The 72,089-nt window shown below is 48.3% G+C and overlaps 1 protein-coding gene across 1 annotated transcript; it reads left to right on the top strand.

Annotated features, from left to right (window-relative positions):
- Nucleotides 1-22,205: 22,205 nt before the first annotated feature.
- LOC141173083 (potassium-transporting ATPase alpha chain 2-like) lies at nt 22,206-32,420 on the top strand. The gene is made up of 23 exons (XM_073657726.1): nt 22,206-22,244; nt 23,062-23,196; nt 23,281-23,340; nt 23,840-24,043; nt 24,150-24,263; nt 24,339-24,473; nt 24,589-24,706; nt 24,842-25,110; nt 25,208-25,406; nt 25,522-25,631; nt 25,990-26,124; nt 26,214-26,406; nt 26,521-26,696; nt 26,781-26,917; nt 27,092-27,242; nt 27,328-27,496; nt 27,979-28,133; nt 28,329-28,452; nt 28,563-28,708; nt 29,760-29,893; nt 30,285-30,386; nt 30,722-30,813; nt 32,392-32,420. Exons 1-23 carry the CDS (start codon nt 22,206-22,208, stop codon nt 32,418-32,420), a joined length of 3,126 nt encoding a protein of 1,041 aa, XP_073513827.1.
- Nucleotides 32,421-72,089: the final 39,669 nt, after the last annotated feature.

Here is a 72,089-nt window from a genome sequence, read left to right as displayed (position 1 = left end):
GGGCGGTTATAATCCGGAAAGTGTAACCTGAGGAACTTAACAACTGTGAGTAAAATCTGAAGACTGCACCCCACTGTGTTCTTGAATAATTGCTGCACCATCACCAGCCCTGCACTACACTGCGCCAACAAATAATCTACACTGCCCTGGAGCTTAGCTCTGCCTGTGCAGAGCTGAACCAACTCTGCTGCGTCACCATCAGCTCCAGTGGATCTGTACAGCAGCGGAGGCCCCATATAGCCGTATACCACAGGTGGCGTCACGAACATTATCCCTAAAAACTTTATTCCCCTTTTTACTTTCCCTATAATTGACCGCCCTGGGTCACGGACCAGGTCACTGCCACTGTGGCATCCCCCAGTACCGACCGGCCCGGCTACCGAGTACGCCACGGCCCAGGGGGCACGTCAATACCTCTGACAACGTTGTTGACAGCAGTGACCTGGGCATCCGAAATGCTTCCAGGGGTCTTCTCCATGCTGTTTCCATGTTATTTGAGCACTGTTCCCATCAATTTGGGCAATTTTTAGGCCCTCTGCAGACCGCCGGGGGGAGCCGCCTGAAAAATGCTAGAGTTTCCCATAGACTTACATTGGGCTCGTTATTCAGACCGAGCACTCGAGTATTCCAATGTGCTCGACCCGAGCATCGAGCACCCGAGCATTTTAGTATATATATATATATGGATACGGGAATGCACAGCAAGTATGGAGTCCAATAATATTAAAGAAGGTGCTAACTAGTGATGAGCGAGCATGTTCGCCACTGCTCGGTACTCGACCGAGCATCTCAGTACTCGAGATGCTCGGAGCTCGCCGAGTACTTTCGAGATGCTCGGGCGGGAGCTCGGGTGCCCGTCCTGCATGTTTGGCGCTCTTTATAGCACCAATCATGCAGGGATTGTCTGCCACTCACTGTAATGTCACAGCCATGGTGGTTGTGGCATTACAGTGATTGCCCAAATCGATGGGAACAGTGCTCACAGTAAAACATGAAAAGCTGGCAATTCAGCAGCGGCATACACCGGTACCCGATAATTTAGAACAGAAAGAATAGAGCATCACACATAGATTAGATAGATAGAAACATGTCAGTCACATATATAATAAGTATAGTGACAGTGTTGGTTACTGTACTTGTCATTTAGTGTTAAAATAAAGGATTTATTAAAAAAAAAATTGGCATGGGGTTCCCCGTAATTTTAGTCTCTAGCGGAGGTTAATCAAACGGCTAGGGCAGATGTTTGAAACTTGGGAAGGGGGTAATACCCACGGAGCTTTCCGGGCTAGTAATATCAGCCCCCAGCTGAATACCTAGCCTTTACTAGCTATTAAAATGGGGGACCCAAAAAAAATGACGTGGGGTCCCCCCTATTTTAATAGCTAGCAAAGGCTAGACAGATAGATGGGGGCTGATATTAATAGCCCAGGAAGGGTGCCATGAATAGTGGCATCCTCCCAGGCTAGAAACACCAGCCGTCAGCCGCCCCAGAAATGGCGCATCCATAGGATGCCCCAATTCTGGCACTTAGCCTCGCTCTTCCCACTGCCCTGTAGCGGTGGCAGTGGGGTAATAGGGTTGGAGTTGATGTCAGCTTATAATGCCAGCTGACATCAAGCCCAGGTTAGTGATGGAGAGGCGTCTATAAGACACCCCCATTACTAACCCCATAGTGAAAGTTAAAAAAAAACACAAACACCCAGAATAAAGTTCTTTAATTGAAATAAAGACACGATTCTTTAATGTTCTAAATTAAACTCTACTTACCGTCACGCCCATTCCAGCTGAAGCCAGCGATCTCCTGCAATAAAAGTAAAATAATAAACCAACCTCATCCTTACCTTTCCATGGTTCCCAGGACAGCTTCAGCTCTGCTACATTGACATGACAGGCTGGATCGCAGCAGAACGCTGCCATCCAGCTTGCCATGCCGCAGACACGGAGAAGCTCATCAGTGAAGCTCCTCAGTGTCTGGCTGTGACGGCATCCAGATGAGCCGAGTTCATGTCCAATGAACTCAACTCACCTCATGCACATCACTGACAGCGTGGGAGAATTCTCCTGCGCATGGGGGGCCGGCAAATGACGTTACCGCTTGAGCAGGAGAATTCTCCCACGCTGGGACGGCATTGAAATGGCAGGCTGGATGGTAGCAGAACGCTGCCATCCAGCTTGTCATCCTTCAGAGACATTGCAGAGCGCAAGCATGCCTGCGCTCCTCAGTGTCTCTGAAGGATCACAAGCTGGATGGCAGCGTTCTGCTACGATCCAGCCTACCATCTCAATGCCTGGGCTCCTCAGTGCCTCTGAAGGATGGCATGCTGGATGGCAGCATTCTGCTACCATCCAGCCTGCCATCTCAATGCCATCCCAGCGTGGGAGAATTCTCCTGCGCTCAGCGCTTGAGCAGGAGAATTCTCCCACGCTGGGATGGCATTGAGATGACAGGCTGGATCGCATCTGAGCGCTGCCATCCAGCTTGTCATCCTTCATAGACACTCCAGAGCGCAGGCATGCTTGCGCTCTGCAGTGTCTCTGAAGGATGACAAGCTGGATGGCAGCGTTCAGTGCAATCCAGCCTGTCATCAGAATGCCATCCCAGCGTGGGAGAATTCTCCTGCTCAAGCGCTGAGCGCAGGAGAATTCTCCCACGCTGGGATGGCATTGAGATGACAGGATGGATCGCTGCTGAATGCTGCCATCCAGCATGCCATCCTTCATAGACACTGCAGAGCGCAGGCATGCTTGCACTCTGCAGTGTCTCTGAAGGATGACAAGCTGCATGGCAGCGCTCTGCTGCGATCCAGCCTGTCATCTCAATGCCATCCCAGCGTGGGAAAATTTTCCTGCTCAAACGCTGAGCGCAGGAGAATTCTCCCACGCTGTCAGTGATGTGCATGAGGTGACCTGAGTTCATTAGACATGAACTCGGCTCATCTGGATGCCGTCACAGCCAGACACTGAGGAGCTTCACTGAGGAGCTTCTCAGTGTCTGCGGCATGGCAAGCTGGATGGCAGCATTCTGCAACGCTCCAGCCTGTCATGTCAATGTAGCAGAGCTGAAGCTGTCCTGGGAACCATGGAAAAGTAAGGATGAGGTTGGTTTATTATTTTACTTTTATTGCAGGAGATCGATGGCTTCAGCTGGAATGGGCGTGACGGTAAGTAGAGTTTAATTTAGAACATTAAAGGAATGTGTCTTTATTTCAATTAAAGTACTTTATCCTGGGTGTTGTGTTTTTTTTAACTTTGACTATGCGGTTAGTAATGGGGATGTCTTATAGACGCCTCTCCATTACTAACCTGGGCTTGATGTCAGCTGGCATTATAAGCTGACATCAACCCCAAGCCTATTACCCCACTGCCACCGCTACAGGGCAGTGGGAAGAGCGAGGCTAAGTGCCAGAATTGCCATTTCTGGGGTGGCTGACGGCTGGTGTTTCTAGCCTGGGAGAGGGCCAATATTCATGGCACCCTTCCTGGGCTATTAATATCAGCCCCCTGCTGTCTGCCTAGCCTTTGCTAGCTATTAAAATAGGGGGGACCCCACGTCACATGTCATTTTTTTGGGGGGTCCCCCATTTTAATAGCTAGTAAAGGCTAGGTATTCAGCTGGGGGCTGATATCAGTAGCTTGGGAAGCTCCGTCAGTATTACCCCCTTCCCAGGCTTAACCTCCGCTAGAGACTAAAATTACAGGGAACCCCACGCCAATTGTTTTTTTAATAAATCCTTTATTTTAACACTAAATGACAAGTACAGTAACCAACACTGTCACTGTACTTATTATATATGTGGCTGACATGTTTCTATCTATCTAATCTATGTGTGATGCTCTATTCTTTCTGTTCTAAATTGTCGGGTACCGATATATGCAGCTGATGAATTACCGGCCGGCTTTTTTAAAGAGACAAAAACACTATTATTTTATTTTTTAATAAATCCTTTATTTTAACACTAAATAACAAGTACAGTAACCAACACTGTCACTGTACTTAGAAACATGTCAGTCACATATATAATATCTATCTAATCTATGTGTGATGCTCTATTCTTTCTGTTCTAAATTGTCGGGTACCGGTGTATGCCGCTGATGAATTGCCGGCCGGCTTTTTTAAAGAGATGGGTGCATGAAAATCGGAGGGCACTAGTGTGTTCCAAGTGCCCTGCGATGTTTTTCATGCACCCTCCTATATACCCTGCCTGCCTGTCTGCCTATATATTCTGCCTGCCTGACGTTTAATTGAGCAATGTTCCCATCGATTTGGAAAATTTTTGACCTTTTGCAGACCGCCGGGGGGGACCGCCAGAAAAATGCTCGAGTTTCCCATAGACTTACATTGGGCTCATTGCTCGGGTCGAGCACCCGAGTATTCCAATGTGCTTGACCAGAGCTTCGAGCACCCGAGCATTTTAGTGCTCGCTCATCACTAGTGCTAACCCATGTGGTATAACCAAGAATGCAAGTAAAGGAGAAAAGAACCACATGCACTGAGCAGCACACTTCTATATATAAAAGGTATAATTTTATTCTAGAAACTTCGTAGACAAAACATTTAAAAACATTTAAAAGATATATATATAGACAAAGGGGTCTGGCCCTCATGACTGCTCAGGTTAATAGATGGTCACCAATACAGATAGTGCAATAAATAGACAATACTTTGTATATCATGGAGTAAATACATGCATACACAGATAGAATTTATGGAAAAGAGAGACCATGAATAGAGATGAGCGTTGTTCGACTCGAACTGTTCGCCAATCTCAAATTCGAGCTGTTTTGGGAGGTGTTCGAGCCGTTCGGCGAACCCGAACGATTTGAAAAAAATTTGGCTGTTCGAGGTTATGTTCGATAACTGTTCGTGCACCAAAATCATAACTGGATTTTTTCTCAGTAATGCTGAAAATTAATGTTAATACACAGTTTGAGTGTACAGCGGGGCGGGGGGAGGGGCAGGGGATGGATCTCTGCATAAATAATGAAGACCTCCACTTTTTTTTCTCTTTCCCGCATTTACAGTGGGGAGGTGCAATCTGTCAGCCTATCAGTAGCGCACACACGGAGCGAACTACTTTTTTCACACAAGCAAGGGCATGTGTCATTGGCATTGAATGTCACATGTCCTTGCCCTATAAGACCCAGCCATTTTCCACGTAACCACCATTTTCTCACTGCTGCAGCTGCGTGTTAGACGGCACCGCTGTTGCTGTGTGCGCTATACTTTGAGTGCTAATTTCAAGCCAATTTTCGCACAAATCTACAGATAGCTTGGAAGTAGGGAATAGTTGTGATTGCAGTCCTTTTGAGGACTAGGTTATATAATTTCCTACGAGTTTTATCAGGCAGGTCTGTGCTCTTAAGTAGATAGGTTGGGAGTAGGGAATAATTGTAATTGAAGTCCTTTTGAGGGCTAGGTTACATCAGTTCCTATCACTTTTTGCCAGGCAGGTCTGTGCCAGTGCTGTGCAAGTATTTTTCACAGCATTAGGCTAAATCTAGCTAAGCACATCCTTTTTGGCCTCTTGCAGTGTGTGTTAGTCAGTGGAGTAGCCTATCTGTGTTGCAAGCTACACCACCTGTGTATAGAATACAATTTTTTTTACTGCACATAGCCAAGTAAAACCTTTTGGGCATAGCATCATTCTATTAGTCCATCTATACTAACCTCCACCAGGTTGCAAATTCAAAATAATTTTTATCTGCATCTAGCTCTGAAAAAATATTTGGGCTTGTAGCAGTGTGTGGGACTTGTTCTATTAGTCCATCTATACTAACCTCCACCAGGTTGCAAATTCAAAATAATTTTTATCTGCATCTAGCTCTGAAAAAATATTTGGGCTTGTAGCAGTGTGTGGGACTTGTTCTATTTGTCCATCTATACTAACCTCCACCAGGTTGCAAATTCAAAATAATTTTTATCTGCATCTAACTCTGAAAAAATATTTGGGCTTGTAGCAGTGTGTGGGACTTGTTCTATTAGTCCATCTATACTAACCTCCACCAGGTTGCAAATTCAAAATAATTTTTATCTGCATCTAGCTCTGAAAAAATATTTGGGCTTGTAGCAGTGTGTGGGACTTGTTCTATTAGTCCATCTATAATAACTTCCACCAGGTTGCAAATTCAAAATAATTTTTATCTGCATCTAGCTCTGAAAAAATATTTGGGCTTGTAGCAGTGTGTGGGACTTGTTCTATTAGTCCATCTATACTAACCTCCACCAGGTTGCAAATTCAAAATAATTTTTATCTGCATCTAGCTCTGAAAAAATATTTGGGCTTGTAGCAGTGTGTGGGACTTGTTCTATTAGTCCATCTATATTAACCTCCACCAGGTTGCAAATTCAAAATAATTTTTATCTGCATCCAGCTCTATAAAAATATTTGGGCTTGTAGCAGTGTGTGGGACTTGTTCTATTAGTCCATCTATACTAACCTCCACCAGGTTGCAAATTCAAAATAATTTTTATCTGCATCTAGCTCTGAAAAAATATTTGGGCTTGTAGCAGTGTGTGGGACTTGTTCTATTAGTCCATCTATACTAACCTCCTCCAGGTTGCAAATTCAAAATAATTTTTATCTGCATCTAGCTCTGAAAAAATATTTGTGCTTGTAGCAGTGTGTGGGACTTGTTCTATTAGTCCATCTATACTAACCTCCTCCAGGTTGCTAATTCAAAATAATTTTTATCTGCATCTAGCTCTGAAAAAATATTTGGGCTTGTAGCAGTGTGTGGGACTTGTTCTATTAGTCCATCTATACTAACCTCCACCAGGTTGCAAATTCAAAATAAGTTTTATCTGCATCCAGCTCTGAAAAAAATATTTGGGATTGTAGCAGTGTGGGGGACTTGTTCTATTAGTCCATCTATACTTACCTCCACCAGGTTGCAAATTCAAAATAATTTTTATCTGCATCTAGCTCTGAAAAAATATTTGGGCTTGTAGCAGTGTGTGGGACTTGTTCTATTAGTAGATCTATACTAACCTCCTCCAGGTTGCAAATTCAAAATAATTTTTATCTGCATCTAGCTCTGAAAAAATATTTGGGCTTGTAGCAGTGTGTGGGACTTGTTCTATTAGTCCATCTATACTAACCTCCACCAGGTTGCAAATTCAAAATAATTTTTATCTGCATCTAGCTCTGAAAAAATATTTGGGATTGTAGCAGTGTGGGGGACTTGTTCTATTAGTCCATCTATACTTACCTCCACCAGGTTGCAAATTCAAAATAATTTTTATCTGCATCTAGCTCTGAAAAAATATTTGGGCTTGTAGCAGTGTGTGGGACTTGTTCTATTTGTCCATCTATACTAACCTCCACCAGGTTGCAAATTCAAAATAATTTTTATCTGCATCTAACTCTGAAAAAATATTTGGGCTTGTAGCAGTGTGTGGGACTTGTTCTATTAGTCCATCTATATTAACCTCCACCAGGTTGCAAATTCAAAATAATTTTTATCTGCATCCAGCTCTATAAAAATATTTGGGCTTGTAGCAGTGTGTGGGACTTGTTCTATTAGTCCATCTATACTAACCTCCACCAGGTTGCAAATTCAAAATAATTTTTATCTGCATCTAGCTCTGAAAAAATATTTGGGCTTGTAGCAGTGTGTGGGACTTGTTCTATTAGTCCATCTATACTAACCTCCTCCAGGTTGCAAATTCAAAATAATTTTTATCTGCATCTAGCTCTGAAAAAATATTTGGGCTTGTAGCAGTGTGTGGGACTTGTTCTATTAGTCCATCTATACTAACCTCCTCCAGGTTGCTAATTCAAAATAATTTTTATCTGCATCTAGCTCTGAAAAAATATTTGGGCTTGTAGCAGTGTGTGGGACTTGTTCTATTAGTCCATCTATACTAACCTCCACCAGGTTGCAAATTCAAAATAAGTTTTATCTGCATCCAGCTCTGAAAAAAATATTTGGGATTGTAGCAGTGTGGGGGACTTGTTCTATTAGTCCATCTATACTTACCTCCACCAGGTTGCAGATTCAAAATAATTTTTATCTGCATCTAGCTCTGAAAAAATATTTGGGCTTGTAGCAGTGTGTGGGACTTGTTCTATTAGTCCATCTATACTAACCTCCTCCAGGTTGCAAATTCAAAATAATTTTTATCTGCATCTAGCTCTGAAAAAATATTTGGGCTTGTAGCAGTGTGTGGGACTTGTTCTATTAGTCCATCTATACTAACCTCCACCAGGTTGCAAATTCAAAATAATTTTATCTGCACCTAGCTCTGAAAAAATATTTGGGCTTGCAGCAGTGTGGGGGACTTGTTCTATTAGTCCATCTATACTAACCTCCACCAGGTTGCAAATTCAAAATAATTTTTATCTGCATCTAGCTCTGAAAAAATATTTGGGCTTGTAGCAGTGTGGGGGACTGGTTCTATTAGTCCATCTATACTAACCTCCACCAGGTTGCAAATTCAAAATAATTTTTACCTGCATCTAGCTCTGAAAAAATATTTGGGCTTGTAGCAGTGTGTGGGACTTGTTCTATTAGTCCATCTATACTAACCTCCACCACCTGTGTATGTAATAAAATTGTTTTACTGCATCTAGCCCAGCCAATACTTTTGGGCTAATACCACAGTTTGGCCACTCAGCTCTGCTCGGTTCCCATCCATTGTTTTTTGTGCAAACAACTCCAGAGTTGTCAATTAGTTAACCACCAAAATGAGTGGAAAAAGGCCTGCTGCTGGTGGAAAGGGGAATAGGCATGTTGGGAAGGAAAAAAAAGGTTGTGTCCGTGGGGTAGGTGTTAAAGCAACAGTAACATCTGCAGAAGAAAGACCATCTTCCAGCCAAACTAAGATGTCTACTTCTTTTAGGGGACAATGTGATAAGATCCCTTTCTTACGGCCACGCCAATCGCTACAAATTCCAGATGAGGCACAAAAACAGCAGGTGCTTCAACGGATATCAAGTGCTCCTTTAAGTGGGCTCTCCTCCACCTCAACTTCAACATCACAAATACTCCAGTCCTCAGAGGTGTCACCCCAATCGCACTTGCTTCCTCACAGCTCCCAAGTCTCCAGCTGCCCATCTGAGTATGGGGTAGAACAGATGGTTGAGTCTGCAGAGCTGTTTACTCATACTATAGCCTGGGAATCAGAGGTCGGCTCCAGCGCTTCTGTGAATCCAGACGAGGAAATGATCTGCACTGATGCCCAGAATCTTTATGAGTCGGATCCAGGACCAGGCACTGAAGGTTCTGACCATAATGTAGACCCTCGTTCCCAAACTGTAACTCCTGTTGGTGGAGACAATGATGAAGACGATGATGAGACTCAAATACCTGATTGGAGCGACAACTTGAGTTTTTGTCAGGGCAGGAAGAGGTTGGCTCTGAGGACGACTGGTGTGATAAAACACAGGGTGATGATGACGAGGTTGGAGATCCCACTTACTGTCAACCCACAGTCAGCCAGTCGATGAGGTCAGCAGAGGAGGTGGAGGAGGATGCTAGTGACGACGAGGTCAGGTTGCGCCTTCCTGGACAGAGACGTAGTACTGGAAGCACATCAACAACTGCATCCTCAAACACAACTCTGCCTCTGACCACAAGTCGTGGTGGCTCTTCAGGTCGCATGGGTGCTAAGCCTTGCATAGCCTGGGCATTTTTTCAGATCGATAAGGATGACCCAACTCGTGTTATCTGTAACATTTGTCAGCAAAAGCTAAGTAGAGGCCAAAAAATACATAGTTTGAGTACTTCATGCATGAACCGGCACATGGATATGAAGTATAAGTTGCAGTGGGAAGCTCACTGTGCTACAATGCGGCCTAGCCGGCCGGGCCAACCACCGTCTGCCACATCTTGTGCATCCGCGGCCTCTTCATCCTCTGTGACTGGGGGGACAGCAGTCACACCTGTTTTGGGACGCAGACCTGCCACCACTTTACCCGCAACAGCCAGCATGATTGGCAGGTCATCATTTTCTTTGGAGGTGGAAACACCAGCTGGTGTTCAGCGCTGTCCGACATCGATAGCACCACCTTTGGATCAAGGCAACCTAACATGTCCGCCTGCATCTTCCTCACAGACCGGCAGTTTGCCAGGGACACCCTTCTCAACCCCGTCTAAGCACAACAGCCAGCCCTCGGTCCCTCAGATGTGGACAAGTAAAAGACCATTTCCTCCTAGCCATGAGAAAGCTAAGAGGTTGAATTTCACCATCTGCAAGCTCTTGGCTGCCTTTCCGCCTGGTGGACACAGAGGATTTTCGAGACCTTATGTCCGTCGCAGTGCCCCAGTACCAAATGCCCAGTCGGCACTACTTCTCAAAGAAAGGTGTGCCTGCGCTCCACCAGCATGTTGCACACAACATCACCACTTCTTTGAGAAACTCTGTGTGTGACAGGGTGCATTTCACCACAGACACTTGGACGAGTAGGCATGGACAGGGGCGTTACATGTCGCTGACTGGGCACTGGGTAACTATGGTGACAGCAGGATAAGGGGCTGCTGTCCAAGTCTTGCCATCCCCACGAGTTGTGCGTCAATCTTCTTTATCTCGAAGTTCCTCCACAACCTCCTCTCGGTCCTCCACCTGCACCCAAAGCCTGTCTGGTCATGCCACAAGCTTTCTAACTGTGCAGAAGGGATCCTGCACACCTCCATACTATGCTGGCAGCAGGGCTCAAGGTCATCAAGCGGTTTTAACTTTGAAATGTCTGGGAAATGTGAGTCACACAGCTGAGGAGTTGTGGTCAGCTCTGGAGAACCAGTTTCATGAATGGTTGTCTCCACTGGACCTGAAACCAGGGAAGGCCGTGTGCGACAATGCTGCAAACCTGGGTGCGGCCCTTCGCCGGGGCAATGTCACACACGTGCCTTGTATGGCTCACGTGTTGAACCTGGTTGGCCTGCAATTTTTAGCCCACTATCCCAGACTAGATGGCCTTCTGCAGAGGGCACGGTCGCTGTATGCTCACTTCCGCCGTTCGCATCCCGCAGCTCAGCGACTTACATCTCTACAGAAGTCATTGGGCCTGCCACTTCACCGGCTAAAATGCGATGTGCCTACCCTGTGGAATTCAACTCTGCACATGTTGCAGCGACTGTGGCAGCACCGACAAGCCCTGGTGCAATATGTTCTGACGTATAGCCTGGGCCAATGAGATCCAGAGGTGGGGCAAATCACGCTGGAGGAGTGGTCTCAGATCAGGACCTATGCACCCTTCTGCACAGTTTTGAAATGGCGACGAAGATGTTTAGTGCTGATGATGCCATTATCAGCATGACTATTCCGGTGATTTACATGCTGGAGCACATGTTAAACAGAATTTGGAGTCAGGTGATGGCACAAGAGGAGGTGGAGGAAGTAGAGGAGGAGGAGTTGTATGCGGAAGGGCTATCATCTGCAAGGTCCAGACGGTCGGCAGCACCAAGGTGGCAGGCATGTGAGGGTGGGGGAGATGGTTTTACCAGGGCGCATGGTAGCAGCCAAACTAGTGAGAAAGGTGCAGGAGCCCAGGAAGAAGTGGAGGACGAACTGATGGAAGACTCATCAGATGAGGGAGACCTTGATCACATTTCTGTTGTGCGAGGTTGGGGGAAGAGGGCAGAGGAAGGAAGCATGATTGTTACCTCGCCATCAACACAACAGGGACTTGGTGCTCCTAGATGTGCAAGACACATGAGTGCCTTCTTGCTGCACTACCTGCAACATGACCCTCGAATTGTGAGAATTAGAAATAATCCCGACTACTGGGTGGCCACACTGTTAGATCCCCGGTACAAAAGTAAATTTGCAGAAATTATTCCTGCCATAGAAAGGGATGCACGCATGCAGGAGTATCAGCAGAGACTGTTGCAGAATCTTACATGTGCTTTTCCACAAAACACCAGTGGTGCACGTAGTGAATCTCACAGTTCCAACTTGCCAACCGTGGGACTGTCGAGTGTTCAGCACTCAAAACGTAACAGAAACACAGTATCTTCTGGTAACATCAATTTTGCGGAATCATTTCACCACTTTTTTAGCCCATCCTTTGCAAGGCCACAGGAGACAAGAAGTCTGACACATAGTCAACGCCTAGAGACGATGGTACAGGAGTATCTCCAAGTAAACATTGAAGCCATGACTGTGTCACTGGACCCTTGCTCTTTTTGGGCTTCCAATCTGGATAAATGGCCGGAGCTCACCACTTACGCCTTGGAGATCTTTTCATGCCCCGCAGCCAGCGTTCTGTCTGAACGTGTGTTCAGCGCTGCTGGTGGTGTGCTGACAGATAAGCGCACGCGGTTCTCCACTGATAATGTAGACAGACTCACGTTCATAAAGATGAACAAATCATGGATGCGAAAGGACTTTTCTAACCCTGTGTCATCCTGGGGAGAGTAAAAGCTTGATGATTTGTTAAAATCACCTCACCAACCGTTTTAAGCTTTCAAATTACTAATCATGTTTATCTGTATCTTGGCTGGAAAATAATTTGGGCCTTGTAGCAGTGTGCAGTACTGATTCTATTAGGCCATCTATACTAAGCTCCACCAGCTTTCAAATTAATAATAATTTTTAGCTGCATCTAGCCCGGAAAATAATTTTGGGGCTCCTAGATGCGCAAGACACATGAGTGCCTTCTTGCTGCATTACCTGCAACATGACCCTCAGATTGTCAGAATTTGAAATAATCCTGACTACTGGGTTGCCACACTCTTAGATCCCCCACACTCTTCGATCAACCTTTTCATTTTAATAAAGAACAAAAAAATGGTCATTTTTGAAATTATAAGCTTTAGCAGGTTATTACAAACTGAAATCAAACAGTTTTCAACTCAAAACTTTATTCTAGTTGATGTTATATTTGCACATAGGACCCCTTGTTCGAAAGGAGCTTCTGAACTCTCTATTCTATTGAATTTTTCAGGTTTTGGATGGTTTCTGCTTCAATTGTTTTGCATGAGGACAGAATACCCTCCCAGAGCTGTTGCTTAGATGTGAACTGCCTCCCGCCATCATAGGCACTCCTTTTGATGATGCTCCAGAGGTTCTCAATGGGGTTGAGATAAGGGGAGCATGGGGGTCACATCATAAGTTTGTCCCCTTTTATGCCCATATCATCCAGAGATGCAGATGTGTTATGTGCAGCATGAGACGGTGCATTATCATGCATGAAAATGATCTTGCTGCGGAATACACGGTTCTTCTTCTTGAACCATGGCAGGAAGTGCTGTTTGAGAAACTCCACATACATTATGGAGTTCATCTTTACCCCTTCAGGGATCCTAAAGGGGCCGACAATCTCTCTCCCCATGATTGCAGCCAAAAACATTACTCCACCTCCTCCTTGTTGGCGTCGTAGCCGTGTTTGCATGGGGCGTCCATCAACCAGCCATCCTCCACTCCATCCATCTGGACCATCGAGCGTTGCACGGCACTCATCGGTGAACAAAACAGTTTTGAAGTCAGTCTTCATGTATTGTTTGGCCCACTGGAGCAGTTTCTGCTTGTGTACAGTGGATAGAGGAGGTCGACAGGATGGCTTACGCACAGCTGCAAACCTCTGAAGGACCCTGCATCTTGTTGTTCGGGGGACGTTGGAGGCACCAGCAGCTTCAAAAACTTGTCTGCTGCTATGACAAGGCTTTTTTGCCGCTGCTTTTTTAACCTGACGTAATTGCCTGTAGGAAAGAGTCCTCAATTTTCCCTTATCAGCACGCACACGTGTGTACTGTGAATCAGCTACATACTTCTTGATTGTGCGATGATCAGGATGAAGTGTCTTGGCAATGTTGTTTGTAGTCATGCCTTGACCTAAACACTCCACAATTTGTTGCTTCTCAGCAGCCGACACATCCTTTTTCTTTCCCATTTTGGCAGAAAATGTAGGCTGCATAATAATGTGGGACAGCCTTCTTAAGTAGTCTTGCCTTTCATTGGACACACCTGCCAAACTAATTAGCACAGGTGTCTGCAATTGCTTACAGTGATATATAGAGCCCTGACACACATCACCATCAATGAGTTTAACTGACAAACAAAAAAATTCTTCCCTTATCACTCCTAAACACTTTTTGCATAATAATTTGGAACACAGTGTACATGTGCTTTTCCACAAAACACCAGTGGTTCACGTAGTGAATCTTACAGTTCTAACTTGCCAACCGTGGTCTGTATGGAGTTGTTCAATAAAGGGCCCAAAATTAAGATAACATAGACGGGAGAGGTCTCTATGAATAGGAATTCCTAAGTATTTGATACCCTGTGAGGGCCAGGCAAAGGGAAAGTTGGACTGGATGGAATCCTGTATGGATTTGGGGAGGGAGACATCGAGGGCCTCAGACTTCGCTGCATTGATTTTAAAATTTGACCATGTAACAAAGTGATCTATTTCAGCCATAACAGCAGGGATGGATATATGTGATTGAGTGATATATACTAGGACATCATCAGCAAATGCAGAGCACTTGTACTCGGTGCCTCCCACCTCAATCCACCTAATATTGGGGTTATAGCGAATTAATGAGAGCAAGTGCTCCATCTCTAGGATGTATAAGAGAGGGGACAGAGGACATCCCTGCCTTGTCCCATTGGTGATTATGAAAGGTGATGAAAATGTTCAATTTATCTTCAGCCTAGGTGACGTATTGCGATACAGGGCCGTATAAAAGGGTCCCCTAGACCCCTACCCCAAGCTTTTTAAGAGAATAATATATGGCGTGCCAGGAGACTCTATGGAATGCTTTCTCAGCATCCAACGAGAGTATCTAATTACAAATTTTTAACTGCATCTAGCCCAGGAAATACTTTGTGCCTAGTAGCAGTGTCTGCTAGTCAGCGGATTATCCCAGCTGTTGTTTAGACACTTAATTTTTTCAAAGGAAATGGTTCGGGCCCCCGCGACACTCAGTGAAGAGCATCGAGGAGGCACCCCAAGGCACAGGGGCTGGGACTGGCGGTAGGACGCCTTGCGGTGGACCGCCAAGCTCGATCCTTATAAAAGCTTTTTAACTGCAGCAGCTTTAGTGGACGCTACTGGAGCTGGAATTACCACGGCTGCTGGCATGAGACTTGCCCTCCAATAGATCCTTGTAAAGGATTTAAAGTGTACTCATTCAAATTAGAGAGACAATTTAAATTAAAAAGATTAGACCTGCCTCCACTACAGGGGGACTCGCTCGACCCACCAGCGGACAGGCACCAGTATTGGGAGAGGGGGGCTGGCCGTCAGGGTCCACCACGGCTCTGGCACAAACCCGGCGACACGGAGGTCGCACGGGCAGGAATGGACTGGCCGTGTCGGCTTCGCACTTTTTTGGTTTTAAAAGGGCATGACATGCCTATATCTGTGTCTCCCCCTCCTTTTACTCCTCCACCTCTTTTCTTTTCGCATGACTATATGTACTTGTCACTTTTCCATGTGTTAGTTGTGTCTTTTTGTCAGCTTTTGGACACCTTTGAAGTGTTTTCTATGTGTTTCTATGTGTTTTTGTTTGCCTGCCATTGGTTTTAACGGTGTTCGAAGGTATTCGATGAACAGTTTGGCGAACATACGGGTGTTCGACGAACCGAACTCAAACACTACGGGGGTGGCTCAACACTAGTCTTTGCCACCTAATCAACAAGATTTGTGCAATATACAGTTAGGTCCATATATATTTGGACAGAGACAACATTTTTCTAATTTTGGTTCTAGACATTACCACAATGAATTTTAAGCAAAACAATTCAGATGCAGTTGAAGTTCAGACTTTCAGCTTTCATTTGAGGGTATTCACATTAAAATTGGATGAAGGGTTTAGGAGTTTCAGCTCCTTAACATGTGACACCCTGTTTTTAAAGGGACCAAAAGTAATTGGACAGATTAAATAATTGTAAATAAAATGTTCATTTCTAGTACTTGGTTGAAAACCCTTTGTTGGCAATGACTGCCTGAAGTCTTGAACTCATGGACATCACCAGACGCTGTGTTTCCTCCTTTTTGATGCTCTGCCAGGCCTTCACTGTGGTGGTTTTCAGTTGCTGCTTGCTTGTGGGCCTTTCTGTCTGAAGTTTAGTCTTTAACAAGTGAAATGCATTCTCAATTGGGTTGAGATCAGATGACTGACTTGACCATTCAAGAATATTCCACTTCTTTGCTTTAATAAACTCCTGGGTTGCTTTGGCTTTATGTTTTGGGTCATTGTCCATCTGTAGTATGAAACGACGACCAATCAGTTTGGCTGTATTTGGCTGGATCTGAGCACACAGTATGGCTCTGAATACACCAGAATTCATTCGGCTGCTTCTGTCCTGTGTCACATCATCAATAAACACTAGTGACCCAGTGCCACTGGCAGCCATGCATGCCGAAGCCATCACACTGCCTCTGCCGTGTTTTACAGATGATGTGGTATGCTTTGGATCATGAGCTGTACCACGCCTTCGCCATACTTTTCTCTTTCAATCATTCTGGTAGAGGTTGATCTTGGTTTCATCTGTCCAAAGAATGTTCTTCCAGAACTGTCCTGGCTTTTTTAGATGTTTTTTTAGCAAAGTCCAGTCTAGCCTTTTTATTCTTGATGCTTATGAGTGGCTTGCTCCGTGCAGTGAACCCTCTGTATTTACTTTCATGCAGTCTTCTCTTTATGGTAGATTTGGATATTGATACGCCTACCTCCTGGAGAGTGTTGTTCACTTGGTTGGCTGTTGTGAAGGGGTTTCTCTTCACCATGGAGATTATTCTGCGATCATCCACCACTGTTGTCTTTCGTGGGCGCCCAGGTCTTTTTGCATTGATGAGTTCACCAGTGCTTTCTTTCTTTCTCAGGATGCACCAAACTGTAGATTTTGCCACTCCCTAATATTGTAGCAATTTCTCGGATGTTTTTTTTCTGTTTTTGCAGCTTAAGGATGGCTTGTTTCACCTGCATGGAGAGCTCATTTGACCGCATGTTTACTTCACAGCAAAACCTTCCAAATGCAAGCACCACACCTCAAATCAACTCCAGGCATTTTTATCTGTTTAATTGAGAATGACATAATGAAGGGATTGCCCACACCTGTCCATTAAATAGCCTTGGAGTCAATTGTCCAATTACTTTTGGTCCCTTTAAAAACAGAGTGGCACATGATAAGGAGCTGAAACTCCTAAACCCTTCATCCAATTTTAATGTGGATACCCTCAAATGAAAGCTGAAAGTCTGAACTTCAACTGCATCTGAATTGTTTTGTTTAAAATTCATTGTGGTAATGTCTAGAACCAAAATTAGAAAAAAGTTGTCTCTGTCCAAATATATATGGACCTAACTGTAAGAGCCCAATGTCTAATCTAAATAAACGGGTAATATCAAATCCTTAATGCTCCTGCAAAATAGCACAATAGTATTACAAGGTATTCTTATATAAAATTCCAATGATGCAAAAGGTCTTATTATCAATATACAGGGATAAATGTCCAAAATAAATGTTACCTATAGCCTATATTCAGCATTAGGTAATTATATCACTTGATCCGACCCATCTACATATATCTAGATTTAACACATCCACATATACAGAATGTAATGCCCAGCAGAAAGAGATATAGACAGGTGTACCCTGTCAGTGTGGCTAGTGCTAAAGTATACCAGTCATGTGGAAAGGGTGAAGGACCAGAACCCCATGCCCCACGCGTATCGCCGCGTCTCCGTGCAGCTTCGTCAGGGGAATAACGTCCACTGGTTCCTGGCTTGTCTTTATATCATGGTTAAATAAGCTAATAGTATACTGGTGTGTTTCGACATCATCTCAACCGGACTGGAAATGACATCATCAGCTGGAGGGCGGAAAAGATGTAATCGGCCAGGAAAGTCTGAGTGTGAGCAAACACCTTGCCCTTACTATGCTGTTGCACAACCACATAAAAAAAAACACCCTCCACCTGTCTGTGCAGCTATGCTGCTTCCTACAAGGAGCCTGTAACCACGTTAGCCACCTTATTCACATATCAGGCTGATATGTAGGTAATTCCCAAAAACTAGAAGATGAACACAAGCACTAATATAAAGATGAGGATAGGGAAAATATATACAACACCGGACATATTGATCCAATTTGCACATCTGAATATATCCAGCATCAAGATGAATTTTTGCTTTTTAGTTCATGCTATTCACTCTCAATCAGACCATCAGATGTGAATCAGTCTCGTGGGGGCCCAAAGATGGAGACCAATATGGTGCCTGTCATAGCCCCACATTAGATTGAGGGTTTGAGAGGGAATGCATGTACTGTACATGTTTGCAAGCCAACACGGTATATAGTATGACATGATACTTCCTTATCCCATATCATGGAGATATTATACTGATACTTATTAAAGGCCTTAAAAAACCAAAACTTTTTTCCTTTTTGTGATGTGATGTGTACCCCGATGGTACTCGCTACTGCATGGTGAGATGTTTTAAGATTAGCTCATCTGACAGGCAATTCAGAGGATTGACAAACGGCTGGAGGATATCATCTAGAGGAGCCCGGGAGAATATCCGTTTATCCAACAAGAGATAATCTTCGTAGAGTACCTCCAATCTACTAGGAGACTATTCACATTCATACGTGCCACTTTCAAATCACGGAGCGCATAACAGAGCAAGGACGGATTGCCAATGTTTTGATACTCATATAATATATGCATTTTAATGCTCGCCCGTCACTAGTCATATAGCTAGGAACAGTGGAAGTCTTTTATTCAGTTCTGCAAATTTCACCAACTGTGCCACTGAAGATGAAGGCTGGAGACATGTCATTGTTTTGTCACTGAAAGAACGTTGTCAGCAATTCCTGCTATTTTCTGTGTGTTTTTACAACAGCTAGTAAAGATGAGTTTGTTTTAATAGACTGCTGTGGTTTTCCATTTGCGGGGTCGTGGGGAATCATGGCCACGCAAGGTGCGGTAGACCAGAGGAGCTGGGAAGTGTCCACGGTATCAACAGTATCACATAGAGGAAATGGACCCCGTTTTTCTGTAGCATGCCGGGGGTTCAGAAACCGAGTCCCTTGCCCAAGGCTACCGCCCTGGGCACCATTACAATTACCATGTGACATAACAGCCGGTGGTGCAGAGCTCACTCATACCAGCGCGGTCCTGTAATAGGAGCTACCGGTGTAACAAGTTCGTTCATGACATTTCTTCTTCCTTCTAAATCTTGCCCCATCACCTGTGAGTGACATTATTGAGAAATGGAAAGAACTACAGCAACTCAGCCACAAATTGAAGACCCTGTAACATTTTAGAGCGGGGTCACAGAGTGCTGAGGAGTAAAGGGCAGAAAAGAAACCACCGCTCTGCTGACACCATAACTGCAGAGTCCAGACCTCCTCTGGTATAACATCAGCACTAACACTGCGCCGCCGCCGGGAGCTTCATGGCCGAGCAGCTGCATGCAGCCGTACATCACCAACCACAATGCAGAGGGTTGAATGGAGTGGTGTAAAGCCGCCACCACTGGACTCTGGAGGAGACATGTTCTGTGCAGTGACGGATCACACTTCTCTATCTAGTGTCAGATGGACTAGTCTTGGTTTGGCGATTCCAGGAGAACGTTACCCCCTGACATTACAGTTTGGTGGAAGAGGGATAATGCTATGGGCTTGTTGTCAGAGCTTGGCCTCTGCCCTTTAATTCCAGTGAGGGGAAATCTTAATTCTTCAGCTCAAGACATTGTGGACAACTGTAGCTTCCAGCTTTGTGGGAACAGTTTGGGGAAGGCCCTTTTCTGTTCCCAATGACTGTGTCCAGTGCACAAGTTCCATAAAGACATGGTTGGGGGAGGTTAGAGGAAGAACATGACCGGCCTCACAGTGGCCGGACATCAACCCCATCCAACAACTAGAACAGAGATTATGAGCCCGGCCTCTCCCCAACATCAGGATCTGACCTCACAAATGCTCTTCTGGATGAAGCGGAAAAATAAAGTAAAAATCCTTTCCAGAAGAGCGGGAGCTGTTACAGCTGCAAAGGGAATGACTACAGCAATGTCTATGCATGTAGGATAGAGGGTCACAAAAACCTCTGTAGATGTATTGTGGAGGGGACAGATACTTTTGTACATATAATGCATCTATATGTACATAATAAAAGGATCCCCTGCTGAAAACAACATTCCATCAGAAGTTACCAGTATGTTTTTGCATTACCCAGACTGCTTATTAGTTTTAAAGATCGAAAGCTGAGAAGGCCTGGTCTCAAAGCCCTAACACACCCCGTACTGTGGAGATGCCAAGACAGCCCAGCCTGGGACCCATGCTCACAGAGGGAGAAGGCAGGGGAAGGCTCTGGAAGATGGAAGAATATTGCATAGGCCTGAATAGAGCTATCCTGGAGCGAAAGAAAGCAGAACAAATGGCACACGAATGGCGAGAGGGACATTGCCTCAATATACAGTATGAGCCCCCACATAGTGTCTCTATGTACAGAGTGAGCCCCCACATAGTCTCCTATATATAGTATGAGCCCCCACATAGCCTCTCATATACAGTATGAGCCCCCACTTAGCCCCCTATATATAATATGAGCCCCCACATAGCCTCTCATATACAGTATAAGCCCCCACATAGTCTCCTATATATAGTATGAGCCTCCACATAGCCCCCTATATATGAGCCCCCACACAGCATCCTACATACAGTATGAGCTCCCACATAGCCTCCTATATATAGTATGAGCCCCACATAGCCTCATATATACAGTATGAGTCCCCAAATAGCAGCCTATATACAGTATCAACCCCCATATAGCCTCCAATATAAATTAGGAGCCTCCACATTGCCCCATATAAACGGTCGGAGCCCCACACATTGCCTCTTGTATACAGTATGAGCCCCCACATATCTCCCTATGCAAAGTATGAGCCCCCACATAGCCCCCAATATAGAGTATGAGCCCCCAAATAGCGCCCTAAATACAGAATGTGACACCACATAACCTCCTATATACAGTATGTGCCCCCCACATAGTCTCCTGCATACAGTATTAGCCCCCACGTAGTCTCCTGTATACAGTATAGCCTCCTATACGTATACATGCAAACATCCTATACACATATGAAAAGAACCAACACATACCTTGTTCTCTGTTCCCTTCTTCGGTGCACCCACTCTCTGCACAGCTGACGCGATGAAGTGATGTCATCAAGTCAACTAGCTCAGTCGCACACACAGACTCATGTAAGAAGGAGCCTTCGGCTCCACCTACCCCCAATGTATTCACCGTTGTCTGCATCCCGAGGATGCAGATAGCAGTGACAACAATAGGTAGGTGGCGGCAGACGGATGGCATTGTGTGGTCCGTATGCCACTGTTTTCAGCCCTTCGGCTATCTCTGTCCCCGGACCAGACTGGAACAGCCAGAGGGCTGTATGTGGCCCGCGGGCCACACTTTGCCCAGCTCTCGGATCTCTTGGGTAATCCAAGATAAAAGTACAACCAGGGAGAAACACAAGTCTTCTATTCTAGTAATCATTGGTGGTCACAAAGCATAATCCATACAGATATGGTTGGGTGAGAACATAACCGGTTGCACAAAGCCCGGACCAGAACCCCATCCAACATCTTTGGAATGAAATAGACAGGAGATTGTGAGCTCGGCCTCCTCCCCAACATTAGGGTCTGACCTCACAAATGCTCTAAATGGATGAAGGGGCCAAAATTCCCACAGAGGCCCCAAAAATCCTCCTAGAATAGTGGAAGCTGTTATAGCTGCAAAGGGACCAACTCCATATTAATGTCTATGGAGTGAGAGTGAGGTCAGAAAAGCTCCTGTAGGTGTAATACAGAGGGGCCCAATAATTTGCCTATATTTCATTATCACAAGGTACATAACAAAGTCTAGGATAATGCACACATAAAGTTACATTTTCCCCTACTGATCTACAATTCCAAGTAGGTCTACATTCTTAAAAAGTATTTCAATATTAGCATTTGCACATCTAAACCCAGCACCAGCTGGCGCAACAATGATGATTCACTTCTTTAGTAATTGTCATCTCTCTTATCTGCATCTTTATTATCAGCATCTGTATAGCCTTTCAAAAAAAAAGAAATACTGGATTATCTGGAGGAAACCTGGTGTAGCTGGATCCGCACTTATTACCTAGAGGCGGTGATAGTGGGGGGAACTGCACTGTATATAAGCCAAGGGTTTGGTCCTTCAAGGCTGTGGCATCTTCCATCAGCTAACTGGTGGGATCTTATAGGGTCAGCTTAGGAAGCCATTTACTAAGCCAGAATGTCCAGCCATTCTCAACCAAAAATTTCATCTTCCCAGGTATGTGCATTTTATTTTTCTTGCAAAATATTTTATTGAGCATGGATTTTTATTGGATCATATATATGGGGAAAAAAAATAAAATAAATATATATATATTTTTTTAAACTTACCTCTCATGTCTGGATATTTATTGGATCAAAAAAAAAAATATATTTTTTTTTTTCATTTCTTGCAAAATATCTTACTGAGTCTGGATTTTTATAGCATCGCATATATGGAAAAAAAGGCTAAATATATATATATATATATATATATATATATACACTAAAGTGTGCTAGTGAGCACTTCTCCTTTGCTGAGATAATCCATCCACTTCATAGGTGTGGCATATCAAGATGCTGATCAGACAGCATGATTATTGCACAGTTTGCCTTAGGCTGTCCACAATAAAAGGTCACTCTAAAATATGCAGTTTTGCAGAATTGGAAAGTCCGGGGAGGTCAGAAAACCAGTCAGTATCTGGTGTGACCACTATTTGCCTCACGCATTGCAACACATCTCCTTTGCATAGAGTTGATCAGGTTGTTGACCTGTGGAATGTTGTTCCACTCCTCTTCAATGGCTGTGCAAAGATCTTCCATGGCCAGCATACTCACCGGACATGTCACCCATTGAGCATGTTTGGGATGCTCTGGATCGTCGTATACGACAGCCTGTTCAAGCTCCTGCCAATATCCAGCAACTTCGCACAGCCATTAAAGAGGAGTGAACCAATGGTTAATGGTACCTTGTATTACTTTAGATTTCATAGTAAATGTAATTGTAAGTGTAATATCCAGACTTTTTCCATCCTGTGTCCTCTTTCCTTCTACAGGAGCCACCTGACATTTACACCATCCCCGTGAATGAAAAACCAGAAAAGGAGAAAAACAAGCATAATATATTGTCAGTGATTAAAGGAAAGAAAAATGCTAAGAAAGTTGAAAACTTGAAAAAGGAGCTAGAGATTGTAAGTGATGGAGGATTAAAACTGATATAGACTAAAATACAGGTATTGGGAAGTATTCTAATGACTATATCTTTTTTATCCTAGACCGACCACAAGCTGAGCATTGAGGAACTGGAAAAGAAATATTCAGTAGATATCAAACAGGTCAGTTTTAAAGGAGGTTTCTTGGTTTTGAAAACCCATTTCTAAAAAAAGTTTTTTTTGGTAATTCTGAGTTAGAAGAGAGAGCTTCATCATCCTAGACTCTTAACTAGAGGTTGGAGCTAATTGAGTAGATACAAAGCCTGCTCTTCACTCTTGAGGACCTGGCATATCCATTGATTACATGGACAGTCTAGCTGGAGAGATAAAAGCATGTCCTTCACTCTGGAAGATCTGGCATATCCATTTATTACAAGGACAGCCTATTCATTTCATTTGAAGTTCTGTAATATTTCATTTCACCTGTGGTGACGCTATAGATGAATTGGAAATGTGCTGCCTTGTTCTGCCACAGATCAAGGGGAATTCCAGGAGATTGCCCAAAGTGGACATACCCTCTAACACCATGATGAAAGTTTATTTTATGATCTCATGTATCGATCCTACTCAAAGTATAAAAGGGTATACAATATTTTAACGATTGTGTTTTTTTTTCTTCAAGGGTTTGAGCACAGCAGATGCTCAGGAAATTTTAGCCCGAGATGGACCTAACAAGCTCTCACCTCCAAAAGGAACCCCTGAAATTGTGAAGTTTTTGTTGCTAATGGGCGGAGGATTCGCCATTGTCTTCTGGATTGCGTCTGCATTGTGCTTTCTGGCATATGGCCTTCAAGCTGGCCATGACCCTACGGTTTCTAAAGACAATGTAAGAGAACCAATAGATTTTGATTTAGATCTTAGGTTGAGTATTTTGAATGCTGTGAATCTATCCTGTATGTATTTTTTGACTTCTATTTCCTCCATGTCTTTAGCTCTGGTTGGCGATCATCCTGATCGCAGTGGTAGTGTTGACGGCCCTCTTTGCATATTACCAAGAAGCTAAAAGTACCAACATTATGGCTGGCTTTAAGAACATGGTGCCTCAGGTAAGAAGTGTTACTCTGCAATTGTAGAATGATAGTTGATGAGATTTATTTTAATACATTTCTTTCTTGATTTAGCAAGCCTTGGTTCTTCGGGATGGCAAACGTATCGAGATGTTAGCGGAGAACCTTGTTACTGGGGACATCGTCTTTATTAAAGGAGGTGATAAAATCCCGGCTGATATACGTATACTTGAGAGTCACGGTTGCAAGGTGAGAAAAGAAGACAATTTTACATTCTATATAAATCATGGTAAGGAGTTTGATAAAATCTTGTAAACCATTAAGCCATGAGTCATGAGAATGAACTGTATCTTTTGATGTATAGGTTGACAACTCATCCCTCACCGGTGAATCAGAAGCACAACCTCGTGGCATGGAGTGTACCGATGATAACCCTCTAGAGACCAGAAATCTGGGCTTCTTTTCTACAACCTGCTTGGAAGGTGAGCTGAAAATCATTATTTGAAGTTTCTCTAGTTAATACCATTTACTTCATGTACAAAGCTGAGGCATATGAGATGAAATGCATTTGGTAAAGGTTGCAAAACCCGGTCAAATATTTCATGCTTTCTCTACAGGTACAGCATCTGGTATAGCAATTAACACAGGTGACCGTACAGTCATTGGGCGTATTGCATCACTGGCCTCACAAGTCGGGAACCAGAAGACACCCATTGCCTTGGAGATCGAGCACTTTGTGCACCTGATCAGTGGTCTTGCAGTAGGCGTTGGCATAGTTTTCTTCATTATTGCCATCTGCATGGGGTATAGTCCCCTCGATGCTGTAATATTCTGCATTGGTATCGTGGTAGCCTATGTGCCTGAAGGACTACTAGCAACTGTAACGGTAAGTAGTACATGTTAAGTACCCATTATGATCTTGTTTTTGATGAAAGCTTCTTTTGAAACTTTATGTCCTTCCTAATCGAATGTGTGCCCTACAGGTTTGTCTATCCTTGACTGCAAAGCGTATGGCACAGAAGAATTGCCTAGTCAAGAACCTGGAAGCTGTGGAGACTCTGGGGTCGACCTCAGTCATCTGTTCTGACAAGACTGGGACCCTCACCCAGAACCGGATGACTGTGTCACATATGTGGTTTGACAATCTCATCCACAATGCAGATACCAGTGAAGAGCAGACAGGTAAAAGCCCGTAAATCTCTTGCCATTACAAGGTAGATAATGAGATTACCAACATCACACCAAACATCTCTTGGGGAATACAACGGTAACCGCTGAAAATTTTTTGTCTGCTCAGGTGAAATGTTTGATCAAAGCTCCCCGACTTGGCAAGCACTGGCTAGAATTGCGACCCTGTGTAACCGAGCTGAATTCTGTGCAGATCAAGAAGGAGTTCTCATCAACAAGGTCAATATTCACTTATATACATCTTACCTATATGTATGTGAACTGTGGTAATGTCTCACAAAGACGGTCTGTCTATAAGTTCTAGTAGAGTATATGGATGTCACTTTGGACCCTTCTTTTCAAGAGGGTCTTCGTTCTGGACTAACTGTAATACATGAAGTAATACTTCATGTATTACATACTTTCCTAGATAATGTGACCTGCACGCTGAGGATTAAGGTAGCCAGACCTACTGGGATCGGTTGATCTAGTTTGGTTTGGGGATGGGTTGTCTTCATAAAATATACCCTTAGGGGTCATTTTGTCATATTCCAAAAAAAAAAAGTTGAAAAATCTTACCTGCTTTTTTTGCTTGCAGAGGTCAGTCAATGGAGATGCCTCAGAAACAGCTTTATTGAAATTTACAGAGAATGTTCTAGGAAAAGTCATGGATATTAGGGAACGAAATGAGAAAGTATTGGAAATCCCATTCAATTCCAGCAATAAGTACCAGGTAATTGATGAACCTGGTTTACCTCAATGTCGAAGCTCTCTATGGGGTTAAATATTATTGGCAATACACTTTTTTTTCTTACTTTTTAGGTCTCTATTCATAAGCCAGATGATCCTGCTGGGAAGGGTTACTTGCTTGTGATGAAAGGGGCCCCAGAACGAATCTTGGATAGATGTAGTACCATTATGATTGGAGGACAGGAATTGCCATTGGACGATGAAATGAAGGAGAATTTTCAAGAAGCCTATATGGAGCTGGGGAGTATGGGAGAGAGAGTTCTTGGTAAGTATATGCAACTTCTCACTGACATTCTGGGGGTTCCTACACAACCTAAATTGAGACTTAGAATCTTCACAATATCTTCAAGATTTTAAATATGTTCTGTTTCTTCTATAGGTTTTTGTCAACTAATGCTCCCTGCTTCCATGTATGGTCCTGGTTACCCATTTGATGCTGAAAGTGGAAATTTTCCTCTTGATAAATTATGCTTTGTTGGCCTCATTTCCATGATTGACCCACCTCGTGCCACGGTTCCCGATGCAGTAATGAAGTGTCGTAGTTCCGGTATTAAGGTTAGTATCTCGGACATTGATCATAGTAATATCTAGAGTTAGTAATCACTAAATAGATCTAATAATCTGTATCATTTATGGCAGGTTATTATGGTCACTGGGGATCATCCAATCACGGCCAAAGCAATTGCAAAAAGTGTCGGGATTTTCTCAAGTTCTAGCGAGACAGTAGAGGATATTTCTAAAAGACTAGGAATCCCTATTGAAAGAGTTAATCCTAGGTCAGTACATTATGGATTTTTCCACTTTCTAAGCCAGCTGTCAGCATTTTGGAGGGATTGTTTAGCATTGAAAAACACAACCCATGTACAACTGTGGTTGTTTTTGGTTAATTATATTTGAAATCTTGTGTAACCCATTTTCTTAGCAAATTGACCAGCTTATTTCAATTACAGAGATGCCTGCTCCATTGTGGTGACTGGAGGTGAACTCAATGAGATGTGCTCTGATGAACTGGATGACGTCTTGAGATATCACTCAGAAATTGTGTTTGCCCGGACCTCACCTCAACAAAAACTTCTCATTGTCGAAGGATGTCAGAGACTGGTAAGTTACATTATAGCTTTTAAAGATAAAAAATCGTAACTCAAGAGTGGATATACCCATAATATATTATATCTATTACTTTCAGGGTAACATTGTGGCAGTGACTGGGGATGGTGTTAATGACTCCCCTGCTTTGAAGAAAGCCGATATTGGTATTGCGATGGGAATTGCTGGTTCTGATGCTGCTAAACACTCTGCAGACATGATTCTTCTGGATGACAACTTTGCATCTATTGTGACCGGAGTGGAAGAAGGTAAGATGGCCACTTTGGAAATAGAAACTCCTCAACCACGTGAGTAGCTCTAGAAAGATCCTTTAATTTTGGGAACTGTGCATTAATAAATTGGTTTTAAACTAAGAAGTACCATTTACACGACATATCCAATCATGTTGAGCCACCAGAAAATAGGGAGGATGTCAATGAGAACGGATTGGGAAGTGGTACATTTCAAAACTTTGCTTCTCCTAGTGATCCAAGAAAATAAAAAAATTAGATATAAAGCTAATATGCTCTAAGAAGCAAACATCTGCTCCCTTATCCAAAACAGTCTTAAATAAATCTTGCAGACTCTGCTGTAGCCAGTTTCCTTACAGCAAGATCATAGGTTTCTGAGAAGAAGAAGAGGAGATTGATCTTCTAAAACACAGATTTTTTTTTTTAGGATATATTTTTCAAATTTCTTCCAACGATTCTATTTATTTTCCTAATTGCTCATGAATGTGATTTTCCCACAGGACGTTTGATATTTGACAACCTGAAGAAGTCAATTTCATACACAGTGACCAAGAACATTCCGGAGATGATTCCTTTTATGGTCTATGTGATCATCAGTTGCCCCTTGCCCATCGGAACCATCACCATCCTCTTCATAGAATTGGGAACTGACATTGTAAGTTGACTTTTTGGAGCATAGGTGTGTTTTTCATACAGTGATACATCTGATGTATAAGTCTCTGTGGAGGTGACGTCATTGGAAAGAAAATTTTGTAAATACCAAGACGTCATCCTTTTGACCTAAGGATAAATAATTTGCTCAAAGTTTGGCACATTTCCTAACAACCCCAATTTTTTTTGCCTCTCTCAGATCCCTTCCATAGCTTTAGCGTATGAGAAAGCTGAAAATGATATCATGCTCAGAAAGCCACGTGACCCACGCAAAGACCGACTGGTGAACATGCAGTTACTGTCATATTCCTACTTTCACATAGGTAAACATTTTCATTTTCTTGAAAACTGGATTTTTTTATTGTCTGGCTACAAAGCAAAAAAAAGTCCCATACCAGGAGGCTTACCCATATGGTTATTATCTTCCCCACAGCTGCAATGGAATCATTTTCTGGGTTTGTGAACTATTTCACTGTCTTGGCTCAACAAGGCTTCCTACCAGCTAAAGTACTTGGACTCCGAGTTAACTGGGAAGACAAAACCATCAATGAGCTGGAGGACAGTTATGGGCAGGAATGGGTAAGCATGGGGAACCAAACACCAAGACCTATTAGGGTTAAACTATATAGTTGTGGAAAACTGAAATGTGTAGAAAAAGTTAATTGCTATGTGATAGCTATAACCTGTTATAGGCGCTCAAACAGCTCTTAATCAGTTGGGCTGTCACTACGGGGCATACTGTTGGACCATGTGCCATAGGTAATAGGTGTCAGGAGCCAAGATGAAGCTCCTTTCCATACCCAGAGCAGTAAATTGAACCTTTACCCTGCATACAAGACACAAAGACAAGTTCTTCAGACCTTTATTAAAGTGGATTTCCACCCAAATTAAAAATTGGCTGTATATCAGTAAATCAAATGTTGGAGAGCCAGCCAAAGTTTGGTCATTAAATTACATTTACTTCCAGAGATATTACCGTTTTTCTGTTTTCTTGCATCGGCCATTTTGAACAACTTGCAACAGGAAGTGCAGGTATTGGTTTGAACTAGTACACCCATAAATTGTCTGGTTGATTATTAGTGAAAGATACGAATAGTATAACCATTTATCATCAGTTTCTGAGAAGCTAATTCAAAGGTGACAACCAATATGACTCCTCTTCCTGTTGCGAAAAGAAGACTGCAAAAAAAAACAGAGAAATGTGATTATCTCATGAGGCAAATACAACATCATTGTCTAAATTTTGCCTATAGCTCTAATTTTTTATTTACTAATATATGGCCAATTATCAATTTTGTGTGGAAACCCCCTTTAAGGTTTGCCATAGTATTTACTATTTCCTATCCTTTACTGTTTGAGCAAAAGACACGACTGGTCCCTTTTTATGAGAAATCCTTGTTTTCCTATCCATCTCTAAACTCTGTGGATGAATTTCTCTGCAGTTGATGTCGTACAGTCACGTAAACTAGACCTTGCTAATTTATAGAGTTCCATTTTTAAAACATAACTTATTGCTTTGTTCCCAGTACAGGTTATAATATCTAGCTTCAGAACATTTTATCAGTGCCGTTTTTGGCCAAAAATTTTTTTTAACAAAACTAAGCTGTATGATCTCATCTCTGTTTTGTAGACCTACTACCAGCGTCTCAACCAGGAGTGGTACTGCTACTCAGCTTTCTTTATCAGTATTGTGGTCTGCCAGATGATGAACACAATTATCCGAAAAGCAAGAAGGAACACCTTGGTGACTCCTAGGTTCTTCAAGTGAGTGACAGATTTTGGTGGTGTATAGTGCGTGACTTTTTACACTTCCATGCCATGTTAGGTCCAATTCTAAATATGTTTCATGAATCCTGGGACTAAAAAGAGTCTATATATTTCTCATGCATACTCACTCTACCTGGCGCCCTCTGCTTGCCTCCATCGGTTGTCCATTCCTCCTTCTTCCAAGATAGCTGCCTCAGTGGCATGGGGAATGCAGTGCTAAGTCTAAACCAGTGGTGGACATAGACTGAAGAGGGCTCCTGTGCAAACACAGTACAATGGCCCCATTGATGCCATTAATGGCACAGAAACAAGAGGATACACCATAATTAGAGGGCAAAAACAACCTGGTATTTCTTTACTTTACACTTCTTCTTTTTTTTTTCTACAGGAACAAGATCATTTTCTTGGGGTTACTCTCTCAAATAGCCATTGGAGTAATCCTCTGTTATGTCCCAGGGTTAAACGAAGCCTTACACTTTATGCCCATACGGTAAGAATCCACATATAGAGAAGCGGTAGATACTATATGCAGCAATAATTATTCTAATCATCAACTACTACTGCAACCCTGTTACCACAAGATGGTGCAGCAGAGGTTGGTTGCTCTTAACTGCTTCAGGTTGTCCCTGAGACAATGAAATGATAGAACTGTAAGTAGCTTTTCAGCTGTGATGTTGACATTACAGTTGCTGTCTAGTCATAAATTTAATGTGCTACCCCCTAAATCCAGATCTGGCCATGTCTCATGTACATTTCTCACTTTATGCTCCATATTTTTCCTAATCCGGGTTGAATGTTTGATATCTATTCCATTTTTTTTCACAGAGTCCAATACTGGTTTGTGGGAATCGAGTACACAATTCTTATCTTAGTTTATGATGAAATCCGAAGACTTCTCATAAGAAAATATCCTGGCAGTAAGTATCTGTTGTTTGAAAGTTTGGTGTAATATCATTGTCGTCAGCTGAAGGCACATGTCTAAATACCTGCACAGAACATTGGCTTTAGGCTTCTGGATATAGTGGTCTTGATGGTTTCATGAATGACAACCTGCTCTTATATATGACATTGACCATCGTCGTCTAAGATCGTCATAGCCGATGCTCACTAAGAAGAAATTTATGTCACCTTGTTTTGTCCATCTATGTGAATTCTTAGCATCACAGGATGGACACCTGATTTTGGTCAAATACGCTCTAAATGTGTTTTCATGCCTATTCATGACCATAGTATCTTACAGGCTTAGATTGGACATGGTTTTGACTCTTGACCTCTAAATGATGACTAATTCTTATTGATGTATATTGGATATTTTCTTGACCTTTAATTGATGCCTATTCTTATCGATATAGATTGTGCATGGTCTCAATCTCTAATTGTTGACTAGTTCTTACTGATATATAGATTGGACATGGTGTCAACTTCCAATTGATATCTAGTTCTTATCGATATAGATTGGACATGGTTTAAACTTTCAATTAATGATTAGCTCTTATCGATATAGATTGGACATGGTCCTGACCACTAATTGTGGACTATATCTTACCGATATATAGATTGGACATGGTCTCGACTTCCAATTGATGTCTAGTTCTTATCAATATAGATTTGACATGGTCTCAACTTTCAATTGATGATTAGCTCTTATCGATATAGATTAGACTTGGACCCGACCACTAATTGCTGACTAGTATTTATCAATATAGATTGAACATGGTCTCTGCCTCCAATTTATGACTAGCTTTTATCAACATAGATTGGACATAGTCTCAACCTCTAAATGATGACTAGCTCTTATCGATATAGATTAGATCGACAGGTCTGTGGAGTCGGTAAGCCAAACCTCTGACTGCTCAATTTCCATGACACCAACTCCGACTCCACGACTCCGACTCCCTCATACATGGCTCATGTTTAAGTGATACATTTACTGTAGCACAGATTCATCTCTGCTAAAAGTCTAGACCCTTAGATCAGGAATAGGACAGATATTTATAGGACATTTTATAACTTTTCCAAATTCTTATGAAAAAAATATTCCCCACAAACTGCATTGAACTACTGTGCCCAATTTATTATATATTTTAGGAGTTGGAGTTGGTCCTTTTTATACCGACTCCACCAAAATGGACACTGACTTTGACTCCACAGCCTTGCTTATCGATATAGATTGGACATGATCTCGGCCTCCAATTGTTGACTAGTTCTTAACTATATAGATTAGACACGGTCCCTAACTGTAACTAATGATTAATTCTTATTGACATAGATTAGACATGGTCTCGATCTCCATTTGATGACTAGTTCTTATCAATATAGATTGGACATGGTTTTGTCCTCTGATAGATGACTATGGTCTCGACCGGTAAATGATGAGTAGTTCAGTAGAAAGGATGCAGATAAAGAGTTAAAAAGAATAATTCTAAAAATAGAAGATGTCGTACATGGACTTAGAAGTACGATTATTAATTTTCAACCCCTATTGTTTTTTTCAGGTTGGGTGGATAAAGAGCTGTATTACTGAAGATCCATCTTACTTTCCATGAAGATTCCTAATTATTATCTGACTTTTTTGACCGCCCTTCCCCATTTTGTACATTTTGTATAATTGTGTTACATAATGTAAATAAAAACATTTCTAAAAAAAAAGTCCTCATATACTGTTTTTTTTCTATTTTGCAAAGACAGTCAACATCACGCAGATGGTAAAAGTATTGTAGATAAAGAAAGCAATTACGAATGTGGTCAGAGAGCAGGAGTTAGTTAGCATTTGTACCATGTAATAAAATGTAATATAAAGTTACTCACAAAGTTACAAGGGGTAGTTATGTTTCTGAAGGGCAATGGGGCAATGGTATAAAAGACTAGGGCAAAGGTCTCAAACATGCGGCCCCTGAGGCTGCTTTATGCGGTCCGCAGGCACTGACCCCTTGACGATCCCGACCTGGTCCAGGAGGAGCCACCGACAGCAGCGCTGCATTGCCGCGCAGAGACCAGCTCTCTGCACAGCATTTCCAATGCCAGCCGCCGGCCAATCAGAAGCCGGCAGCTGATATCTGCGTCCCAGCGCAGCGGCGTATGACGTCACTGCTGTGGGCAGATATCAGCTGCCGGCCTCTGATTGGCATTGGAAACGCTGTGCAGAGAGCCAGTCTCTGCGCGGCAACGCAGCGCTGCTGTCGGTGGCGCCTCCTGGACCAGGTCGGGATCATCAAGGGGTCTATGCCCACAGGGTCGCATGTGCACAAAGGACGCCGAGGGAACGAGGGACAGGTGAGAAGAATTTTTTTTTTCTTTTCTATGTGTGTGAAGAACAATGCAGGGGACAATTCAACCAGATGGGTACCTGGATGGGGCACATTACTGCAAGATGGGAACCACCAAGATGGGGCACATTACTACAAGACGGGGATCACCAGGATGGGGCACATTACTACAAGATGGGGACCACCAGGATGGGGTATATAACTACAAGATGGGGACCACCATGATGGGGCATATTACTACAAGATGGGGACCACCAGGATGGGGCACATTACTGCAAGATGGGGACCACCAGGATGGGGCACATTACTGCAAGATAGGGACCACCAGGATGGGGCACATTACTGCAAGATAGGGACCACCAGGATGGGGCACATTACTGCAAGATTGGGACCACCAGGATGGGCCACATTACTGCAAGATGGGGACCACCAGGATGGGGCAACTTACTGCAAGAGGGGGACCACCAGGATGGGTCACATTACTGCAAGATGGGAACCACCAGGATGGGGCACATTACTGCAAGATGGGGACCACTAGGATGGGGCACATCACCATAAGGTGGGGACCACCAGGATGGGGCACATTACTGCAAGATGGAGACCACTAGGATGGGGCACATCACCATAAGGTGGGGACCACCAGGATGGGGCATATTACCACAAGATGGGGACCACCAGGATGGGGCATATTACCACAAGATGGGGACCACCAGGATGGGGCATATTACTACAAGATGGGGACCACCATGATGGGGCACATTACTACAAGATGGGGACCACCAGGATGGGGCACATTACTGCAAGATGGGGACCACCAGGATAAGGCACACTACTGCAAGATGAGAACCGCCAGGATGGGGCACATTACTGCAAGATGGGGACCACAAGGATGGAACATATTACTACAAGACGAGGACCAGGATGGGGCACATTACTGCAAGATGGGGACCACCTGGATGGCTCACATTATTACAAGATGGGGTCCATCAGGATGGGGCACATTATTACAAGATGGGGACCACCAGGATGGGGCACATTACTACAAGATGGGGACCACCAGGATCAGGCACATTACTACAAGATGGGGACCACCAGGATGGGGCACATTACTGCATGCTGGGGACCACCTGGATGGGGCACATTATTACAAGATAGGAACCACCAGGAAGGGGCACATTATTACAAGATGGGGACCACCAGGATGGGGCACATTACTACAAGATGGGGACCACCAGGATGGGGCACATTATTACAAGATAGGGACCACCAGGATGGAGCACATTATTATAAGATGGGGACCACCAGGATGGGGCACATTACTACAAGATGGGGACCACCAGGATGGGGCACATTACTAGATGTTTGCCAGAATTACTATATGGTGCTAATTGTAAAGCAATATTACTGTATGTGGCCAATTGGAAGAAACAAAATTGTAAAAATGAAAAAAAAAAATTAAAAATAAAGCATGAAAAAATATTTTGCCACTAAAAATGCTGTTTTATATATAAACTAAAGTAAACACAAAAAAGTGCACGTTTATTATCGCCACATCCGTAACGACCCAAGCTATAAAAAAATAAAATAAACACAGCAAAAATGTTCAGACAGTGTATACAAAAAAAAAAATTATATCACTAAAAATGTTACTTTGATCTGCAAAGAATGCGGCCGTCCAAATTCAAATTTTTTCCATGTGCGGCCCGTATACCTAGCCAAGTTTGAGACCCCTGGACTAGGGTATCACGATGGAGCAGCCAACAAATACACTGTGTGTAAATATAACCTTCAGAGAACTACAACAAAATAGGCTCACAAAATAAACCAGCTGGCACTAATATCTTAGGATGCTGGTGCTCTGCTTCTTCTTCCCATATTCCTGAGATATTGGTGTTATATTTTAATGATTAATGTACGTGCATTTATGGAGCCACTAGAGGATACCAGTATACACCACTAGTTTACACTCTCCCAGGGATTTTGAGTTGATGTTTGTTGAGTCTTTGCTTGAAGGAAATTCTCAGACCAACTCACAAAAAACCAGTCCATGTATGAATGGCACTTAGGCTGCGCAAAAAAAACTCTGGATGCAGCAGCAGACTGTTGTGATATCACTACACTATCTACCCTAGTGTTGACATCACAATAGACATCTGTGCTGTGTGTGACATACAGAAGTAGTGCTGTTGCTTCCAAAGCATCCAGCAACTGTCACAAATAACAAAAGCACAGGAGACAGAAAGTGCCGTGCTTCAGAAGCATCCAGCAACTAGAGAGGTTAATACAGTCACAGGAGACAGGAAGTGTCAAAGTGCTTCAGAAGCATCCAGCAACTAGAGGGGTTAACACAGTCACAGTGTAGCGCCCCGAGGGCTCGGTTGCTACAGGTGTATTGCACCTCACCCAGAGGTGTGATATTCCACTCCCAGGTAAGGATGGAGTGTGGAACAGGGCTCAGTTAGCTGCACATACATACACTCCCCATTTCCGGGGGACAGCTCAACGGTGCGTCCCTGGCTGGAGTGGGGAGGGGGGAGAGAACCCAGTGGTGTAGGAGCAGAAAGGGGACGGTTTCTGGAGCACAGGAAGGAGCTCATTGGGTGCAGGTCACCTGAGCTCAGACACAAAGAAGTAGATAAAAGGTGGGAGCCATCTTGAGTAGAGTAGAGTAGGGAGAAAGAGAGAAGTAGTTCAGTCAGAGCTGACAGGGAGCCGCGGCTCAGCCTGAGCTCAGCTCCACGAGGCAGGCCTAGAGAGAAGGCCGGAGCCAGAAAGGAGAAGAGAAGAAGGAGAAGGAAGGAAGGAGAAAAGACAGAGGAGTAGAACGGCTCCAGAAACAAGAAGGCAGAAGGGACCCTAAGAGAGCAGAACGGACAGCAACCGTTGCAAACCCGCGTTATATCGGGTGAAGGGTCAGGCTGTGGAAGGGTACCGGATTCCCAAGTTGGTGGAGGTAAATTATCCCTCAGCCAAGAACCGGAGATCGTGATCATTTATTGGTGCGACCCCCCCCGCCAAACCTGCTAGGAAGGCGCCATATAGGATAGCGGGAAGCGGAGGCCAACGCTTACCCAACACGGTCCACGGTAGCTGGACAGAAGTTTGGTCACTGGTGGGGCACGAGAGGCCAGAGAAAGGACAGAAGGGGGTCCTGTGCCATGCTCCTGAGTTGCCTGGGGGTTGACCGAGCCCCTCACCGGGTGGACGCAGCACGGCTTGGGCAGTCATTGCTGACAGAAGTGACTTGGATAACAACTGTGAGTAAAAGACCCTGGACTGCATCATTGGACTCTGTGTGATTTCTGCTGCGCCGGCACCATCACCCCCAGCATCCACCTACACTGCCCTGAGGCTACACTCTTCCCGTGGGGAGTTATCCTATCCCTGTGCTGCACACCAACACCAGCCTCAGCGGTCTGCCTCGCAGCGGCGGTTATCTCTGACCGCAATCCACGGGTGGCGTAGTCGGACATTCAAAACACTGATAAATAGACTGCCACAATTTGGTCTGACCACCCTGAGCCACGGGATCGGGTTGCCACTACAACCCCCATCAGCACCGTACACCAGGAGGCCCGGTTCCAGGTACCCCACGGCCCAGGGGGCGAGTCAACAGGAGACAGGGAGTATTTTAGCAGAGTCCCAGGGGGATTGTGCGGATCTTGTTATTGTAGTCTGGCTCAAGCCGAAGAGAAAGGTGGTGTGTTACCTGGATCTGACAGAAGGCAATTGAACAGAATTCAAATCAGGAGTGTAAGGCGGCGGTGTTCACACCATGCAGTAACTGAGGCAGTAACCCAAGCAAGTCCAACATAAACAGGTTTTATTCAGCAACTCACGGGTAAACAGAAAGTCCTCCAGGTCGCAGCCGCGTTAACATAAGTCCATAACAACGGATGCCGTGGGCAACGGCTGCGCCGAGCCGCTCAGAGCCTGATGGGTGCAGAGCTTTCCCAGGCATAGGTTCAGCTACACACAGGTGCGCCAAGCTTTCTAGCTATGTTCCTAGCAGGTCCCAACACTGAACAACACTAATCCTTAATGCAGGGTTTTTAAAGGACCTGTGGCAAGAGCCACTGGAAAACCCGGGTTGGAGGGAGGAGGCCGCCCCACTGCCGTACTGTAGCCTCCCCACAAAAATGAAGGTCCTGCTGGGTTTTACTTAGTCTGCCTTAGCCAGATAACCTGACCAATTCAATGCTCACCTTCATTCCTGCATTGCAGCCACAGCTATGTCTGTGACTGCAATGCACTCCAATGGATTTAATAGGTCTCTGTACACATTCTGGGGATATATAACGTCCCTCATATATGATCCCAGTCACTGCCTCACAGGAGAGAAACTAAACACACGTCAGATAAACTCCCTGAACTAACAGTGCAGAGTATTATCAGGCAGGAAGATAAGGACTGGAAGGAATTGTGTCAAAGGGATCATCTCCCTAATCAAACCCTCCCCCCTCCATCCCCATGCAGGTTAAAGAATGCTGTGTACTATTGTGTCCTTATGAAGGAAAAGCCTGTGGTTGTGTATGCATAGAAATGTGTAACTAAGAGATCTAATCTATGCTGAATAATGCTACTGAAGAGACTGTAATACTGTGCCTCGTGAAGAAACTACTGTATTGTTACTGGAGCCGGTTGCTCAAGAAACTCAGACTGTACTGTAATGAAGATTGTTGCTGTAATATACCTGAATTGCACTGGCCGTGCTTCAGATTAAATTCCACTGTTAAACTGTTGAAAAAGACTCTTGTCAGATGTGTCTGGTCAACAATTGAATCTATTGTGTGCCTGAGAGAAGCTGCAGCCTATGGTCTCCCTGAATAACGGTTCCCCCAGGATTCCAAAGAATTCATGAAACTCGTCTCGCCCTATCTGAACCTAGTGGCGTGCGTGTAACATGTGGAATTCTGATTACACCACAGTAGACCTGTCTGGTGTAGACTGCTGATGACATCGCAGCAGACATGTCTGATGTAGGCTGCTGATGACATCACAGCAGATATGTCTGATGTAGGCTATTGATGACATCACAGTAGATATGTCTAGTGTTGACTGCTAATACCATCACAGTAGACATGTCAGGTGTAAACTGCTAATGACCTCAAAGTAGACATCTGGTGCAGAATGCCGATGTCATGATAGTAGATATGTCTGTTGTAGCCTGCTAATGACATCACAGTAGAAATGTGCGAGATAGAATGCTGGTGACATCACAGTAGAATGTTGGTGACATCACAATAGATATGTCTGGTTTAGAAAACTTCTGACATCACAATTACCGTTTATGGTACAGGTGGTCACATGACCTTGCATAATGATTCCAGCTTAATTATTAATTGTCTCGAAGCCCTGTTATAGAGATGTGTGGTCTTTATTGTGTATATGATGGTCTGGATTAGAGATGAGCGATCCTGAACTGTAAAGTTCATACCGGATATCTAGTATCCGGTACCGAACCCCGAACACAGACTTTTTTACCAGATATCCGGTTTACTGTTTGGGTTCGGATGCCGAATAAAGATTGTTGAGAAGCTGCAGCACAGCCAATCATCAAGCTTTTAGGCTGTGGGCACTTCCGGAGCCATCATAGTCATGCCAAGTATTGGCATGGCTGTGATTGGCCGGCGCACCACGTAACTCGGCCTGTATAAATGCTGGATCACGAGTGCCGCTGCCATTCTGCTCTGATTAATGTAGTGAAAGGATGCAGGTGGAGTGAGGGACAGAACTAGACTGCGCACTCTGCAAAAAAAGCATTTTTGTGTACTCTGCACGTGTCTCAGTAGGAGTACCCTGCCAAAAAGCTGCTGTGTGTACTCTGCACCCATATCTGTGGAGAACTGTGCCAAAAAGCCTTTGTGTGTACTCTGCACCCCCGCCTGTGGGAGCACTGTGCCTTTAAGCCTCTGTGTGTACTCTGTAACCCCGCCTATGGAAGCACTGTACCTTTAAAACTGTGTGCACTCTGCACCCATAACTGTGGGAGTACCGTGCCTTTAAGACTCTGTGTGTACTCTTCACCCCCGCCTGTGGGAGTATTGTTCCCAAAAGCCTCTGTGCACTCTGCAGCTGTGTCTGTACAAGTAGTGTGCCTAAAAAATATTTCAACTCTGCCGCTCTGTCTGTGCCATTTGTGGGCCTATAAAATAATTTTACTCTACTGCTGTGTCTATACGAGTAGTGTGCCTAAAAAATAATTCTACTCTGTCGTCATCTCTGTGCAAATAGTGTGCCTAAAAACCACTTCCAAAACTTAGGATAGCATCAAATAGAGGATGTGGCAGTGGTGCTGGTGTAGCTGCCACTGATGGTGGTGGTGTAGCTTCTGCAGGGAGAGGACGTGGGCATTCTGTGCTTGATACATGCCCAAAATACAACAACTTGCTCTGGTGCACCCAGGCAACAAGATGTTCTGCGTCATTTTGTAAGTCCAAATACTGCTACAAGAATGGTGAGGCCAGAACATGTTGAGGCAGTGTTATATTGGATGACTGATAGTAACTCCAGTTCCTTCGCATTAAATTTCACCTAATCCACTGCAGAAAGCACAGAGTTGGCACCTGAGGACCATCGTCATCCAGCTTCCACCTCACCCCCTTGCTAGTCAGCCAAGCAGTCGGAGCCCCAAGTCATATAACAGTCACTTCTGCTCTTTGATGACTCCGCTGGCTTTGGTTCTGTGGCCTATCTACCTGGCCCTGCCCACCAGTGGAAAATATTGAATGCACTGATTTCCAACTGCTTGTTAAGTTGGAGTACATGGAAGTACATGGGAGGGTTAGTGCACACGGTCAGAGGACCACCACAGCACATCTCTGATGATGACAAAACACAGGTGAGAACTGATGCGTCTTTCTGCAGTGTGCAGATCGGTAAGGAGGGCAGAGGTGAGGAATGGGTGGAAAATGATGCGGGGGATAATGAGCACTTAGATCCCACATGGAGCAAAGGACATCCTAGTGGCATGCACAATTCGGAGGAAGAGGAGGTGGTCAAGCTGCCCCAACAGCACAGCAAAAGAGGGAGAAGGTTGCAGAAGCAAAGCAGGAAGGCCCTAGCCAGTACATCGGCTGGTACTGCCAACCACGCTGAAGAAATGAGAACACCAAAGCATGCTCAAAGACGCTCCCTGATGTGGCATTTCATCAGGCAATGTGCTGACGACATGCAACACGCTGTGCCGTAAGACCCTGAAGCGAGGCATAAATGTTCTCTGAGCACCACCTCCATGACGAGGCATCTGAATTCCAAGCATGAGGTGCAGTGGAGTACACACCTTAGAAAGCATGACAGATCTGAGCCTCCTCCTGCTGCAATCTAGGCCTCTTCCTTGGCCTCTCCACAAAAAGAGGATGTGACAGCACCACCACCACCAGTGTCACTGAGCATCTCCACACCATCCCATGGAAGTTTTCAGCTTTCCATCCCCCAAACCCTGAAGAGAAAGAGGAGATAACCCTCTACCCACCCAAAAGCCATGGTCCTGAATGACAGCATTTCCAAATTACTGGCCTTTAAAACGCTGCCATTCCGGCTGGTGGAGACTGACAGTTTTAAAAAACTGATGGTGTTGGCTGTCCAACAGTACGCTGTTCCCAGCCACTACTACTTTTCCAGGTGTGCCGTCCCTACCCTGCATACACATGTTGCAGACCAAATAAGGTGAGCACTGCGCAACGTCATCAGTTGCAAGCTCCACAAAACCAGCGATACGTGGATCAGTAAGTACATCTAGGAACGTTACATCTCCCCAGTTGCCCAATGGGTGAATGTAGTGACGGCTGGAACAGAGAAGGAAGGCGTTCTAGCCCATGTCCTACCACCACCGAGGATTGCTGGATGTTTCTTTATCCAGGTTGCCTCCTCCTCCTACTCCGCTTCCTCCACCGCCTCCTCATCCGGTCACAGTAAGACCTGCACCACCAACTTCAGCAAAGCCAGGGAGAAATGACAGCAGTCTGTTCTAAAACTCATCTGTTTGGAGAACAAATCCCAAAATGTGCAGGAGCTGTGAACTCGGATAAAAAAAGCAGATAGATGAGTGATTGATGCTGATGAACCTCAAGCCCGGCCTGGTGGTGTGGTGGGGCTAGCCAGTTTGACGCATATTCTTTGCTTGGTGTGGCACCCTGCTGTTCACAGGTACCACAGGACCCAAAAGGGTGCATGGATGGACTTCTCCACAAGAGGCGCTCATTACAAACAAACACCTCCACCCTTCCACCTCATACCACCAGAGGGAGCCCGGATAGGGATATACAGTACAGACCAAAAGTTTGGACACACCTTCTCATTTAAAGATTTTTCTTTATTTTCTTGACTATGAAAATTGTACATTCACACTGAAGGCATCAAAACTATGAATTAACACATGTGGAATTATATACTTAACAAAAAAGTGTGAAACAACTGAAAATATGTCTTATATTCTAGGTTCTTCAAAGTAGCCACCTTTTGCTTTGATGACTGCTTTGCACACTCTTGGCATTCTCTTGATGAGCTTCAAGAGGTAGTCACCGGAAATGGTCTTCCAACAATTTTGAAGGAGTTCCCAGAGATGCTTAGCACTTGTTAGCCCTTTTGCCTTCACACTGCGGTCCAACTCAACCCAAACCATCTCGATTGGGTTCAGGTCTGGTGACTGTGAAGGCCAGGTCATCTGGCGTAGCACCCCATCACTCTCCTCCTTGGTCAAATAGCCCTTACACAGCCTGCAGGTGTGTTTTGGGTCATTGTCCTGTTGAAAAATAAATGATGGTCCAACTAAACGCAAACCGGATGGAATAGCATGCCGCTGCAAGATGCTGTGGTAGCCATGCTGGTTCAGTATGCCTTCAATTTTGAATAAATCCCCAACAGTGTCACCAGCAAAGCACCCCCACACCATCACACCTCCTCCTCCATGCTTCACGGTGGGAACCAGGCATATAGAGTCCATCCGCTCACCTTTTCTGCGTCGCACAAAGACACAGTTGTTGGAACCAAAGATCTCAAATTTGGACTCATCAGACCAAAGCACAGATTTTCACTGGTCTAATGTCCATTCCTTGTGTTCTTTAGCCCAAACAAGTCTCTTCTGCTTGTTGCCTGTCCTTAGCAGTGGTTTCCTAGCAGCTATTTTACCATGAAGGCCTGCTGCACAAAGTCTCCTCTTAACAGTTGTTGTAGAGATGTGTCTGCTGCTAGAACTCTGTGTGGCATTGACCTGGTCTCTGATCTGAGCTGCTGTTAACCTGCAAATTCTGAGGCTGGTGACTCGGATAAACTTATCCTCAGAAGCAGAGGTGACTCTTGGTCTTCCTTTCCTGGGGCGGTCCTCATGTGAGCCAGTTTCTTTGTAGCGCTTGATGGTTTTTGCAACTGCACTTGGGGACACTTTCAAAGTTTGCCCAATTTTTCGCACTGACTGACCTTCATTTCTTAAAGTAATGATGGCCACTCATTTTTCTTTACTTAGCTGCTTTTTTCTTGCCATAATACAAATTCTAACAGTCTATTCAGTAGGACTATTAGCTGTGTATCCACCAGACTTCTGCACAACACAACTGATGGTCCCAACCCCGTTTATAAGGCAAGAAATCCCACTTATTAAACCTGACAGGGCACACCTGTGAAGTGAAACCCATTTCCGGTGACTACCTCTTGAAGCTCATCAAGAGAATGCCAAGAGTGTGCAAAGCAGTCATCAAAGCAAAAGGTGGCTACTTTGAAGAACCTAGAATATAAGACAAATTTTCATTTGTTTCACACTTTTTTGTTAAGTATATAATTCCACATGTGTCAATTCATAGTTTTGATGCCTTCAGTGTGAATGTACAATTTTCATAGTCATGAAAATACAGAAAAATCTTTAAATGAGAAGGTGTGTCCAAACTTTTGGTCTGTACTGTATATATATGGAGGGTGGAGCCAGGCAGTCAGTCAGTCTGAGAGAGAGGTCAGAGAGTGTGCTGCCACTGAGAGCAGTGAAGACACAGCACGTCTGCTGCTGTATTGAGGGCCCCGAGTGTGGCCGGAGGCAAGGAGGAGAGGAGAGAGGAGTTGAGGGGGCAGAGGAGCATCATAGGCTCACCCCAAGACACAAACCGGACACAGGTGGCGTCACGAGACAAACTGTATACTAAAACCCCCTTTTAAAGAGAGACCCAGAGTACGGGCCCGGGAGCCGACTGCCGTGACCTCCTCAACAAGGTAAAAGGCCCGGGTACCGAGTCCACTATATCCCCCTGGGTGACACACTTGGCACATGTACTGAACTTGGTGGTGCAGAGCTTCCTGAAAAACTAGCCACATATGTCAGAGCATTGCCCGCACATTCAGTGTTCTCACCCTTCTGCTGATCGCCTGTCTGCGCAGTGTCACTTCTGCCTTCCCGCTCACTGACAAATATGCGATGTACCAACAAGGTGGAACTTCACATTGCATATGTAACACCCCTTTAGGGCTACCACGGTACACTGGGTGTTATGGGGGGTCTCACCTCTCTAGGGCGCAGTGCCTCCACCCGAATCTTGATTGGAGCTCTCTCTCTGGGACTGCAGAAGGACGGTTATCTTCTGCTAGGGGCTGAGTCGGGAAGCCCCTGCCACAGTTCAGTACACACACAGGGAACAGGAGTAAAACCGTTTAACAGGTTTATTACTATGCAGCAGAATTGAGGTGTGTTTAAAGGAATAACATACAATACAAGTAACGGTGCTCTATAAAAGTCATATACACATCACAATCTACTTCTACTCCGACCCTGCAAATATAACGTAGCAGGTTTTCTCTTTTTGTATTAACTCAGTCCAAACGTTGGGGCCCAGTTGCCGCGGATGTTGGCGCGCAAATTAGAACCATTGGTGCACTTAGATGAATATTAATGTCAATAGTCTGGGTTGTAGTGTACTCACTGTAAATAGCGCTGGTAGAACCACAAGTCTCAGAAGGGCACTCACTGTGTGTCTCAAACGGTCGGATGGTTCTCTGGACACCAGCTGGGGGCGGCAGGATTCAGGCCTTTATACGGTGGGAGTGCCGGCAGAACTCTCTAAGTCCTTGATGTAACTTGCTTCAGAGGGTGACAAGGCCGCGCTCTCTCCAGCAGCGTGGGTATCTCAGAGGGGCCGGCAACACTCTGCAGCGTAGAGGAATACAAATCCACAGCGCTCCGTCTTTCACAGCAGGCTGCCACGCTCCTTTCCCTCTGAACTTTTACTTTCACTTTCTGCCCAGCTCCCTCCCCCAAGTCCCTCCTCATCCAATCCACTCTCTCTCCTTCATTCCTTCCAGACTGTGTCATCTGACTGAAACAAGGGTCCCTGGGAATTATAGTCCACTGCAGCTCAGGAGAAAAACTATTAATGTCTGTAGGTCCCTGTTTAACAGCAGCTGCATAGCTCTTCTTAGTGTCTGTAAGTCCCAGTATACCAGCAACGGCTCTAACAGTTTCCGGTGCAGGTGTTACACATATGCTGGAGAGACTGTGCGAGTAGCAGCAGGCAATAGTGGAGTTTCAGCTGCAGCACGCACAAGTGAGTCGTTTTGAGGCAAAACACCACTTCATCACTAATGAGTAGGCCTTTATGCGCGACGTGTGTGCCATGTTGCGCTGCTTCGAATACTTCACCATTGTGGCCAGAGCTGACCAACGCCATCATCAGCATTACTATACCACTTATATGCTTGTTTGAAAAAACAATTCAGGTGATGATGGATGAGGTGGTGGCACAGGAGCAAGAGGAGCAGGGCCGATTCACACTGTTATCAGGCCTGTTGTCCACACATGGCTCAGAGGGTGGATTACTGTCCTAACAGCGGCCAGATACCCAATTGTACAGCCAGGGGACAGTTTGGGAGGATGAAGATAAGAAGGAACAACCGTGTTCACAGCAAGGTGGCACTCAAAGCAGCTCACGGCATCACTGGAGTGTGGCTGGGGAATACAGAGGACCCAGACTATACACCTCCCACCGAGGAGAGCTTGTCGTTGCCTCTGGGCAGCCTGACACACATGATCCAATACATGTGCCTGCTCAACGACCGATGAGTTGCCTGTATTGTTACCAGTGCTGATTACTGGGTGGCCACCCTGCTGGATTTCCGCTACAAGGACAACATACCATCATTACTTCCGTCACTGGAGTGGGATTGCAAAATGGGCGAATACAAGCACACGCTGGTAGAGAAACTACTGATGGCTTTCCCACCTGACAGTGGGGGCTCAGTGGAAGAACACGGAAGAGGGGGGAAGCGGAAGTTGCCAACACAGCTGGGGCACCGCCACCACACCAGAAGGCATGTTTAGCATGGTTGAAATGTGGCAAAACTTTCTCATCATGTCACAACATCCGGCAGCACCATCTGATTTGGTCCGCATTAGCAAGAGGCAGTGTTGCAACAACATAGTAGTACCTGTCCACATGTCTCCACATACTAACTGATGGGTCTATCCCATTTAACTTTTGGGTCTCCAAATTAGAGACATCGCCTGAGCTTGTCGTTTATGCCTTGCAGGTACTGGCCTACCCTGTGGCAAGTGTACTGTCAGAACATGTGCTTAGCACGGTAGGTGGTGTGATCACAGACAAGCGCACCCGCCTGTCCTCAGCCAACGTGTTGAAGCTAACATTCTTTAAAATTAACCAGGCATGGATCCCACAGAACTTGTCCATACCTTTGCTGACGTGATGAAAAAAACAAATAACTGTTTTGGCTACCTCTTCCTTCGCCTCTTTCACCTACACCGCCTTGTCCAACTCCTCCGCATACTCCTCCAATTGGACCTCCACCCCCTGGTTAAAGCGTGTTAGTTTATTTTGGGTTCATTCCATGTTCTCTTAAGTCAGTTCCTTCAAAAAAAAAAGAAATCCCCCCCAAAGCCACAAAAATAGTGTTGTATTACTCCTCCCTTGCCTCTTCCACCTACACTGCCATGCCAACCTCTTCCTCCACTTGGTCCTTCTGGTTCTAGATTGCTAATTTTAGTTTTGTTAATTCTAGGTTGTTTTAAGTCAGTTCCATAAAAAAACTGAAAAAAAAAAATAAATAAATAAAAAACAGTGTTGGATTACTCCTCCCTTGCCTCTTCCACCTACACCACTGCAGTACTTTGCCTAAAAAACACTTAAAAAAGGAGGAGAGCATCAATTAAGGGACATGACCATCAAGTTCTTGCTTTTTGCCATCTTGTTGTGTTTCTTCTTGCTTCAGATCGGTGTCATCTGCTGGAAATGAGTGTTCACATACATCCCTTCCACAGTCCATAGCATGATAACTGCTTTCCATTCATTCTTTTACCGGTTCATAATTTTACGGAGATCTGTAGCCAGAAATTCAAAAAATGTAATTCAAATTGACTGATTTTATGACCATTTGCAATTTCAGTGTACCATTCGTGTGTTATGCGACTGTCGTGGTACAGGGCCTCATCTTCAATTTTTTTTTAGTCCAATCCACTTCACAAACTTTCTAAATTTGTCTTAACATTTGAAGAATGGTTAATTTGCGCAAATGCTGCCTTCCTTGAATGTGGCACACATTTATTAGACTCTTTTTCCAGATTCAAACCCTGATTCTGTAATGCACACGCCCGGGCTGAGCGGCGTGTGCGTGTGATTCCACTGGACTGTGCCGGAGATTGAATGCCTGGAGGGGCGTAACTAGGTATTCACCCGATCCGACCAGGGTCGCACGACGGCATACGATGCCAGTGCACCAAGGAGGAACCGAGCAGAGGGACCAGATGCTATTCCAGGACAGACCCCGGACACGGCTGTTGACCCACACAGGGGAATACAGGAACAGACTGGTTAGGCTGGCACACAGACTGGTGGGAATAGGCAGGCATGACTGGTATGCAGGCAGGCGGGTATGCAGGCAGGGGGGGTACAGGCAAGCACGGCTAGAGTGCAGACAGGAAGGCACTAGCAGGTAGGAACACAGGCGGGATAGGACCCAGTACACACTGGGACTCTGGAACAGAACCACAGATGTGGCGGACAAACACAGCAGAGTGAGGCCGCCCAGAGAGGTGAGCGAGAGCAGGGCAGGACGAGACCGCCCGGAGCGGTGAGCAAGAGCAGGGCAGGATGAGACCGCCTGGAGCGGTGAGCAAGAGCAGGGCAGGACGAGACCGCCTGGAGCGGTGAGCAAGAGCAGGGCAGGACGAGACCGCCTGGAGCGGTGAGCAAGAACAGAACAGGACGAGACCGCCTGGAGCGGTGAGCAAGAGCAGAGCAGGATGAGACCGCCTGGAGCGGTGAGCGAGACCGCCTGGAGCGGTGAGCAAGAGCAGAGCAGGACGAGACCGCCTGGAGCGGTGAGCAAGAGCAGAGCAGGACGAGACCGCCAGGAGCGGTGAGCAAGAGCAGAGCAGGACGAGACCGCCTGGAGCAGTGAGCAAGAGCAGAGCAGGACGAGACCGCCTGGAGCGGTGAGCAAGAGGAGAGCATGACGAGACCGCCTGGAGCGGTGAGCAAAGGGTCAGAGCTGAGCGAGACTGCCGGAGCAGTGAGCAAGGAGTCAGAGCAGGACGAGGCCGCCTGGAGCAGTGAGCAAGGAGTCAGAGCAAGACTGCCGGAGCAGTGAGCAAAAGGGTCAGAGTGGAGCAAGGCTGCCGGAGCAGTGAGCAAAAGGGTCAGAGCGGAGCAAGGCTGCCGGAGCAGTGAGCAAAAGGGTCAGAGCAGGACGGACAGGGCTCTGTTCACACGGAACAGACAGGAAGGGAAAGGCAGAGCCAGACACCCACAGGGCACCCGCAGTGAAGCAGCGAGTGGACCACAAACTCACAAACGGGAGTACAGAGACAACAAGCAGGAGTTAGGTACGAGTTCAGATTCTGCAGAAAAAGGAAAGGAACGGACATAGAGGCAAAACAGGTAAAGGATAGGAGAGAGTTCAGACTGGAACTGAGTGTACGGAAGAGACCGACACTGCAGCGGGATACAGGAGCGGGTCTGGGAATACGGCCCCCAGAGAGGCGAGACGAACAGGCAAGGAGCGTGTTCAGACAGGACAGACAAGATACAGGAGCGGGTCTAGGTAATCGGCCCCTAGAAGGCGGGGGGAACAGGCTAGGAGCGTGTTCAGACAGGACAGACAAAATACAGGAGCGGGTCTAGGTAATCGGCCCCTAGAAGGCGGGAGGAACAGGCTAGGAGCGTGTTCAGACAGGACAGACAAGATACAGGAGCGGGTCTAGGTAATCGGCCCCTAGAAGGCGGGAGGAACAGGCTAGGAGCGTGTTCAGACAGGACAGACAAGATACAGGAGCGGGTCTAGGTAATCGGCCCCTAGAAGGCGGGAGGAACAGGCTAGAAGCGTGTTCAGACAGGCCTGGAAATACAGCCTCCAGGATAGGCAGACAAGAGAAACACAGAACGGGACCTGGCACCTTCAGAGTGCAAGCACACACTGAATGAAGCACAATGCTCAGGCAGGGATTGATTGGAGCAGCTGGGTTATATACCAGGTGACAGACAGCAATAGGCTGAGGACGAACAAGGGGTGTGACCCACAGCAGGTACAAAAAGCAGGAAGTGATCGGGCGCCGCCCTTAAGCAGCAGAAACAGACACAAACAGACAGCATGGAGGGAAGCCAGAGAGACATTCTGGACTGGAGATCAAGTGCGCGCTCTTGCACAGTGGGAGATGGACCACCATGCAAGGGCGCCGCCAGGTATGTTACAGTACCCCCCCCTTACGCCCCTTCTTCTTCAGGCCTGCCAGAATCTTCCACAGGGAATTCGAGGGCCAATCCTTCACTTCAAGGAGATCACTCCCACTGTCCACAGGAAAAACTGGTCTCATCTGGTTAGCTAGGATGCTACCTCCTATCCAGCCATCCTCAGCAACAGACGAAACGGGTGGAGTACCAGGAACAGCACACAAGGAAGTCTCTCTCCACATATTTTCAGGTGGCACCCCAGAGGGTACAGAAGACAACTGGAAGTCCTCCACCGGGTTGGAGGGGAGCAGAGACTTGGGGGTAAACTCTGCTTCGAGGTACATCTTGTCAAGCTCACAGGAAGAAATAGACGGGTTATCAGGTACTGGATGAGGAAAAGTCACTGTCTCTTTGTTATCTGGTGGTACCCCGGAGGATTCAGGAAACAACTGGAGGTCCTCTGCCAGGTCAGAAGAGTGCAGAGGCTCAGAAAAAACATCTGCTTCAGAGTACACTAGGTCGGACTCACTGGACGAAGCAGGCGAGGTATCGGGTACCGAGTATAGGAAAGTCTCTGTCCATTCACCACCAGGTGGCACCCCGAAGGGTTCTGGAGACAACTGGAGGTCCTCCGCCCGGTCGGAGGGGTGTAGAGACTCGGGAGTAACCTCTGCTTCGGAGTACACTAGGTTGGACTTACTGGACGAAGCGAGCGAGGTATCAGGTACAGAGTATAGGAGAGTCTCTGTCCTTTCGCTACCAGGTAGAACCCCGAAGGGTTCTGGAGACAACTGGAGGTCCTCCGCCTGGTCGGAGGGGTGTAGAGACTCATGGGTAACCTCTGCTTCAGAGTACACTAGGTTGGACTCACTGGACGAAGCGAGCGAGGTATCATGTACAGAGTATAGGAGAGTCTCTGTCCTTTCGCTACCAGGTAGCACCCCGAAGGGTTCTGGAGACAACTGGAGGTCCTCCGCCTGGTCGGAGGGGTGTAGAGACTCGGGGGTAACTACCACTTTGGGGTACCCATTGTCAGGCTCACAGGATGGAGCGGACAAAGTATCGAGTACCAGGTGTAGAGAAGTCTCTCTCCATTTGTCATCGAGTGGTATCCCGGAGGATTCAGGAGGCAACTGGGGGTTCTCCGCCAGGTAGTAGAGGTGCACAGACTCTGAGGTAATCACAGCTTCGGAGCATCCTTGGACATGCACACCGGTTAAAGTGGGTGAAGCATCTGATACCGGGTGCAGGAAGTTCTCCTGTGTGGAGTCTGGATGGGCAGTAGTCTCTTCGGGCAGGAGAACTGGTGCACTACCCACGCACATTACCCGTTGGGGCTTCTCCGGGATACCGGGAGATGAAGCTTCAGTAGGGACTTCAAGGTTGGGGTCAGGAGGTGTCAGGGAGGACAGACCCTGGCGTGACGGCTTGCCTCTACGTCCAGCACGTCTGGACTGCCTTTTGAGGTTGGGAGAAGTATTCCGGAAAGCGTAGTCACCCTGTGAGGATTCTGGGTGGGCAGTAGTCTCATTGGGCTGGAGGACTATTGCGCTACCCACACACATTACCCATCGGGGCTGCTCCGGGATATTGGGAAGTGAAGCTTCAGCAGGAGCCTCTGGGTTAGGATCATCGAAGAAAATTAGAAAGGCCACCAGGAAGGCCATTAGGTCCAGGAGAATCGGATCCTGTGTTTCATATAGGGGGTTGATCCATTCCAAGGCATCACCCGCCAGGTAAGACATAATGAATGCCACCTTAACCCGATCGGTGGGAAAACATAGAGGGTAGAACTTGAAGTGTAGCATGCATTGCTCCACAAATGCACGACTTTGTCTTGGATCCCCATAGTATCGTAGCGGATCCGCAGGAACGAGAGCAGATAGATCCATCTGGACGGGTGCGTAATTCGCCTGGAACTCAGCTAAAGGGAAAAAAAAAAAAATTTATTTATTTTAATGCATGTATTCGCTGGAAAACATCTCAGAGAGCGAAGGCCGTGGGGCTCAACGGGAACCATGGCCTGAGCATGCTGTAATGCACACGCCCGGGCTGAGCGGCGTGTGCGTGTGATTCCACTGGACCGTGCCGGAGAGTGAATGCCTGGAGGGGCGTAACTAGGTATTCACCCAATCCGACCAGGGTCGCACGACGGCATACGACGCCAGTGCACCAAGGAGGAACCGAGCAGAGGGACCAGGTGCTACTCCAGGACAGACCCCGGACACGGCTGTTGACCCACACAGGGGAATACAGGAACAGACTGGTTAGGCTGGCACACAGACTGGTGGGAATAGGCAGGCACGACTGGTATGCAGGCAGGCGGGTATGCAGGCAGGGGGGGTACATGCAAGCACGGCTAGAGTGCAGACAGGAAGGCACTAGCAGGTAGGAACACAGGCGGGATAGGACCCAGTACACACTGGGACTCTGGAACAGAACCACAGATGTGGCGGACAAACACAGCAGAGTGAGGCCGCCCAGAGAGGTGAGCGAGAGCAGGGCAGGACGAGACCGCCCGGAGCGGTGAGCAAGAGCAGGGCAGGACGAGACCGCCTGGAGCGGTGAGCAAGAGCAGGGCAGGACGAGACCGCCTGGAGCGGTGAGCAAGAGCAGGGCAGGACGAGACCGCCTGGAGCGGTGAGCGAGACCGCCTGGAGCGGTGAGCAAGAGCAGAGCAGGACGAGACCGCCTGGAGCGGTGAGCAAGAGCAGAGCAGGACGAGACCGCCTGGAGCGGTGAGCAAGAGCAGAGCAGGACGAGACCGCCTGGAGCGGTGAGCAAGAGCAGAGCAGGACGAGACCGCCTGGAGCGGTGAGCAAGAGCAGAGCAGGACGAGACCGCCTGGAGCGGTGAGCAAGAGCAGAGCAGGACGAGACCGCCTGGAGCGGTGAGCAAAGGGTCAGAGCTGAGCGAGACTGCCGGAGCAGTGAGCAAGGAGTCAGAGCAGGACGAGGCCGCCTGGAGCAGTGAGCAAGGAGTCAGAGCAAGACTGCCGGAGCAGTGAGCAAAAGGGTCAGAGCGGAGCAAGGCTGCCAGAGCAGTGAGCAAAAGGGTCAGAGCGGAGCAAGGCTGCTGGAGCAGTGAGCAAAAGGGTCAGAGCAGGACGGACAGGGCTCTGTTCACACGGAACAGACAGGAAGGGAAAGGCGGAGCCAGACACCCACAGCGCACCCGCAGTGAAGCAGCGAGTGGACCACAAACTCACAAACGGGAGTACAGAGACAACAAGCAGGAGTTAGGTACGAGTTCAGACTCTGCAGAAAAAGGAAAGGAACGGACATAGAGGCAAAACAGGTAAAGGATAGGAGAGAGTTCAGACTGTAACTGAGTGTACGGAAGAGACCGACACTGCAGCGGGATACAGGAGCGGGTCTGGGAATACGGCCCCCAGAGAGGCGAGACGAACAGGCAAGGAGAGTGTTCAGACAGGACAGACAAGATACAGGAGCGGGTCTAGGTAATCGGCCCCTATAAGGCGGGGGGAACAGGCTAGGAGCGTGTTCAGACAGGACAGACAAAATACAGGAGCGGGTCTAGGTAATCGGCCCCTAGAAGGCGGGAAGAACAGGCTAGGAGCGTGTTCAGACAGGACAAACAAGATACAGGAGCGGGTCTAGGTTATCGGCCCCTAGAAGGCGGGAGGAACAGGCTTGGAGCGTGTTCAGACAGGACAGACAAGATACAGGAGCGGGTCTAGGTATTCGGCCCCTAGAAGGTGGGAGGAACAGGCTAGGAGCGTGTTCAGACAGGACAGACAAGATACAGGAGCGGGTCTAGGTAATCGGCCCCTAGAAGGCGGGAGGAACAGGCTAGAAGCGTGTTCAGACAGGCCTGGAAATACAGCCTCCAGGATAGGCAGACAAGAGAAACACAGAACGGGACCTGGCACCTTCAGAGTGCAAGCACACACTGAATGAAGCACAATGCTCAGGCAGGGATTGATTGGAGCAGCTGGGTTATATACCAGGTGACAGACAGCAATAGGCTGAGGACGCACAAGGGGTGTGACCCACAGCAGGTACAAAAAGCAGGAAGTGATCGGGCGCCGCCCTTAAGCAGCAGAAACAGACACAAACAGACAGCATGGAGGGAAGCCAGAGAGACATTCTGGACTGGAGATCAAGTGCGCGCTCTTGCACAGTGGGAGATGGACCACCATACAAGGGCGCCGCCAGGTATGTTACAGTACCCCCCCTTACGCCCCCTCTTCTTCAGGCCTACCAGAATCTTCCGCAGGGAATTCGAGGGCCAATCCTTCACTTCAAGGAGATCACTCCCACTGTCCACAGGAAAAACTGGTCTCATCTGGTTAGCTAGGATGCTACCTCCTATCCAGCCATCCTCAGCAACAGACGAAACGGGTGGAGTACCAGGAACAGCACACAAGGAAGTATCTCTCCACATGTTTTCAGGTTGCACCCCAGAGGGTACAGGAGACAACTGGAAGTCCTCCACCGGGTTGGAGGGGAGCAGAGACTTGGGGGTAAACTCTGCTTCGAGGTACATCTTGTCAAGCTCACAGGAAGAAATAGACGGGTTATCAGGTACAGGATGAGGAAAAGTCACTGTCTCTTTGTTATCTGGTGGTACCCCGGAGGATTCAGGAAACAACTGGAGGTCCTCCGCCGGGTCAGAAGAGTTGAGAGGCTCAGAAAAAACATCTGCTTCAGAGTACACTAGGTCGGACTCACTGGACGAAGCAGGCGAGGTATCGGGTACCGAGTATAGGAAAGTCTCTGTCCATTCACCACCAGGTGGCACCCCGAAGGGTTCTGGAGACAACTGGAGGTCCTCCGCCCGGTCGGAGGGGTGTAGAGACTCGGGAGTAACCTCTGCTTCGGAGTACACTAGGTTGGACTTACTGGACGAAGTGAGCGAGGTATCAGGTACAGAGTATAGGAGAGTCTCTGTCCTTTCGCTACCAGGTAGAACCCCGAAGGGTTCTGGAGACAACTGGAGGTCCTCCGCCTGGTCAGAGGGGTGTAGAGACTCATGGGTAACCTCTGCTTCAGAGTACACTAGGTTGGACTCACTGGACGAAGCGAGCGAGGTATCAGGTACAGAGTATAGTAGAGTCTCTGTCCTTTCGCTACCAGGTAGCACCCCGAAGGGTTCTGGAGACAACTGGAGGTCCTCCACCTGGTCGGAGGGGTGTAGAGACTCGGGGGTAACTACCACTTTGGGGTACCCATTGTCAGGCTCACAGGACGGAGCGGACAAAGTATCGAGTACCAGGTGTAGAGAAGTCTCTCTCCATTTGTCATCGAGTGGTATCCCGGAGGATTCAGGAGGCAACTGGGGGTTCTCCGCCAGGTAGTAGAGGTGCACAGACTCAGAGGTAATCACAGCTTCGGAGCATCCTTGGACATGCACACCGGTTAAAGTGGGTGAAGCATCTGATACCGGGTGCAGGAAGTTCTCCTGTGTGGAGTCTGGATGGGCAGTAGTCTCTTCGGGCAGGAGAGCTGGTGCACTACCCACGCACATTACCCGTTGGGGCTTCTCCGGGATACAGGGAGATGAAGCTTCAGTAGGGACTTCAAGGTTGGGGTCAGGAGGTCTCAGGGAGGACAGACCCTGGCGTGACGGCTTGCCTCTACGTCTAGCGCGTCTGGACTGCCTTTTGAGGTTGGGAGAAGTATTCCGGAAAGCGTAGTCACCCTGTGAGGATTCTGGGTGGGCAGTAGTCTCATTGGGCTGGAGGACTATTGCGCTACCCACACACATTACCCATCGGGGCTGCTCCGGGATATTGGGAAGTGAAGCTTCAGCAGGAGCCTCTGGGTTAGGATCATCGAAGACCATTAGAAAGGCCACCGGGAAGGCCATTAGGTCCAGGAGAATCGGATCCTGTGTTTCATATAGGGGGTTGATCCATTCCAAGGCATCACCCGCCAGGTAAGACATAATGAATGCCACCTTAACCCGATCGGTGGGAAAACATAGAGGGTAGAACTTGAAGTGTAGCATGCATTGCTCCACAAATGCACGACTTTGTCTTGGATCCCCATAGTAACGTAGCGGATCCGCAGGAACGAGAGCAGATAGATCCATCTGGACGGGTGCGTAATTCGCCTGGAACTCAGCTAAAGGGAAAAAAAAAAAATATTTATTTATTTTAATGCATGTATTCGCTGGAAAACATCTCAGAGAGCGAAGGCCGTGGGGCTCAACGGGAACCATGGCCTGAGCATGCTGTAATGCACACGCCCGGGCTGAGCGGCGTGTGCGTGTGATTCCACTGGACCGTGCCGGAGAGTGAATGCCTGGAGGGGCGTAACTAGGTATTCACCCGATCCGACCAGGGTCGCACGACGGCATACGACGCCAGTGCACCAAGGCGGAACCGAGCAGAGGGACCAGGTGCTACTCCAGGACAGACCCCGGACACGGCTGTTGACCCACACAGGGGAATACAGGAACAGACTGGTTAGGCTGGCACACAGACTGGTGGGAATAGGCAGGCAGGACTGGTATGCAGGCAGGCGGGTATGCAGGCAGGGGGGATACAGGCAAGCACGGCTAGAGTGCAGACAGGAAGGCACTAGCAGGTAGGAACACAGGCGGGATAGGACCCAGTACACACTGGGACTCTGGAACAGAACCACAGATGTGGCGGACAAACACAGCAGAGTGAGGCCGCCCAGAGAGGTGAGCGAGAGCAGGGCAGGACGAGACCGCCCGGAGCGGTGAGCAAGAGCAGGGCAGGACGAGACCGCCTGGAGCGGTGAGCAAGAGCAGAGCAGGACGAGACCGCCTGGAGCGGTGAGCGAGATCGCCTGGAGCGGTGAGCAAGAGCAGAGCAGGACGAGACCGCCTGGAGCGGTGAGCAAGAGCAGAGCAGGACGAGACCACCTGGAGCGGTGAGCAAGAGCAGAGCAGGACGAGACCGCCTGGAGCGGTGAGCAAGAGCAGAGCAGGACGAGACCGCCAGGAGCGGTGAGCAAGAGCAGAGCAGGACGAGACCGCCTGGAGCGGTGAGCAAGAGCAGAGCAGGACGAGACCGCCTGGAGCGGTGAGCAAAGGGTCAGAGCTGAGCGAGACTGCCGGAGTGGTGAGCAAGGAGTCAGAGCAGGACGAGGCCGCCTGGAGCAGTGAGCAAGGAGTCAGAGCAAGACTGCCGGAGCAGTGAGCAAAAGGGTCAGAGCGGAGCAAGGCTGCCAGAGCAGTGAGCAAAAGGGTCAGATCGGAGCAAGGCTGCCGGAGCAGTGAGCAAAAGGGTCAGAGCAGGACGGACAGGGCTCTGTTCACTCGGAACAGACAGGAAGGGAAAGGCAGAGCCAGACACCCACAGGGCACCCGCAGTGAAGCAGCGAGTGGACCACAAACTCACAAACGGGAGTACAGAGACAACAAGCAGGAGTTAGGTACGAGTTCAGACTCTGCAGAAAAAGGAAAGGAACGGACATAGAGGCAAAACAGGTAAAGGATAGGAGAGAGTTCAGACTGGAACTGAGTGTACGGAAGAGACCGACACTGCAGCGGGATACAGGAGCGGGTCTGGGAATACGGCCCCCAGAGAGGCGAGACGAACAGGCAAGGAGCGTGTTCAGACAGGACAGACAAGATACAGGAGCGGGTCTAGGTAATCGGCCCCTAGAAGGCGGGGGGAACAGGCTAGGAGCGTGTTCAGACAGGACAGACAAAATACAGGAGCGGGTCTAGGTAATCGGCCCCTAGAAGGCGGGAGGAACAGGCTAGGAGCGTGTTCAGACAGGACAGACAAGATACAGGAGCGGGTCTAGGTAATCGGCCCCTAGAAGGCGGGAGGAACAGGCTAGGAGCGTGTTCAGACAGGACAGACAAGATACATGAGCGGTTCTAGGTAATCGGCCCCTAGAAGGCGGGAGGAACAGGCTAGAAGCGTGTTCAGACAGGCCTGGAAATACAGCCTCCAGGATAGGCAGACAAGAGAAACACAGAACGGGGCCTGGCACCTTCAGAGTGCAAGCACACACTGAATGAAGCACAATGCTCAGGCAGGGATTGATTGGAGCAGCTGGGTTATATACCAGGTGACAGACAGCAATAGGCTGAGGACGCACAAGGGGTGTGACCCACAGCAGGTACAAAAAGCAGGAAGTGATCGGGCGCCGCCCTTAAGCAGCAGAAACAGACACAAACAGACAGCATGAAGGGAAGCCAGAGAGACATTCTGGACTGGAGATCAAGTGCGCGCTCTTGCACAGTGGGAGATGGACCACCATGCAAGGGCGCCACCAGGTATGTTACAGATTCACAGTGCTCCAAGCACACTAGAATGTAATTGAACCCGGATGGCATGGTGGTTGGGTGATCGGAAGGGAGAGTGGCTCGCTGTGTTGGTAAGTCCATAAGAGGCAGGCATAGAGAAAACACCCATTGCACAGTGAGGCTGTGGTGAATGACCTCCTGTGGACACCCGGCTGCCCTGCCTCGTCAATGAACGCACCCAAGGCAATGCACAGGGTCGGTCGGCAGAGGGGCGAGGGCATGGGGGCCTATGCGGCGCCTCTGTCAGGTTTTCCATGCATTCCATATGTGAGGCGCCCCTGCGGGTTCAGTCACCACAGAGGTACTGCATCTTACCCAGAGGTGTGGTACCCCACTCTCAGGTAAGGAGGGAGTACTATCAGCGACCCACACACCCGCATCCAACACACTCCATTTCGGTAGGGAAGGGCAAGATTGCTCCTAAGGGAGAGCACAGTCCCTGGTCCCTAGCTGGAGGGTGGAACCATGTAGTGGGTGTGGGTGGAGGAAGTAGTTCAGGGGAGCACCATCAGGAAGAGTATAAGAAGAGGGGGAACCATCTAGAAGAAGTCAAGTAAGTCAGAGTGAGAGTCTAGAGCAGAAGCTCAGGAGGAGCTCTGCTCAGGAGGAATGGAGAAAGGAGCAGGGCCCAGTCTGAGAGGCCCAGGAGAGAGAGCGAGAGAGGACGGGAGCAGAGGAAAGGCTCCAGAGACAGAGGGGATCCCAGGGGCACGGTGCGTGCAGGAAGCCACCAGAATCTACACGGATGTGGAGGGATCAGACGCAGAGGGGACGGGCCCCTAAAGAAGAGAACAACCAGGCTGTGAGGTGCAGCAGCCAACCACCACAATTACATCGCCGAAAAGGTGGCCGCATAGGGTCTAGGGGATTGCAAGTCGCCCGACAAGACCCGAGGCTACTGGCTTGGGACACTGATTGTGAGGAGCAGGGCAGGATGGCAAGAGCCAGCGCAGGGAAGACGACCGGGAAAGGCACATAGAACGGGGTCCCGTTTAAGTACTCCTGAGAGACTTGAGAGTTGCTGAACCCCTTCCCTGGTGGACACAGGATGACGTGGGAGGTTAAACACTCACCCTGGTAACATGGAGTCTTGAACAACTGTAAGTAAACCCTGAAGACTGCACCCCACTGTGTCCTGGAATTATTGCTGCGCCATCACCAGCCCTGCACTACACAGCACCAACCACAACTACCTCATACCATTCTACATATACTGCCCTGGAGCTTAGCTCTGCCTGTGGAGAGCTGAACCAACTCTGCTGCATCACCATCAGCTCCAGTGGATCTGCACCGCAGCGACGGCTCCATATAGCCACATACCACAGGTGGCGTCATGAACATTATCCTAAAAACTTTATTCTCTTTTTATTTTGCCCTTTAATTGACCACCCTGGGTCACGGACCGGGTCACTGCCACCGTGACATCCCCAGCACCGACCGGCCGGGCTACCTAGTACCCCACGGCCCAGGGGGCGCGTCAAACTTGGCGTCACGAACAGGATGAACTGACCCGTTATACCGGGTCCTGTGCGCCTATAGACTGTGATTAATACTGAATGCGGCGCCCGCCCCAGAAGAATGGGTGCCATTATGTGTGTGATCAAGGACGACAAGAAACCTCCCATCGTGGGCCGGGTTCCAGAATGGCGCCAAAAGCGGAGCCCACCCCATGGACCTGTGGTCATATACCTAGACTTGTCCATCAGTCTGGGGAAGCCGCCCCCAGGTGTGGCTGACAGCAAGCTGCCATAAAACCATCCCAGAAAGAGGAGAGGAGAAGAAAAACCTTACAGACAGGGAGGGTCCCCAGGCAGTGGAGACAGAATGCACCCGGCAGGCAACATGGACGGAGACAAGCACCAGACTCCCGCCCATGGCCTGCAGCCAACTGAATTTTCCCTCAACCTGGAGGGGGTCCCTGGAGGATACTGGTTTCCTCTGCGCCGAGGTACAGGAGCTGGGCCGGCGGATGGAAGAGGCCCAGCAGGCCGCCGTCGAGCTATGGAAGGATGAGCTGCTGGAGAAGTTGATGACCTGGCAGCAGTCCACGCTGTGTTCCACAATCAGCGCCCCAGCCCCGGCGGAGCATATCCTGGACCTGGAGGTGACATGCAGTACCGGAGTTGCCGCAGTAGCAGGAAATAACAGCATCCCTGCCCCGGGCGCCGATAGCGCTGACACACTCCTGGGCCCCCTAGGGGAACCACCTTCCCCTGACGTGCTCCCTGGGCCGTGGGGTACTCAGCAGCCAGGCCTCTGGTTGCTGGGGGATATTACGGTAGCTGGCCCGGTCCGTGACCCAGGGCGATCAGTAAAAAGGGGGGTATTTATAAGGGATTTAAAGTGTTTGTGACGCCACCTGTGGAATGCGGCTAAGGGGTGCCGCCGCTACGGAGCAGTCGTCTGGAGCTGGTGTTACGGCAGCAGGGATGGTGTGGCTCTCCACAGGTAGAGCTAGCTCGAGGGCAGCGTGGGGTATAACGGATGGTGGTGCAGGGGAGGGACGGCAGGACGGTCCCGGAGGAAAGAAGGACACTCACACGGGGGTAAGCTTCAGTACCTTTACTGGTGATGTTGCAGGCACGGTCCAGGGTACTCCAGACGAAGGGTGCACTTTTGGACTCTCCCCAGTGAGCGGGTATAGAGCCTCCTGATCCGTGGCTTTATTCGTTAAGCTTCTGGCCTGCCTGGAACTAGGCCTAGCTTGGTTACTGTCTCTCTTTGCACCTGCTGACCTGGTGGTAGGGCCTTCTCTTGGAGATCACTCTCCCTGGTTGCTGGGGCCTCCGTGACTCCTAGCCCTGGTACTGTAGTCAGCGTTCGGTAAACCTGGGACCTGTAGTCCTCCAGGGGTTCCGGTGGTCCCTATTTGGTGTAAAGGGTCCCTGTAGGCGCGGACCCGGTGTCCGGTATATATCTCGGGGTGAGCCTGGTATGCTCCTCTGCCCCCTCAACTCCTCTCTCCTTTCGCCTTCGGCCACACTCAGGGCCCTCACTAGGGCTTCACTCGTGCTGTAGGCCTTGGCTCGCCTAAGCACAGCAGCCTGCATGCTGCTCTCTCACTGAGCACACTAAACTCTAAACTAAACTGAACTGAGCTGCCTGGCTCCACCCTCCCTATATATATCCCTAAAGGGCTCCATCTGCTGGTCTGAGGTGGTAGGGTGGAGGTGTGTGAATGTGTGAGGGCCTCTTGTGGAGAAGTCCATCCATGCACCCTTCTGGGTTCTGTGGCACCAATGCGCAGCAGGGCGCCACATCCCCCCCTAGTAAAACTCAGTACTCCTGGACTGAAGCATTTTTCTCAAAACAGGTTAAACAATAACATTTCTTCCCTTTATGGGAGGCACTTTTCTTGAACGTTACAGGTAACATTATAATACAATAATAACAACAAGTATAATAATAACAATGAAGTTACAGCAAGTCCCGTAACCTGGTGTCCATTTCACAAAAGAAAGAACATGAGGGACCCGCCTGAAAACCCTCAACATAGGCCCTGGGCGTGGCTACAGGGCATAGATGATCCAGGTGCTGGACCACATCTTCGGCCACGCCAAACGGGTTTTTGTTCCGTGGTCACTTAAGGGGCACTCCAGGGAGTGCAACTATGTACATGACAGTTTTTGGGCTGCTCACAGTCCTCAGCCACCGAGTCCTTTATGTATACCCTTACGGGTAATTAAATGCAATTAGAAGTGTTCGTGTCACATAAATTGTCCATTAGCAAGGCAAGATAAATAAATAAATAAATACATGAAATTATTACAAGGCCATACCCTACGGGGTAACTATTTATACTGTCAGTGTTTCTCTATTCACTCTCTATACCTGACAGGGGTCTGGCCTTTTGTGCTACGCGATGACTTACGTAGTACTGGGATGAGTGTAGTATGGATGTTTGTGCTATTTTCCGCTCTATGTGTTGGAGGACTGCAAGACTGCCTTAACCTCTCTACGGGACTGGCAAGTACACTGGTTACTGGGCCTTCTGGCTCTGCTTCTACCGGTGATCCTTCTTCCCGGGATTCTTCCTGAGCAGGCTCTTCCGGGGCACTTACAGGTCTTACTTGCAGTGGAGAGTCTTCTGGCTGTTGGTAGAAGTGTAGCACAAGTATTATTACCGCTCCATCCAGTTGAGGTCAATCTGCCGGGAAATCTCCTAAGACAGTATGGAGTACTTCTTCTTTAGGCTCCTCCGGTACAGTGAGAGGCACTTCCTCCTGGGGCTTCAGCGGACTTGGGCACAACTTCAGATGGTCTCTCGATACAGTTGCAGTTGTTCTTCCTCCGTCTTTGCTAATTAGACAGGTTTTTCTATTATCGAATCTGGAATTCAACACAGTGTAAGGTTCCCTTTCCCACTGGTCATCAAGTTTGTGGCTTCTTCTCTTTCGTTTCAGCACAACTTCTCCAGGTGTCAAGGGTTCGACTGGTGCACTCTTGTTGTACTGTGCTTCCTGCTTATCTCTCACCCTACTTAGACTGTCTTCGACACAGGCCTGTACTCTCTTGTACTGCTCCTGTCGAGTCGTATCCCAGTCTTCCGTGGACATGTCCGCTTCGGGCTCTACCACTCCAAACTCCAGGTCCATGGGCAACTTTCCGGGTCTTGCTCTCATGAGGTACGCTGGAGTACAATTGGTGGAACTCACAGGTATGTGATTGTACAGATCTACCAGGTCAAGTAGTTTGTCCGGCCACTGGTTTCCTTCTTCTAAAGGTAAGGTCTTCAACAGGTCGATGACTATGCTATTCATCTTTTCACATAACCCATTGGTTTGGGGGTGGTATGGTGTAGTCCGGATCTTCTTACACCCGTACAGATGGCAAAACTCTTTGAACAGCTCGGCTTCAAAGGCAGGGCCTTGATCCGTCAGCACCTTATCTGGGTATCCATGAGGACTGCAGAAGTAGGCTTGAAACGTCCTTGCTGCAGTTTCTGCCGTCAGATCCTTGACGGGGCTACCACCAGGAACCGGGAGTAGTGATCCACCATGGTCAGGGCATAAGAGTAGCCTGACCTGCTGGGTGACAGCTTGACGTGATCCAGGGCGACGATCTTCAGGGGCTGGGTTGTCTTGATAGATTGCAAAGGTGCTTTCTGGCTGCTGTAGTCTTTTCTTCTGAGGCTACAGGGTCCACAATCCCATCACCATCTCTCTATGGAGCTCCGCATTCCAACCCAATAAAACCGACTCTTCAGGAGAGTTTCCAGCTTCTTCCAGCCAAAGTGCCCTGCTTGATTGTGGTAGGCCTCCAACACCATCTGGATGTCTGTCCTGGGCACTACGATCTGCCATACCATCTCATGGGTCCTGAGGTTGACATACCTTCGGCACAGCTTCTCTATAGATGAACAGCTGGCTTCTCTCATTCCACAGTTGCTTGGCTTGTGGAGAAGCATCCTTCTCCAGGGAGGAACCTTCCTGTGACACGCCCCCTGGGCCTGTGCTGTGCAGGGGATACCCGGAGCCGGATCGCTGGGGGTTGTAGTCCTCCATGGTTGTGACCCGGTCCGTGCCCAGGGCGGTCAAACCAGTGGCAGTCTTAGTAAGGTGACAAATGTCCGACTACGCCACCCGTGGATTGCGGTCAGTGGGGACCGCCGCTGCGCTGCAGACCGCTGAGGCTGATGTTGTATGCGCAGCCAAGTATGGGATAACTCCCCACGGGAGAAGTATTGCCTCAGGGCAGCTAGTGTGGATGATGGGAGTGATGGTGTGAGCGTCCCAGTACTGATGGTGCTGGTGCGGCGATGAAACACAGAGACGTGTGGTGCAGTTCAGGGTCTTTACTGATGGAATAAAGCAGACCCTCCCGGGAGTACTGGTGAGCAGTAGGGGCCTGGTCAGTCTGTAAGCAAGTAGGATCTCCCCTGGCCAGGTGGAGTTGTAGGCCTCCCCGACTATCTGCACTCTTTCCTGGCTACCTTGCCCTATGCGGGTAGAAGTAGCCCACGTCCCTGAGTATACCGTGTGGTGCTCACCCGTATGGCCGGTGACTTGGGGCCTTTCGTTAGTCTCCGCTTCACGATGGCGGTGCTGGTCCCTTGCTTGTGACCGTGCCTCCGGGCTTCTATGGCCAGAGGACATGGAATCCCCTGCCAGTTGGATTCTGCTGCTGGACCTGGATGTCCCCACAGCCTCGGACTCCATGTCCGGGTTTAGTGTCTTCAGCCAAGGCGAGCTTTCTAGCTTCCAGCCTCTGGCACTCACTCCTGCTCCTACAGAGCTCCTGCTGTATATTTCCCTCTTCAGGCTCTGACTTCCAGACTCTGTCTGCTCTGCTTGTTCTGCAGGCTCTGTCTGGGACTTCACTCTCTAATCCCGCCCAGACCCAGTTTATAAGGGCAGATTCCTCCCCTCCCAGGTCTGGGCGGGCGGTGTTGCATGCTTAGGGCTCCTGACCAGAGAAACCTCCCACTTGCTCTCAGACATAATATTTCTATTACTGTGGCAACCAGACCCCTGGGGTGCCACATTCCCCCCTAGTAAATTTTAGCACTCCGGGACTAAACACATTTTTAAAGAAACATAAATGCAAGGGTAAAAACGATAATACAATAACATATTTACAAGAAGCTTTAGTTCTTTAAAGGTCACGGCGTGTCCGTAACCGGGTGTCCATATCACCCAAGGTGAAGTTTGTGAAACAAGAGGGCGTCCATGTCACCCAAGTTGAAGCTTTAAGCGAAGTAGGGGACCTGTCCAAAGCAAACCCCTTGCGTTGGCCCTGGGCGTGGCTGCAAGGCTGAAGCTAACTACTTTGGGCCGCAAGGAGGCCACGCCAGACAGGTTTTCTCTTCCGTGGCCGTCTTCGCAAGAGGCACAATGTGCAACTATCTACAAGATTGTTCCGGTTATCCAGCATCCATAACCAAATAAATCTGCAGGGTAACTGAGAAACATAATTAATAACAGGCAACAACAAAAACCATAAACATTTTCAAGAAACAGGTAAATTTACAGTGTATTATTTTATATTTTCCAGCGAGCGGGCATCTGACCTCTAGTGACTCTAGTGGACCTACGGAGCTCACTAACTGGTCCTGCACTACAGGGTGTAGGAGGTGTTATGGGTAAGCTGGGCAGCTGTCTGCGCACTCTTTGGCTCACTAGGGGCACGGCAGGCTCACTACTAGCAGAGGGTTGATCCTCCTGCGCTGCTGGTGTGGACTCTTCTGCCTCCTGGGCCGTCTGCTCTTCCAGCTCTACCTGGTCTTCTGTAGGCACTTGAGGGGCTGGCTGGAGAAAGGTGAGGACGGGCACCACGATAGCGTTGTTTACTTGTGTCCAGGACCGGGGAAAGTCTCCGAGTACGGTGCTGATCATTTCCTCCTTTTCCTCTACGGGTTGAGGGTCTTCCTGATCTTCATCCGTGCTTTGCAACTTCTCGGGGCACTTTTTCAGGTGGTCTCTGGAGACAGTGGCTGTGGTCTCTCCTCCATCCTTGCTGATGACTTACACCTTTGTATTATTGTGGCTTGAGGGCAGTACGGTGTACGGGTGCTTTTCCCACTGGTCGTCCAACTTATGGAGCCGCCGTTTTCTTTTCAAGACCTGCTCTCCAGGTACCAGAGGAACAGCGGGAGCATGTTGGTTATAAGTCCTCTCCTGCCTTTCTCTTGATTGGCAGAGACTTCGCTCGATGCTCTCCTGTACTTTCCGGTACTGCTGCTGCCGTTCTGTATCCCAGTCTGCCTCTGGCGAGGTGTCCTCAGGTATCAGGACTCCCATATCCAGGTCAACAGGCAGCTTACCAGGTCTTGCTCACATTAGGTAAACCGGGGTACAGTTGGTGGAACCTACCGGGATGTGGTTATACAGGTCCACCAGATCGGGCAGTTTCTCAGGCCACAGACTGCGTTCTTCCAGGGGCAATGTTTTTAGCAGATCTATCACCACCTGGTTCATCTTCTCGCAGAGTCCATTGGTTTGGGGGTGATAGGGCGTTGTTCTTATCTTCTTGCAGCCATACAGGTTGCAGAACTCCTGGAAGACCTCCGCTTCGAAGGCTGGTCCGGGTACCCGTGTGGGCGGCAGAAGTGCAGCTGGAAGGCACTGGCTGCTGTCTGAGCCGTCAGGTATTTGACAGGGACCACCACCAGGAACCGGGAGTAGTGATCCACGATGATTAGGGCGTAGACATACCCGCTTCTGCTTGGAGCCAGTTTAACACGGTCCAGAGCGACCAGTTCCAGCGGCAGCCTGGTAATGATGGGCAGCAGGGGAGTCCTCTGGCTGGCACGGTCCCTTCTTCTTAGGGCCACAGTCTCTACACCACCTCTCAATGGCTCCTCTCATGCCTATCCAGTAGAACCGTTCACGCAGCAGGAACTCCAGCTTCTTCCATCCAAAGTGCCCTGCCCCATTGTGGTAGGCCTTCAGCACCATAACTGCGTCCCGTCTCGGTACCACAACCTGCCAGATTAGTTCATGTGTCCGGAAATTGACCATTCTGCGGCACAACTTCTCCTTGTAGAGAAAAAGTCTGCTCTTCTCCGTCCACAGTTGCTTGGTCTCTTCCGGAGCGTCTGGGTCCAGGCGGGCGTCAGCCTGGGTCAGCATCTCCTTCACCAGACGGACTGCAGGGTCACTGTCTTGCATCTCCACCCAGTTGTAGTGGGGTAAGGGGTTGAACGTAGCGGATCGCTGGCCCCTCACACGGTGGGAATACTGGGTAATCCCATGACGGTGAAACGCAGGGAGTTCGATTTCTTCCAATTCTTCCGGATCCTCCCCTTCGTCCGGTAGGTTTGGCATCCTGGACAGGGCGTCCGCGTTGGTATTGGAGCGCCATACCCGGTATTTGATCGTGAACTCATAATTGGACAGGCGGGCCATCCATCTCTGCTCCAGGGCACCCAGTCTTGCAGTGTCCAGGTGTGTCAACGGGTTGTTGTCCGTGTACACGGTGAACCTGGAAGAGGCAAGGTAATGCTTGAAACGTTCGGTTACTGCCCACACCACTGCCAGGAACTCTAGCTTGAACGAGCTGTAATTCTCAGGGTTTCTTTCCGTGGGTCGCAGTTTTCGGCTGGCGTAAGCAATTACCCGTTCTCTCCCCTGCTGGATCTGGGACAGTTCGGCTCTTAGCCCGACGTTGCTTCCGTCCGTGTGGAGGATAAAGGGCTGGCTGTAATCAGGGTATGCCAGGATTTCATCCCCCGTGAGGGCCATCTTCAGCTGGCGGAAGGACTCCTCTTCCAGCTTTTCCCATTTGAAGGGTGGCTTTTGGTTTTTGGCCTTCCTGGACTGGCCTATCAGGAGGTCCTGCATAGGAGCTTCCTTCTTGGTAAAACCGGGAATGAATCTTCGGTAGTAGCCTACCAACCCGAGGAACTGCCGCACTTACTTTATGCTGGATGGTCTTGGCCAGTCCTTAATCACGGTGATCTTGTCAGGGTCGGGGGCTACTCCGTCAGCACTCACCACGTGTCCCAGGTACTGTACCTTTGGTTTCAGTAGATGACACTTTGAGGGTTTTACTTTTAGGCCATAGTTCGCCAGGGCTTCAAACACTTCCGCCAGGTGTTCCAGATGGTCCTCATAGGTCTTGGAATAGACAATGACATCGTCCAGGTATAATAGGACCGTCTCGAAGTTCCGGTGTCCCTGACAGCATTCCATCAACCGTTGGAAGGTTCCTGGTGCGTTGCAGAGCCCGAACGGCATACAGTTAAATTCGCTGAGTCCCATCGGGGTGGTGAATGCGGTCTTCTCACGGTCCGCCTCTGCTACAGGAACCTGCCAGTACCCGCTAGTGAGATTCAAAGTAGAGAAGAAGTTAGCAGATTTTAAGGCAGCTAAGGACTCTTCTATCCTTGGTAACGGGTACGCATCTTTGTGTGTGATACGGTTGACCTTCCTGTAGTCTACACACATTCTCATGGTGTTGTCTTTCTTTTTCACTAAGACTAGTGGAGCTGCCCAGGGGCTACAGCTGTCCATGATTACCCCAGCCTCCTTCATGTCTTTTAACATCCCCTTGGCGTGTTGATAGTGTGCAGGGGGTACGGGTCGGTATCTCTCCTTTATGGGAGGATGGTCTCCCGTGGGGATGTGATGTTCTACCCCCTTTACTCGCCCGAAGTCTAGCGGGTGTTTACTAAACACTCTCTCGTACTCTTGAACCACCCGATAGACTCCCTCTTTTTGGTGTGAGGGAGTGGAGTCAGTACCCAAATGCAGTTGCTGACACCAATCCTTCATTGGTTTCTTAGAGCCGTTACCTTCCTCTGGTTGAGATGGAGGCAAGGGTTCCACGGCCTGTACAGAGTTCTGGTTGATGGTGAACAATTTGGCTAGCGTGGCATACCGGGGCAGGTATACTTCTCTCTCCCCGATATTTATGATGCGGACGGGCACCCTCCCATGACGTACATCGACCACCTCCCGTGCTGTCAAAATGGTGGGCCTACTGTCTGAGTAGACGGGTTCTACCATTGCTTGGTAGTCTCTACCTCTTAGACCAATAGCTGCCCGGCACCAAATCATCATCTCACTTTTTGGGGGCATGGCAATAGTGAACGGGTCACACATTCTCACGCTACCAATCTCACCACCAGATAGTTCCACCTGTTGCCGTTTCATCAGTGCCCGGATCTCTTTTTGGAGGACACGCTGCTGGCTGGAACTGGCATTCTTGGCAACCTGTTGCAAAATAAGAATCACCTCTGCAAGACAGTTTTCGATTACGTTAGTACCTATGGTTATTTTTGGGTGACTCTCGCGACGGTCAATGTCCACAATGATCAGTCTTTGTGCCGGCAGTTCAACTTTACCGACCTTGATGGTCACCTCTTTAAATCCTATCTGGGGCACGGGCTGACCATTGCTGGCTAAAATGCTCAGGTCGTCATCTGGGTAGCGGGTTATGTCCGAGTCATTCCAGTACCGCTTGAAGAGCATGTACGGGATGGTAGTCACTTGTGACCCAGTGTCTAGTAGGGCACTCATAGGAATGCCATCCAGTACCACAGGCAAGACCGGACGTCCCCCTACGTATTTATCACGCCAGTTCGATGGGCCTGATGATCTTATGCCTGGGGGTTGGCCCTCTACCCCAGGTTGTGCCCGTTTAAATGACAGTACCTTGCCATATGTCCGGGTTGATTGCAGCGGCGGCAGATGGGTCGTCCGTCCTCGTTGTACCGGTCGCTGGGTCTTCCTCTAGCCGGTGGGGTCCTCCTCAGTCGGCGCCACGGGACGTCCTCCGGTCCGGATGCCAGCTGGATCTTTCCTGGAGAAGAGACCTGTAAAGACTGCACAGTTCTGGTTAGTGCGGCAACGCTCTTAGTCAGCTCTTGGACCTGATGGTGCAGGTCTGTAGCTGGGTCATTGTTCAAAGCCTGCGCATCAGCTCCCACAGGCCCTGCAGACAAGGGCGCTGCGTCCTGGTGATAAGTGATAGCAGGGCGCCTATGGGTCACAGCGCCACCTGGTGCCGGTTCTCGGAGCACCCGGATGGCTCTGTCCTTGAACTGTGCAAAGTCCAGGTCAGCGTCCTGTAAGGCCATTGCTCGCAACTGGGTTCGGTGGGCATTGCACAGTAGACCCTCAATAAATTGTTCGGTCAACAGCTTGTCTTCATTTCCCACGCTGTCAGGGTCTGCCTGCTTAATGGCTCTCAGGGCCTCTTGTAGGTTTAGAGCATAGTCTTTTATACTTTTGTGTGCCCGCTGTTTGCACCCGTAAAATCTGAGTTTTATCTCGGATGAGGTGCGGGTGTCAAATGTGTCTTTCAGCCGGGCTAGTATTTCTCTGACAGTCCTCTTCTTCCCAGGTGACCAGGACTTTACCTCCCTTTGGGCTGCCCCGATTAACTGGGCCACCAGGATGCTTACTTTTTGCTCTTCCGTGAGGGGTTATACCTGGAAGAGGCTATCCAGTTTTTCCCTAAAGTCACTCAGGGTATGTGACTCCCCTGAGTACTGGGGTAGCCAGGTTGCCCCCGGGATATAGGGCATGGTGAATGGCATGACCGCTGCAGCGGTTGCGCTGGCGGCCGGTGTGGCGGTGGAGCTCCCCTCGGTGTCCGACATCCTCCTTCCCCCCTAGTGGACCGTGGCCTACCTTGCGATGCTCTTCTTCCGTAGGCCGCGGCTCCACAGTCAATCGTCGGGGTAAAGGACCTGGCGTCGCGCTCCGATGACATCAGCGTCGCTCTTCCTCCCTTCCAGGACCTTGCGCAGCGTAAGTACGTGGGGCGAAGCTTCGGATCTCGCGCGCTTTCAGCGTCCACGCCCCTCTTCTTCCCGTGCGGCGTCCCGAAGATGGCGTCCGAAGGCGGGAAGCAGCTGCGGATGGCGGGAAGACGGCAGAAGATGGCGGGAAACGACCCAAGATGGCGTCCGATGGCGGGAAACGGCTCCGGACGGCGGGAAACTTCGCCACAGGTAAGTACAAAAGTCTTTTTCAGGCACGCAGTACCCGGTGGTTGCGGGCACGAAATCCTGCCGACTACTCAAAAGTTGACGCGCCCCCTGGGCCTGTGCTGTGCAGGGGATACCCGGAGCCGGATCGCTGGGGGTTGTAGTCCTCCGTGACTGTGACCCGGTCCGTGCCCAGGGCGGTCAAACCAGTGGCAGTCTTAGTAAGGTGACAAATGTCCGACTACGCCACCCGTGGATTGCGGTCAGTGGGGACCGCCGCTGCGCTGCAGACCGCTGAGGCTGATGTTGTATGCACAGCCAAGTATGGGATAACTCCCCACGGGAGAAGTATTGCCTCAGGGCAGCTAGTGTGGATGATGGGAGTGATGGTGTGAGCGTCCCAGTACTGATGGTGCTGATGCGGCGATGAAACACAGAGACGTATGGTGCAGTTCAGGGTCTTTACTGATGGAATAACGCAGACCCTCCCGGGAGTACTGGTGAGCAGTAGGGGCCTGGTCAGTCTGTAAGCAAGTAGGATTTTCCCTGGCCAGGTGGAGTTGTAGGCCTCCCCGACTATCTGCACTCTTTCCTGGCTACCTTGCTCTATGCGGGTAGAAGTAGCCCACGTCCCTGAATATACCGTGTGGTGCTCACCCGTATGGCCGGTGACTTGGGGCCTTCCGTTAGCCTCCGCTTCACGATGGCGGTGCTGGTCCCTTGCTTGTGACCGTGCCTCCGGGCTTCTATGGCCAGAGGACATGGAGTCCCCTGCTGGTTGGATTCTGCTGCTGGACCTGGATATCCCCACAGCCTCGGACTCCGTGTCCGGGTTTAGTGTCTTCAGCCAAGGCGAGCTTTCTAGCTTCCAGCCTCTGCCACTCACTCCTGCTCCTACAGAAATCATGCTGTATCTTTCTCTCTTCAGGCTCTGACTCCCAGACTCTGTCTGCTCTGCTTGTTCTGCAGGCTCTGTCTGGGACTTCACTCTCTAATCCCGCCCCAGACCCAGTTTATAAGGGCAGATTCCTCCCCTCCCAGGTCTGGGCGGGCGGTGTTGCATGCTTAGGGCTCCTGACCAGAGAAACCTCCCAATTGCTCTCAGACAATATTTCTATTACTATGGCAACCAGACCCCTGGGGTGCCACACCTGGGTTATCAGTTCTTTGATATGGCTGACAACCGGGTCGCTTTCCTGGGTCTCCTTCCAACTGTGGTGAGGTAAAGGGTTTAGTGTCTTACCACGATACCTCCTGGTGGTGCGCTGCTCATGGACCATCCCATTCCTGTGGAAGTCAGGTAGCTCAATCTCCTCCAGGTCATCCACTTCTTCTTCAGTGTCCGGCTGGCGAGGCATTCTGGATAGGGCATCGGCGTTGGCATTCTTGTGGCCTGCCCGGTACTTGATGGTGAACTGATAGTTTGACAGCAGGGCCATCCAACGCTGTTCCATGGCTCCCAACTTGGCTGTCTCTAGATGTGTCAGGGGGTTGTTGTCAGTATAGGCCGTGAACTTAGTGGAGGCCAGGTAGTGCTTTAATCGTTCAGTGATGGCCCAGACCAAGGCCAGGAGCTCCAACTTGAAGGAGCTATAGTTTTCTGGATTCCTCTCGGTTGGACGGAGCTTCCTGCTGGCATAGACAATCACCTTCTCTTTGCCATACTGCTTCTGGCTTAACACAGCTCCTAGTCCCTCGTTGCTGGCATCAGTGTACAGCAGGAATGGTTGGCTGTAGTCAGGGTAGGCCAGGATTTCTTCGCCAGTCAGGATCTCTTTCATCACTGCAAAGGACTCAGCCTGCTCTTTACCCCACTGGAAGGGGGAGTTCTTGCCTCTGTGGGACTGTCCTACCAGGAGATCTTGCAAAGACGCTGCCTTCTTGGTGTAGTCCCTTACAAATCTCCGGTAATACCCGACCAGTTCCAGGAACTGATGTACCTCCTTGAGATTCTTCGGTTCCGGCTATTTCTGGATGGCAGTGACCTTCTCCGGGTCTGGTGCTACTCCTTCTGGACTGACGATGTGCCCCAGATACTGGACCTTCTATTTGAGCAGGTGGCACTTGAAAGGCTTCAATTTCATCCCATACTGGGACAATGCTTCAAATACCTCCGCCAGGTGCATCAAATGGTCCTCATACGTCTTGGAGTACACTATCACGTCATCCAGGTATAGCAGCACGGTGTCGAAGTTACGGTGTCCCAAACAGCTCTCCATCAATCTCTGGAACGTTCCAGGGGCGTTGCAGAGTCCGAACGGCATACTGTTGAACTCGCAGAGTCCCATCGGGGTAGTGAAGGCCGTCTTCTCCCGGTCCTCCACAGCAACTGCTACTTGCCAGTACCCACTAGTGAGGTCAAGGGTGGAGAAGTAATTTGCAGACTTTAGTGCAGCCAGGGATTCCTCTATACGGGGCAAAGGGTATGCATCTTTATGTGTTATGCGATTTACCTGTGTAGCGTCGGCGTCCCAAAACTCCTGCCTCACCTCTCCGCTCCGTGCCCGGCGTCTTCCTCCCGCTCTGCTGGCAGCGCGCGCTCCTCCCCGGTCACTGTGCTTAGGGCGCGCGCGCGCTCCACCTCTCTTAAAGGGGCCGCGCGGTCGCCGTCCTAAGGAGTCCCCGGCCAATGGCCGGAG

The sequence above is a fragment of the Phyllobates terribilis genome, unplaced genomic scaffold (assembly GCF_046119375.1).
Source record: "Phyllobates terribilis strain yellow unplaced genomic scaffold, ASM4611937v1 Scaffold_12__6_contigs__length_324123572, whole genome shotgun sequence".
Lineage (NCBI taxonomy): Eukaryota > Metazoa > Chordata > Amphibia > Anura > Dendrobatidae > Phyllobates > Phyllobates terribilis.
This window is presented reverse-complemented; position numbering and strand designations above follow the sequence as displayed.

What these genes read in the sequence shown, in the direction of transcription:
- LOC141173083 (XM_073657726.1), top strand. Translation starts at nt 22,206, where the DNA reads ATGTCCAGCCATTCTCAACCAAAAATTTCATCTTCCCAG. An exon ending in TTGAGAGTCACGGTTGCAAG is followed by an intron (nt 24,474 to 24,588) that starts GTGAGAAAAGAA and finishes TTTGATGTATAG; the next exon opens with GTTGACAACTCATCCCTCAC. An exon ending in GTGACTCCTAGGTTCTTCAA is followed by an intron (nt 29,894 to 30,284) that starts GTGAGTGACAGA and finishes TTTTTTCTACAG; the next exon opens with GAACAAGATCATTTTCTTGG.